The sequence below is a fragment of the Macaca fascicularis genome, chromosome 4 (genome assembly GCF_037993035.2).
Source record: "Macaca fascicularis isolate 582-1 chromosome 4, T2T-MFA8v1.1".
Classification (NCBI taxonomy): domain Eukaryota; kingdom Metazoa; phylum Chordata; class Mammalia; order Primates; family Cercopithecidae; genus Macaca; species Macaca fascicularis.
Genome location: NC_088378.1, coordinates 149,585,071 through 149,657,159, shown reverse-complemented (window position 1 = coordinate 149,657,159; position 72,089 = coordinate 149,585,071).

Genomic DNA, 72,089 nt, shown 5'->3' with positions numbered 1-72,089 from the left:
ATAAGAAGATCTCAAAAGGAGAGCACTGAAAGGGAGACCAAGCAGGAGGATTAGGAGTTACACTGTATTTAAAATAATGACTCTGGGCTGGGCTGGGGCGGTGGCTCACAACCTGTAATCCTAGCACTTTGGGAGGCCGAGGCAGGCGGATCATGAGGTCAGGAGATGGAGACCATCTTGGCTAACAAGGTGAAACCCCATCTCTACTAAAAATACAAAAAATTAGCTAGGCGTGGTGGCAGGTGCCTGTAGTCCCAGCTACTCGGGAGGCTGAGGCAGGAGAATGGCGTAAACCCGGGAGGCAGAGCTTGCAGTGAGCTGAGATCTTGCCACTGCTCTCCAGCCTGGGTGACGGAGAGAGACTCCATCTCAAAAAAAAAAAAAAAAAAAAAAAAAAAAAAAAAAAAAAAAAAAAAGGCTCTCAGCATCAACTATAAGAAGAAGGTAACAGTTGAACCAAGGATGAATGATTTAACCATGGGATATCTGAGGGGAAGCAGCTGGTGAAGCGGCCCTGAGGCCAGAGAGCACATGACAGGGAGTAAGAACACCACAGTGGACTGGATAGACCTGGTGGAGAGAAGGTGATGGCATCAGAGAGATGAAGAGGAGCCAGTTCATCAGCTTCTCCTTCTGAGTGAGATGGGGAGTCACTAGAGGAATTTAAGCAGAGGAGAGACATGATCTGATAGAGGCTTTATAAAAGATCACTCCCACTGTTGTGTGGAAAGAAGTTTTTTACCTTTTGCTGGGGATTGGAAGACGAAGGCAAGAAGCCTGGGAAAAAGCTATTGTATTATGGTTCAGGGAAGAGATAAGGTGGTGGCACATTGTGGTTCTATTCTAAAGGTAAGCAGAATTTGCTGACACATTGGATATATGGGGTGAGGGAAATAGTGAAGCAAAGAATAACTTCAAGATGATTGGCCTGAACGACTGGAAAGATGGAGCTGCCATCAACTGAGGTGGAAAGACTGTGGGTGGGGCAGGTTTATGAAGAGTGTAGAACAGATCAGCTCTGGAGGATTTAAGTTTGAGGAGTTGGCAGCACGCATCATGTGGTCATCTCCCACCTAATGTAACACCTCATCTGAGTAGTACGTGAATAAATGACACAGTACAGCATATTTGTGCAGTATATATAATATATACAAGTTTTCTAATTTCCAAATTCTTGATAGCCTAGCAAAGTTGTTTTTATTTGTTTGAATGCTTTCTGATGGAATGAAAATAGCATAGACTATCCAAAAAGCTGACTTAGATGGAATGGAAATAGCTTAGAATATCCAAAAACTGATTCAGTCATTTCTTTCAAAATGTTTAAACTGCTTGACTCTTGTTAGAAGAAACTTTCCATACTTTTAAAAAAATCTAATTCGGATTTTAATATTACTCTGAGATCTCTCTCACAATTTTATATGCCAAATTTAATTGTTTTTAATATAGCAAATTTCTAAAGTAATTATTCTGTTATTTTGCAGTCAAGAATATTTTGGTGTGTCATAATATAACCATAACCCAGCTAAAGACTAGGTCTATATCCCAGGTTTATGTTATTCTGCAAGTAGGTTTAGGTCATTGCTGATGAGGAGATTAATTCCACATACTCAAGTCAACAATGATTCCCAGACAGGTTTATGGGATGGAAATGCTTACAGATCATTTAGGGACCTTGATTGTAAGGTGATATGAAATATCTCTGCAATATTTTCTCTTAGTTACTTTTATCTGGTAGGCTTATAGACCTGTAAATAAAAAGTGGCAGATTTCCCCAAAGAATTCAATTTTAGTTATGAGTTTACTTTATAGAACCTCTATTCTACCTATATAAGTACTTCGTGTGGTAACACAGGCAAATATAAAGCAACATCCTATTTTATTTTATTAGTGTATTTTACAACAATTCTGCAGATACACGAGCTTCAGAGATCATAAACACCAAGGTCTTGAAGACTTTACCTTCCTATAAAGTGCTTTTTGAAAAGTAATAACTGCCTCCCAACCTATAAATACACTGCTACCCTTGAGGGAAAAAAGATTTATCTCTTCTCAATTTACAAGTAAATCCATTGTTAACCCATCTCACCTCTTCACCAATAAAGGGCTGATTTATGATTGATGGTCAATGAGTCCACCCGAAGCAGTTTCTACTAAGGTTAGGAAAACAAAGTATAAGAAAACCTGGTAAATTATGCACCATTTAAGGCAGATTAAAGAAAGGAAGCTGTATTATACCACACAGCACCAATCATAAGCAAGGAACTGTTACGTTCTGTATTTCCACGATGAGAATGATGATGCAAGTCAGTAATTATTCCCTCAACAGAATCCAGTTCATGGTGCTTGGGTATTGGGGCTGTGCCACAATTGTCTCTTAAGATAATTCTGACAAATTATGATTTATAAATAACAACTTGCCCACTGTTGCCTGCATATCCTTCCATTTCACTGTTTGCATGCATATATTCTATGCTAAAAAGCAAACACAAAACCCCCAAACAAAAAGCACATTGTTGTCGTCTGAATATTTGTATCTCCCCCAAATTAATGTTGATACTTAACCCATAAAGTAACGGTATTAAGAGGTGAGGACTTTAGGAGGTGGTTAGGTTATAAGGGTAAACCCCTCATGAGTAGAAATTAGTGCCATTATAAAAGGGACTCCAGAGCTCGCTTTCCTTTTTCCACCATGTGAGTACACAGCGAGAAAGTGCAATCTGTGAATTAGAGAGCAACAGGCTCTCATCAGACACCAGATATGATGGCACCTTGATTTTGAACTTCCCCGCCTCCACAACAATGAGAAAGAAATTTCTTTTGCTTATAAGCCACCCAGTCTATAGTGTTTTGTTAAAGTAGGCCAATAGGACTGAGACACACCTATGTTTATAAAAGAAGAGTGAAACCAATTAATTGAAATAGGGATTGTTCTAGAGGCTAATGGAAAATTTTACTGAGTGAAAGCGCAGTATGTAGAGTTAGAGAATTCCATGTTAAAATACATGTTAAAAAACACTTTCCTTAGGATCTATAGCATAATTGTGTTTCCTTAAAATATATCTTCTGTGGTATAAATCTCCTCAAAGATTCTTTGTTATCCCTCTTCTTTTGTGGATGAACAGCCAAAGGACCATGAGGAGAGCTCTTCATGTGACCCTAATATATCATGGATAAAGGATCTTACAATTTGGGACCCCAAGTGAATGACAATGAGTGGCAGTCTCTTTTCAGGGATGTATGGTGACGGCACACTTGAGAAATACTGGGTCCTCTTCTTACAGGTTTAACATTTAAAATGCTCTGAGAAGAAGTACTGCAATATTTGTAATATATTTCACCATGGACTTCTGTTGTTATAGTTGGCATAAAATTCATTCACACATCAGTCATATTAGTCTAATCCAACTACTCTCAGAAGGAGGAAACTGAACTACTCTCAGGAGGAAACTGAGATCCAGAAAGGTAAATGATATGACGATGATCTTTAAGATTGTGTCACAGCCTAAACTACAACTGTGATCTGTGGGCTACCAATTCGGTACATCTGGGGATTTACACTAGGACCTTTGTGAAAAAGTCGAGCTGTATGTAAGATGAGGGAAAAGCACAGGAAAACAGAGGAAACTGTCTTGCTCAATATTTTTTAAAATCTCATTTAATATTGTATTTCTTTTCACTGTTAAAATGATTTGAAATATAATACCTCATATACCTACCTTCATCTACTCATAGACGCTCCTTAAATTATGATGGAGTGACTTCCCAGTAAACCCGTCATAAATTGAAAATATTCTAAGTCAAACATGGATTATTAAATACACAACCTACTGAATATCATAGCTTAGCTTAGCCCGCCTTAAATGTACTCAGACACTTTAGCTTACGGTTGGGTAAAATCATATGGCATCACAGTAGATTGTAGGGTAAGGGGTGTTGACCCTCATGATCCTGTGGCTAACCGGGAGCTGCTACTTACTGCCACTGCCCAGCGTCTGGAGAAGATATCTGTGGCATATCACTAGCCCAGGAAAACAATCAGAATTCAAAAATTGGAGTGCGTTTTCTACTAAATGTGTGTTGCTTTTGCACCATTGTAAAGTTGAAATCTTCTGAGTGGAAGCATAGTAAGTCAGAGACCGTTGGTGCTTAGTGACTTATCCAGAAACCTGAGTTTTTCTTCTTTAAACTTGGAAAAATTAAATTGTACTTTCCTATGTTAGTCAGCCAAGGGCGTGTTTCAGGAAAAACTCTCAAATCCTGTTTCTCCCCTGTTCTCACACCACAACAATCGACACAGAAGACTTCTGTGACCAAATGTGTAGGAGTTTCTCTTCTCTCCACCACCAAGCAGCGTGATACCAGCCGGGTATCCCTCAATTCAAGTCCAACGCCATCTACCTAGAGAGAGTGTCAGATCCCACAGGCTGAGGGCTCAGTCCCCAAGACTGCCCTCTCCCATGCACACCAGTGACAAGTCTGAGCCTCTGGGACTTCTGAACAACTGGTTTCAAGTGGTGCATCCCACGATCCCCTTTTTGGGATCAATTAATTTGCCGGAGGGGCTCACAGAACTCAGGGGATCACTTAGTTGCATTCACTGGTTTATTATAAGGGATGTTGCAAAGGATACAGATAAAGAGATGAATAGGGTGAGGTATGGGAGAAGGGACCTGGCGCTTCCATGCCCTCCCGGGGTGCACCACCCTACTGGAACCTCCACGTGTTCGGCTATCAGGAAGCTCCTTGAACCCAGTCCTCTTGGGTAGTCCTCTAGGTTTTTTTTTTTTTTTTTTTTTTTTTTTTTTTTTTTTTGAGACAGAATCTGGCTCTGTCACCCAGGCTAGAGTGGAGTGGCTCGATCTCCGCTCACTGCAAGCTCCATCTCCCAGGTTCACGCCATTCTCCTGTCTCAGCCTCCTGAGTAGCTGGGACTATGGGCGCCCACCACCACGCCCAGCTAATTTTTGTATTTTTAGTAGAGACGGGGTTTCACCGTGTTAGCCAGGATGGTCTCGAGCTCCTGACCTCGTGATCCACCCGCCTTGGCCTCCCAAATTGCTGAGATGACAGGCATGAGCCACCGCGCCTGGCCCCTCTTGGGTTTTTATGGAAACTTCAGAATGTCAGCATTCCTTCCCCCGGGGTAAAGAGCAGGACCCTCTCTGGGGACGGTTTTAAGACCCATAATCAGAAAGGCAGGGGAAGATAAAGTCCTGCCTTGGCACAGATGAAAGGATGGCAGGAAAAGGGCAGAAAGATTCTGTTTTCTCAGACCTGCTCGTGAAGCCTAAAGGACCCAAGATTATAACAAAAGACTAAAAGGGCTATGCGAGTTATGAACCCGGAACCATGGATGAAAACGAATACATATACGTATATCACAACACCACAGGCAGACATAACAAAATATTACAGCCTGACCAACTTCAACAATAGAAATTTATTTTTTCACAGTTCTGCAGGCTAAAAGTGCAAGATCAAGGTGCCATCAGGGCTGCTTTTTTTTTGGTGTCTTCTTGCACATATGGTTTCTTCTCTGTGCATGTGTGGAGAGAGAAAGACCACGCCTTTTTTTTTTTTTTTCCTATACACACCAATCCCACCAGGTCAGGGCTCCACTCCTAAGACCTCATTTCATCTTAATTACTGCACCTAAGGTCCCATCTACAAATACAGTCACGTATGAAGTATTGTGGATAGTGTTTCAACATATACATTTTGAAGGGACGTAATTCAGTCCAAAACATTTCTGATCATATTTGTTATGATCTCATTTATTGTTTCAGGAAACATTCTCATTTCATTCCCCTTCTCTGTTTGCCCATGTTTAGCCCTTTATTTCTTATACCTGAACTTTCCACACATATTTATTATACTGGTAATCTCTGAAGTTTTGGGGAAAGGCCCGACAGCAGTCTCAAAAGATATTCATTACCTTCCATTTTCATAGACCTTATTTTCCTGCATCAAACACCGTCTCTCCAGGATCTGAGTTTTGGAATTCTGCTTCCAGGCAGAGACTGTTACCTCGGCCATTTCTAACAAGCACCTGCCACAACATGCCCATGGTCCTTCCACAATAATTGGATATCATCAATTGTAGATTTACAGAGTGGAGTCTGGGGCAATATTCCATGTAGGAAATGAAACTTTATCTGCACCAACCACACTAGTTCTATCAATGTGCTATCTTTCTTTAAAACAGTGTCTTATCATGAAATAGCAACGAGATAAATGTGGTTGCATTGTCACTGACTTGACCTTTCCTTCTAACATTCTGGAGGTCAATTCAGGACTTACATGCATGCTATGTGTTCAGTGAATGTTGGTTCTGCTTAAAATTCATTGTGATGAAGGAAGGAAGATATGTAATATACAGATAAACCAAAACTAGCTGAGTTGCATGTGACTACTTTCCTGGCAGCCTGTACATCGTTCATTATTACACTGTCATTACAATGATGACTAACATCTGTATATTGCTTTCAGTCATGCACTTTTTATTGCTGCACATAATAATTTTGCAAAGTGAGACACAGACATGGGTAGTTATAGGACGGACCTGGCTAGGATCATGCGGCTATTAAGTGGCTGAACTGAGCTTAAACCTAGTTGTTTCTGAACCTCAATTTATCAGTTGATTTACTCCAGATTGACTGCATGCCAGACTCTGGTAAGACAGTGGTGAGCAAAAAAAGTCACCATCTCTGTCTTTGGGACAAATCAGGCTACAGATACATACAGATACGAATATGGCAATTACAAATAGACTGTAAAATTGCAACCCTGAGAAATTCTGCTTGGAGGTGGTCATAATGACTAGTAATAGAGAACCTGACTTTCTTTAGAGAGGTTAGAGACATCAAAATCCTGTATGTTTTAAATAAAAAAATAATACCCAGCTCTTATTTGGGCATTTGACTAACCATTCACAATTAACCTGTTTGTTGTGCTGACTAATCTATAAACTAATTAATATGCCAGTCTCATTCTTTTCAATTACCTTGGATTAAAGACAAACAAAAATGTACAAAAACAAGACAGAGAGCTTCAGTTTTTACCATAAATATATATTTCAGATAAAGCTCCAAAAACCTCAGACAGAGCGTAGGTCCAAATTGGCCTTCATTCTTAGTGGGAAGGTAAGCACACTTAATATTAGCAGAGGTTCTTACTAAGGCTGTGATTGGCTGAGAGAATTTCCCACATCAACACAGGTACCACAGAAATCAAGGGAGGGATCAGAATTTAGGGTATACAGAGAGCCATGGTAGTTAAATCAGAGAAGAGTATGTGATTCACTGAGGAAGGTCAGAGAATGGTACAACAGGGAAAAACAAAAAAGGTGGTTAGAGACAGATAGAGATAAGAGAGGCTATAACTATGACTTACAGTTATTGGAAATAATTTCTAATCCTCTTTAGTAAGTGCCTTTACAATGATAGTTAATCATATTAATAACATGTATCCAATTTCCAAAAACTATTTCTGGTTTGAAACATATTTCAATTTTTTGTTAAGAAGTATTCTTTTGTCTCAAACTAAAAACATCTGAAACATATCTCACTAAGTCCAGCCAATAGGCTTCATAGCCAGTGTTGATGTCTGATATCAAAACTACAGAATGTGTGTGTGACTGTAAACACGATCCCATCAACCTTACAGAGTGACAGACACACCTGAACTTGCCCTTAGTAGCTCATCGCTGAAAGCCAGATATAAAGATCACACCCATGTTAAACATGTTTATATTCATTACACTTTAGGATTCCTCAATTCATCACTCACTTAACATTGTAGTATTTTTGTTTCTTTTAGAACTATTTTCTTTAAATGTCAAGAGATACCCTTGTTCCTCTGAGGTTACAACACTTGAAATCTAAATATTTGTTTACCGTCTTTTTTTTTTTTCCCGAGATGGAGTCTTACTTTGTCACTCAGGCTGGAGTGCAGTGGTGCGATCTCAGCTCACTGCAAACTCCACCTCCAGAGTTCACGCCATCCTCCTGCCTCAGCCTCCCAAGTGGCTTTGACTACAGGTGCTCACCATCAATCCCAGCTAATTTTTGTGTATTTTTAGTAGATACGGGGTTTCACCGTGTTAGCCAGGATGGTCTTGATCTCCTGACCTTGTGATCCACCCGCCTTGGCCTCCCAAAGTGCTGGGATTACAGGCATGAGCCACCGTGCCTGGCCTTGTTTACTGTCTTTACATCATTCATGTTTATAGAAATATCAATAACAGGAGTTTTCTTCTTTACAAGAAAAGTTTTTGTTTTATGTTCTCATAATTTACCCAGAGGCATATCTATTATTTTCTTTCAGATACAGTTGTATGTTCGTATTTTTATGATCAACATATCTTCTCATAATTCTCTTACCTTTTCAAACCATCCATTCAATGTGATGTTAAGTACCTACTTTATGCTCACTATTTATTATTCATATCATCATGTTAAATTTTTCTCTCTTTAAAAAGATTTATTTTGTCGTGATATAAAAGAACTCAGAAAAACTAAAAGCCCTTGCCTACAAGCAAGTAGTTAACAGAAAAGCTGTCTGTAATACATGAATCTAACATACTAAAAGAAAATTGCATTGAAAACAATGTAGTCTAACTAATAAGAAATACATTTGAAATTGAAAATTAAATGTAGGGGGCGGAGCAAGATGGCCGAATAGGAGCAGCTCCAGTCTCCAACTCCCAGCGCGAGCGACACAGAAGACCGGTGATTTCTACATTTTCAACTGAGGTACTGGGTTCATCTCACTGGGGAGTGCCGGACGATCGGTGCTGGTCAGCTGCTGCAGCCCGACCAGCGAGAGCTGAAGCAGGGCGAGGCATTGCCTCACCTGGGAAGCGCAAGGGGGAAGGGAGTCCCTTTTCCTAGCCAGGGGAACTGAGACACACAACACCTGGAAAATCGGGTAACTCCCACCCAAATACTGCGCTTTAAGCAAACAGGCACACCAGGAGATCATATCCCACACCTGGCCGGGAGGGTCCCACACCCACGGAGCCTCCCTCATTGCTAGCGCAGCAGTCTGTGATCTACCGGCAAGGCAGCAGCGAGGCTGGGGGAGGGGCGCCCGCCATTGCTGAGGCTTAAGTAGGTAAACAAAGCTGCTGGGAAGCTCAAACTGGGTGGAGCTCACAGCAGCTCAAGGAAACCTGCCTGTCTCTGTAGACTCCACCTCTGGGGACAGGGCACAGTAAACTAAACAAACGCAGCAGACACCTCTGCAGACGCAAACGACTCTGTCTGACAGCTTTGAAGAGAGCAGTGGATCTCCCAACACGGAGGTTGAGATCTGAGAAGGGACAGACTCCCTGCTCAAGTGGGTCCCTGACCCCTGAGTAGCCTAACTGGGAGACATCCCCCACTAGGGGCAGTCTGACACCCCACACCTCACAGGGAGGAGTATACCCCTGAGAGGAAGCCTCCAAAGCAAGAATCAGACAGGTACACTCACTGTTCAGAAATATTCTATCTTCTGCAGCCTCTGCTGCTGATACCCAGGCAAACAGGGTCTGGAGTGGACCTCAAGCAATCTCCAACAGACCTACAGCTGAGGGTCCTGACTGTTAGAAGGAAAACTATCAAACAGGAAGGACACCTACACCAAAACCCCATCAGTACATCACCATCATCAAAGACGAGAGGCAGATAAAACCACAAAGATGGGGAAAAAGCAGGGCAGAAAAGCTGGAAATTCAAAAAATAGGAGCACATCTCCCCTGGCAAAGGAGCGCAGCTCATCGCCAGCAACGGATCAAAGCTGGACGGAGAATGACTTTGACGAGATGAGAGAAGAAGGCTTCAGTCCATCAAATTTCTCAGAGCTAAAGGAGGAATTACGTACCCAGCGCAAAGAAACTAAAAATCTTGAAAAAAAAGTGGAAGAATTGATGGCTAGAGTAATTAATGCAGAGAAGGTCATAAACGAAATGAAAGAGATGAAAACCATGACACGAGAAATACGTGACAAATGCACAAGCTTCAGTAACCGACTCGATCAACTGGAAGAAAGAGTATCAGCGATTGAGGATCAAATGAATGAAATGAAGCGAGAAGAGAAACCAAAAGAACAAAGAAGAAAAAGAAATGAACAAAGCCTGCAAGAAGTATGGGATTATGTAAAAAGACCAAATCTACGTCTGATTGGGGTGCCTGAAAGTGAGGGGGAAAATGGAACCAAGTTGGAAAACACTCTTCAGGATATTATCCAGGAGAACTTCCCCAACCTAGTAGGGCAGGCCAACATTCAAATCCAGGAAATACAGAGAACGCCACAAAGATACTCCTCAAGAAGAGCAACTCCAAGACACATAATTGCCAGATTCACCAAAGTTGAAATGAAGGAAAAAATCTTAAGGGCAGCCAGAGAGAAAGGTTGGGTTACCCACAAAGGGAAGCCCATGAGACTAACAGCAGATCTCTCGGCAGAAACTCTCCAAGCCAGAAGAGAGTGGGGGCCAATATTCAACATTCTTAAAGAAAACAATTTTAAACCCAGAATTTCATATCCAGCCAAACTAAGTTTCATAAGTGAAGGAGAAATAAAATCCTTTACAGATAAGCAAATGCTTAGAGATTTTGTCACCACTAGGCCTGCCTTACAAGAGACCCTGAAGGAAGCACTCAACATGGAAAGGAACAACCGGTACCAGCCATTGCAAAAACATGCAAAATGTAAAGACCATTGAGGCTAGGAAGAAACTGCATCAACTAACGAGCAAAATAACCAGTTAATATCATAATGGCAGGATCAAGTTCACACATAACAATATTAACCTTAAATGTAAATGGACTAAATGCTCCAATTAAAAGACACAGACTGCCAAACTGGATAAAGAGTCAAGACCCATCAGTCTGCTGTATTCAGGAGACCCATCTCACACGCAGAGACATACATAGGCTCAAAATAAAGGGATGGAGGAAGATTTACCAAGCAAATGGAGAACAAAAAAAAGCAGGGGTTGCAATACTGGTCTCTGATAAAACAGACTTTAAACCATCAAAGATCAAAAGAGACAAAGAAGGCCATTACATAATGGTAAAGGGATCAATTCAACAGGAAGAGCTAACTATCCTAAATATATATGCACCCAATACAGGAGCACCCAGATTCATAAAGCAAGTCCTTAGAGACTTACAAAGAGACTTAGACTCCCATACAATAATAATGGGAGACTTCAACACTCCACTGTCAACATTAGACAGATCAACGAGACAGAAAGTTAACAAGGATATCCAGGAATTGAACTCATCTCTGCAGCAAGCAGACCTAATAGACATCTATAGAACTCTCCACCCCAAATCAACAGAATATACATTCTTCTCAGCACCACATCATACTTACTCCAAAATTGACCACGTAATTGGAAGTAAAGCACTCCTCAGCAAATGTACAAGAACAGAAATTATAACAAACTGTCTCTCAGACCACAGTGCAATCAAACTAGAACTCAGGACTAAGAAACTCAATCAAAACTGCTCAACTACATGGAAACTGAACAATCTGCTCCTGAATGACTACTGGGTACATCACGAAATGAAGGCAGAAATAAAGATGTTCTTTGAAACCAATGAGAACAAAGATACAACATACCAGAATCTCTGGGACACATTTAAAGCAGTGTGTAGAGGGAAATTTATAGCACTAAATGCCCACAAGAGAAAGCAGGAAAGATCTAAAATTGACACTCTAACATCACAATTAAAAGAACTAGAGAAGCAAGAGCAAACACATTGTAAAGCTAGCAGAAAGCAAGAAATAACTAAGATCAGAGCAGAACTGAAGGAGATAGAGACACAAAAAACCCTCCAAAAAATCAATGAATCCAGGAGTTGGTTTTTTGAAAAGATCAACAAAATTGACAGACCACTAGCCAGACTAATAAAGAAGAAAAGAGAGAAGAATCAAATCGACGCAATTAAAAATGATAAAGGAGGTTATCACCACTGACCCCACAGAAATACAAACTACCATCAGAGAATACTATAAACACCTCTACGCAAATAAACTGGAAAATCTAGAAGAAATGGATAATTTCCTGGACACTTACACTCTTCCAAGACTAAACCAGGAAGAAGTTGAATCCCTGAATAGACCAATAGCAGGCTCTGAAATTGAGGCAACAATTAATAGCCTACCAACCAAAAAAAGTCCAGGACCAGATGGATTCACAGCTGAATTCTACCAGAGGTACAAGGAGGAGTTGGTACCATTCCTTCTGAAACTATTCCAATCAATAGAAAAAGAGGGAATCCTCCCTAACTCATTTTATGAGGCCAATATCATCCTGATACCAAAGCCTGGCAAGGACACAACAAAAAAAGAGAATTTTAGACCAATATCCCTGATGAACATCGATGCAAAAATCCTCAATAAAATACTGGCAAACCAGATTCAGCAACACATCAAAAAGCTTATCCACCATGATCAAGTGGGCTTCATCCCTGGGATGCAAGGCTGGTTCAACATTCGCAAATCAATAAACATAATCCAGCATATAAACAGAACCAAAGACAAGAACCATATGATTATCTCAATAGATGCAGAAAAGGCTTTTGACAAAATTCAACAGCCCTTCATGCTAAAAACGCTCAATAAATTCGGTATTGATGGAACGTACCTCAAAATAATAAGAGCTATTTATGACAAACCCACAGCCAATATCATACTGAATGGGCAAAGACTGGAAAAATTCCCTTTGAAAACTGGCACAAGACAGGGATGCCCTCTCTCACCACTCCTATTCAACATAGTGTTGGAAGTTCTGGCTAGGGCAATCAGGCAAGAGAAAGAAATCAAGGGTATTCAGTTAGGAAAAGAAGAAGTCAAATTGTCCCTGTTTGCAGATGACATGATTGTATATTTAGAAAACCCCATTGTCTCAGCCCAAAATCTCCTTAAGCTGATAAGCAACTTCAGCAAAGTCTCAGGATACAAAATTAATGTGCAAAAATCACAAGCATTCTTATACACCAGTAACAGACAAACAGAGAGCCAAATCAGGAATGAACTTCCATTCACAATTGCTTCAAAGAGAATCAAATACCTAGGAATCCAACTTACAAGGGATGTAAAGGACCTCTTCAAGGAGAACTACAAACCACTGCTCAGTGAAATCAAAGAGGACACAAACAAATGGAAGAACATACCATGCTCATGGATAGGAAGAATCAATATCGTGAAAATGGCCATACTGCCCAAGGTAATTTATAGATTCAATGCCATCCCCATCAAGCTACCAATGAGTTTCTTCACAGAATTGGAAAGAACTGCTTTAAAGTTCATATGGAACCAAAAAAGAGCCTGCATCTCCAAGACAATCCTAAGTCAAAGGAACAAAGCTGGAGGCATCACGCTACCTGACTTCAAACTATACTACAAGGCTACAGTAACCAAAACAGCATGGTACTGGTACCAAAACAGAGATATAGACCAATGGAACAGAGCAGAGTCCTCAGAAATAATACCACACATCTACAGCCATCTGATCTTTGACAAACCTGAGAGAAACAAGAAATGGGGAAAGGATTCCCTATTTAATAAATGGTGCTGGGAAAATTGGCTAGCCATAAGTAGAAAGCTGAAACTGGATCCTTTCCTTACTCCTTATACGAAAATTAATTCAAGATGGATTAGAGACTTAAATGTTAGACCTAATACCATAAAAATCCTAGAGGAAAACCTAGGTAGTACCATTCAGGACATAGGCATGGGCAAAGATTTCATGTCTAAAACACCAAAAGCAACGGCAGCAAAAGCCAAAATTGACAAATGGGATCTCATTAAACTAAAGAGCTTCTGCACAGCAAAAGACACTACCATCAGAGTGAACAGGCAACCTACAGAATGGGAGAAAATTTTTGCAATCTAATCATCTGACAAAGGGCTAATATCCAGAACCTACAAAGAACTCAAACAAATTTACAAGAAAAAAACAAACAACCCCATCAAAAAGTGGGCAAAGGATATGAACAGACATTTCTCAAAAGAAGACATTCATACAGCCAACAGACACATGAAAAAATGCTCATCATCACTGGCCAGAGAAATGCAAATCAAAACCACAATGAGATACCATCTCACACCAGTTAGAATGGCAATCATTAAAAAGTCAGGAAACAACAGGTGCTGGAGAGGATGTGGAGAAATAGGAACACTTTTACACTGTTGGTGGGATTGTAAACTAGTTCAACCATTATGGAAAACAGTATGGCGATTCCTCAAGGATCTAGAACTAGATGTACCATATGACCCAGCCGTCCCATTACTGGGGATATACCCAAAGGATTATAAATTATGCTGCTATAAAGACACATGCACACGTATGTTTATTGCAGCACTATTCACAATAGCAAAGACTTGGAATCAACCCAAATGTCCATCAGTGACAGATTGGATTAAGAAAATGTGCACATATACACCATGGAATACTATGCAGCCATAAAAAAGGATGAGTTTGAGTCCTTTGTAGGGACTTGGATGCAGCTGGAATCCATCATTCTTAGCAAACTATCACAAGAACAGAAAACCAAACACCGCATGTTCTCACTCATAGGTGGGAACTGAACAATGAGATCACTCGGACTCAGGAAGGGGAACATCACACACCGGGGCCTATCATGGGGAGGGGGGAGGGGGGAGGGATTGCATTGGGAGTTATACCTGATGTAAATGACGAGTTGATGGGTGCAGCACAGCAACATGGCACAAGTATGCATATGTAACAAACCTGCACGTTATGCACATGTACCCTACAACTTAAAGTATAATAATAATAAATTAATTAAAAAAAAAAACTTGTTACTTTTTATGTGAGTTTTTTGAACATTTATAAATGTTAAATATATTGTGATTCAAATAAAAAATATATATATTATTTAAAAAAAAAAAAGAAAATTAAATGTACTTTTGCATATCCTGAGATGCTACTTCACTTGCCTCATTTGCATGCAAATAAGGGTTCAATAACTATTTTAATTGCTATATTCCCCCCAAAAGCAAGGAAAGAAGATTCAAAATATATGTATTATTTTCTATGAGAAAGAATGTTAATATTCACCAAATAATTACCCAATTTACATAGTGATTACACTCATGTGCAAGAAAGTATTTTTTTATAAATATACAGAGGAAACATTAGATGTGAAATTTTACAAGTAAAATAACAAGCAAATCTAATAAGGAAAACTGTATGCAGGTGAAACACTTCTAGTACATTATTTTTAATATAACTTTATTACTAATGTCAGAATAATAATTCAAGTCCTTAAGCATTCTGTGCATCATATTTGGTAGGTAAGAGGGGAAAAGCAAATATAATATACTTAAAAAAATATTGAACATGATCAAACACATCTGAAAGAGATAGATTCCTCAGGGAAGAATTTTCACCTACATAATTTCAAGTGGAGTAATCTATTTTCTAATTAGCAAGGAAAGAATCCCCTGTATATGACCTTGAATTCTAAAATATTAGCTCAGAGGGAATATTTACAATCCAAAGGCTCAGATGCATAATGAAAATGCGGACATGACTTTTACTGTTGTTAAGGTTCTTTTTAAATCATTCTTAGGAATAATCAGCCTGTGTTGACTGACATTTATAGTATGGAAATTGGCTGGAATACAAATGCAATGGCGTTTGAAATGAGAATACACATTACTGAGGAGGCAGGCTAAATATTTGTGGTGTACAAAGCCATTTTTCTTGGTACATCCAATACCTTTGTTCATTTTGATCAAGTTTATGTACTAAATGAGTTTTATATACTTGAAATTATTTTAGTTTGTTAATGCTACTCCTTCTGTCATTTTAGATGCAGTTTTATTCGTTTCATAGAAATGTATTTTTCAGCTTTCAACATTTTAAGTATTATAAAAAAAGAGGAAGGACTTTAGGATTTAAGCTTGGAGAATTTGTCTGTTAAAAATGTTAAGTGAACAACCAAGTGCTTGAATCAATGAAAAGCAAACTGACAGTCCTGATTATAAATAATCTATTCATCTATTTGTTTGGGTATATATAGTGATTTAGAAACAATAATTATAAGACGAACAATGAAGCTGAGCAATGAAAATGGAGAATGAGGAATGAAGAGGGAGGCTTGATAAAAATTTCCATTTCATGACCTTTTTGCCCAGAATCTGGGACAAAATAAAAAGATGGGGCTTTCTGGAGAATAATGGGAGACTGCCTACACTGCTTTGGGAACTAAAATTATAAGAGAGAGGCCACTAGAATAAAAAGTGTCTGGATTTGGAGTCAGCCACCTGAGTTGGAAGTCTGCCTCCTTCATTGAATCTCTCTGACTCTAGGACATTACCCTTCTGAAGCTCAATTTTACATGAAATGGGAATAAAAATACTTTCTTATTGTGAGGATGAATGAGACAATTAAAAAGCATAAAGTCTGTGTAACACGGCCAAGTTAACAAGTAATGGCAAATTACTTGAAGGCCCAAGGAACGTGGGATATTTCTCCCTCCAGCAACTGACTTCCTGATCTGTTGGATGCAAAGATTCTGCATCTGTTATGGTTTCTATCGTACGATTGAGACAGAAAGTGGACATTTAACATCCCCAGGGCACAGGTCAAAGATTCATGTATTTTCAAATAGTAAATTAGTGCAAAACTGTGAACTAAAAGTCTATATGATTATAATTTAGTATACATGATACAAACTGCATATTTATTTAAATAGTCATTCATGATGTGCTCACTGTTCATGAGAGAATGCATAACCCTGGCATAAAGTTTCATTGTACCTGACAGATAGTAGCAGCTGAAATTTATTAGAAACGCAAATTTTGTAAAAGTGGAAAAATGTGCAAAAATCCGCGAACCTCATGGCCAGGGTTGGTGGCCATGTAATCACAGCACTTTGGGAGGCTGAGGTGGGTGGATCACTTGAGGTCAGGAGTTTGACACTAGCCCAGGCAACAAGGCGAAACTCTGTCTCTACTAAAAATACAAAAAGTTCGCCCAGCATGGTGGCACATGCCTGTAATCCCAGCACCTTGGGAGGCTGAGGCAGGAGAATCGCTTGAACCCAGGAGGTGGAGAGTGCAGGTGAGTCAAGATCACGCCACTGCACTCCAGCCTGGGCAAAAAGTGAGACTCTGTCTTAAAAAAAAAAAAAAAAAAAAATCTGTGAACTTTTGAACTTCAGACTATTCTAAAGCATTGAAGAAATCCCTGTGTTGGGAAAAGTACTCCTGTACAAACTCCTCCAGGGAATGGAAATAATAGTGGGAATACATTCACATAATTTTGCAAGGATTTAGTAATCTTGATATAAAAACCAGAAAAAGTACATTGCAGGCCAAGCAAAACACTGGTAAGCTGAATCCAGTGGTACATAATATTATGACCAAGTTTAATTTTCCCAAAGAATGCAAGGACTTAGCATTAGAAAACCTATCAATATGGCAAGCCTTCATATTAAAAGATTAAAGGAGAAAACCCACAGATGCAGGAAAAGCATCTGATATAATTCAACACTCTTTCATCATTAGAATTCTTTGCACACTAACATTAAAAGGGCATTTTCTTAACTGAATAACTGATGTCCACAAAATCCTCAGTGAAAAAGGGACCATTCAAAGTATAGTGTTAAAACAATTGTTTATTCTAGAAAACTACATTTTGAAAAGCGTGTTTATTCTTTACAAAGCATTTGTCATGAATCTCGGAGCCAATGTCATAAATTGTCTGTGCTACAGAATCATAATCTTTATAATGGGATGTTGTCTGACCCCTGTCTAACTTAATGAGATGTATTCAATTAAAGGAGAAAGAAGCTAATCTATCCTTATGCAAGTAGTCAATGCAAGAAACAGAAAGGATTGCTGTTTTGCACACTTGTGCTGATACTTGTTCTATATCTTGCACCTTAATTACTCCTGCTGTCAAAGTAGACAATATTGCCTTAGCCCTTGGTACTCTGTCTGTGGTGGGAGACCCAGCAGCACTGGCATCAATTGGGAGCTTATTAAATATGTAGAATCTCAATCAAACCCCACCACAGACCTATTGAATCAGAGTCTGCATCTTAATAAGGTCTGAGGTCATGTATCTGCACATTGTAAAGCATGAGAGGCACTGCTCTAGGCTACTGATCTTCCTGCCTTCAGAAATACCATGAGGATCATTAACCTACACAAAGAATTTCACTTATGGAATACAGTATATGATATTTGCAAATGTTTTCTGATTTATGTTTGTTTAAGGTGTGGAAATGTGTTGACAACTTTCCCCATCATGGTAAGAATAATAGGTAACAATGATTAAACCATTTAACTGTGCAGAGCACAGTGTCTTAGCATTTTAAAAGCTTTTATTCACTTCATTTTTCCGACTCCCTTGTGAGTTACATTGCTCCATGGTACAGAAGAGGAAACTACACCCAGAGACTTCATGTGACTTGTCCAAGATGAAAGCTACTGAAAGCCAGAGTCAGTTTTGGAGCCAGCGAGTCCTACTCCCTGGCCTACAGTGCTAACTACTCTTTTAAGCTACCTCTCTAATAAGATAAACATATTCTTAAACTTCTATCGGATTCTTTAATCTTTTCACTTTTTTCCCTGCATGTATTTGTATATTTAACAAAGTTTCACAGGTGGCATATATTAACTTTTTAACTATGTACTTGTTATTCTTTAAACATTTACATTATTTACTCATTTTGTTTTCACAACTTTATCATTTTAAAACTTTATTGTTTTGTTTTACAGATGAGGAATTTTTTACTCCTCCTAGAGTTGAAAAATAACTGAACCCCAGAGACATTATTACTTGCTTAGCCTCGGACAAGTTATATATTAAAGAGTAAAACCTAATAAAAATAACCTAGCAGAGATTATTCCAATTGAGGTGTGAGTAGTACTATTCCTCTGTTCCAGAATTTTCTATTTGGCATACTCTTGAGCAACCTCATGAAGCAACATTTCCTATTAGTAAGGTCAGGGATAACAACTCCTCAAAAGCGATTTTAATTTTAAAATTCCTGCCTGCTCAACTCTCTCTGTCCATCTTCTGTGCTGTAGAACCAACCCTGAAACAAAAGCTACCGTAATAAAGAATGCCGAAGTTTTGGGGGTGGTACAGGACAGAGGGCAAATGTTAGCAAAAGGCATTCTATAATAGTGCTGTAATACAATGTAAGCCACATAAGTATTTTTAAATTTTCTAGTAGCCACATTGAAAAAAAGAAAAAAGAGAAATAGGTGAAGTTTAATTTTAATAATATATTTTATTTTACCCATTATGTGAAATGTTATTTTAATATAGTCAATATTAAAAATTATTAGAGAGATACTTTGAATTTTTATACTATGTCTTTGAAATTGGCGTATAGTTATAGCACATCTCATTTCCAATGGCCACATTTCAAATGCTCAGTAGCCACCTGTGGCTAGTGGCTACCATACTGGTGCACTGGGCAGCAGAGTTATAAAGGCTGTAAGCACCTGTGAAAAAATAAAATCAGGTTTGTATAAAGATAAGGAGGGAGCAGGTCAGCAAGTATTTCTATTATCAAAGGAATAATCCTCAAGGACATCATTGTTCATATATGCTACCACTCTATTTCTGTCCAAGGTTCATGCAATGCTAATGCTGACATTCTTTCTCTTTTAAAAAAATGGGGCTAAACAGCATATGATGCTTTTATTCTGATTTTCCCATTTCTTATTTTATTATGATCATAATTTCAATTAAAAATTATTTTTTAAATGATCTTCATAATTGCACAATACTGTGTATGGATTTTTGACCATTTTAAACAATTTTCTAGCCTCTACCATTTGGTCTAATTTTTCTTATTATCAACAAAGGCTTGATAACATCCAGCTACCGAACTCTTGGTGCTCATGTCTGATTAGACGTACACACTTTTAATGCCCTCCATGATATGACCAAGTTGCTCCCCATAAAGTTGGCACCAAAGGCAACTGTCACAGGTGCTCCTTTGCCACTCTGCCCAACTCTGTTGTACTTTGTGAAATATCTTTGCTGCTGTGAAGGATGACATATTGGATTTTTCTTCTATTGTCTCTTTAAGTAAAGGTTAGGAGAAATGTGTGTGTGGTAGGGGGTACAGGCCATTTGTATTTTTTCTTTCATGTGTTTTCTGTTTTTGAGCTTGGGCATGCTCTTTATATATTGAGGGAATCAATTTGTTTTTAATTAGAAATGTTGTTAATATTCCCCAGTTTGAAGAAAGATATTGTGACACTTTTTGGCATTTTTAATTAAATAGTTATATCTATCAATATTTTTCAATCGGTCTATCTCTTCAATTATATATTTACAAAGAATTGTTTTCTTCCTCAAATTAAATATTAATCTACATTTTCTCTCCGCTTTTTTGTTTCTTTTTCTATATTTAATGTCTCAACCTATCTGAAATTTATTTTTTGAGAAAGTATGTAAATGACATGTAACTTTAAGATTCTAAAAAGTATTAGTGGATTCCACTAGATACGTAAATATTTGTTAATTGCAGAAGCTCTTTGCCATGTAGAATTAGGTATTTAGTCAATTTAAAACAATTATTTCATTTTCTTACTATGTTTTGAGCCAGGTTTTGCATAAGGCTAGTGGGAGTCATTTCTTAAATCAGGCCCAGATGATGTAAGAAGTGTGAAGTTTAGAATTAACACAGCATTTCCTTTACTTGGTCAGCGATCGAGCAAGTTAGAGAAGTAGGGAGGGATGAGAGAGAGCCTCGTGAGAGGCAAATGTAGTGATGTATTTTTGCTTTTGTTTTTTTCTTGTATTAAAACATTTGTGTACTGGCACAGTGTCTTCATTTTTTATTTTTATTTTTATTTTTTGGCCTGGCATGACTTTCTTCATCTATAGCCAGCCCTGATAGAGCCTCTGTTTGCCCAGAATAAAGAGCCAAACCAGGTGTACACAGGCGATAAGTGCCTCTGTGACCTCCAGACTTGATGTATCCAGAACCAGAATTACTTTCCCGAGTCCCTAGTGGAATTCAGATGTCCTCCAGAATTCTTACTTCCTTATGTTCCCCAACCCTCATGCTTCCCCGAACATCATTCACACAGGCACACACACCTCCCTCAATCCTTCAAATATCATTGTTCAGAAATACTTGTTGCCTTCTGCTAGTGTTGCGGGAAGTCAGGGACCCCGAATGGAGGGACTGGCTGAAGCCACGGCAGAAGAACACAAGTTGTGAAGATTTCATGGACATTTATCACTTCCCCAATCAATGATCTTATAATTTCCTATGCCTGTCTTTAACCTCTTAATCCCGTCATCTTCGTAAGCTGAGGATGTATGTCACCTCAGGACCTGGTGATGATTGTGTTAACTGCACAAATTGTTTAAACAATAAGAAATCTGGGAACCTTGAAAAAGAACAGGCTAACAGCAATGTTCAGGGAACAAGGGAGATAACCATTATGTCTGGCTTCCCAAGAGCTGGGTGGAACAGAGCCACATTTCTCTTCTTTCAAAAGCAAATAGGAGAAATATCACTGAATTCTTTTTCTCAGCAAGGAATATCCCTGAGAAAGAGAATGCGTTCCTAGGGGGAAGCCTCTAAAATGGCTGCTCTGGGGATGTCTGTCTTTTATGTTTGCAGATAAGGGATGAAATAAGCCCCAGTCTTCCATAATGCTCCCAGGCCTATTAGGACAAGAAAATTTCCTAATAAATTTTGGTCAGACCAGTTGTCTGCTCTCAAACTCTGTCTCCTGATTAGATGTTATCAACAAAATGCATGCCCGAAACTTCATTAGCAATTTTAATTCCCCCCCCACCCCCGGTCCTGTGATCTCACCCTGCCTCCATTTGCCTTGTGATATTTTATTACCTTGTGAAGCATGTGATCTCTGTGACCCACACCCTATTCGTACGCTCCCTCCCCTTTGAAAATCACTAATAAAAACTTGCTGGTTTTGCGGCTTTGGGAGCATCACAGAACTTGCCAACATGTGATATCTCCCCGGGATACCCAGCTTTAAAATTTCTCTCTTTTGTACTCTTTCCCTTTATTTCTCAGACTGGTCAACACTAGGGAAATAGAAAAGGACCCACGTTGAATTATTGGGGGCAGGTTGCCCTGATATGCCAGATTTCCCTTTCTTTGCTTCCCTGGTACACAAGGCCTTCCTATGAGAAGAGTCACAGCCCATACCTCAATTCAACTTTGTTTTGAATAAATGGATCCAGAAGAAATGCTTTACAATTCTTGGCAGTGGATTTTTCTTCTTTCAGTTCAAAGAATTTTTTTCTATTTTTATGTTCAATTGGTATATGTAATTAAGAATCCATAAGTGAGTTAAACGCCTGTTACATAGTTATCATATTATTAACTGAAAGATAGGATATCACTGAGATATTAACAATATTGTTAATGCATAACTATTTAGCATTCTCTTGTGCTAAATGCATGCATGTGAGAAAACAGCGCCAAAGGAGTCCCAAGCACAAATCCATCATCATGTTTGCAGGTGTTATTTCAACAGCATTGAAAGGGTCAATGCATTTGAGTATTATTTCACTTGCTGTTAGCAATATCAGCAGCAAAAAGGAAACTAGAGTTAAAATATGAATTGTCTTTCTGGCATACATGGAAGGCACAGCCTTTCTCTGTTAGTGCCCATGCGTTTGGTTCATATTTTCAGTAAAATGATGCAAACTTTCATTTAAAAAGCCAGTTGATAGAGCAATATCTGACTTTATTGAGACTGTAATGATGGAAAAAGCCATTCCTTCTGGATGCCATTCCTGGGGTTTATGCTGCACACCTCTTCAATAATTGTGTATGGCAATAACAAGTCAGTGGCTGTGTGAGATAATTGGCTCCTCCTCACTGCATTTGTGGGGAGTCAATCTGAGAATTACTGAGATCGAACAAAAGCCACAGCGACTGCAAGACTAGGCCCACATTGATCTGGTAGAAATAGGATGGATCTGTCAGGGCCGGGCAGAATGCATCCTGCTCCTGGTGAGAGAATTCTTTCCACAGAAAAGGGAAATAATGAGTCCCTCCAATGAAACACTTGAAACAAAGATACACACACTCACAATGGATTCTAATAGAACCTTGAACATGGCATAGAAATACCATTTTTTTCTTCTTTTTATTTTTATTTTTTTTCTCTTCTTAATTCTTCTGGTAGTTCTTGCTTAGGAAAACATTACACTGGGATTTTCTCTGGGTCTTTCTGCATTTCCCTCAGTCTGTCTGGCCTTTTTAATTTTTTAATCAGCGTATTCACATTTCCAAGCCCGGGTGAAAAGCCTTCAGTTGAAACGGAAAGAGGCAGATCCATTTGGTATACATGAAGGAGGCGGTAATTGCATTGGAAAGCCCCAAAACACACAAACCAGATCCAGCTGTAACCAAACATGTATGGAAAGCAGTGCACAGAATTTTCCATGGCCTGCAGCAACGATGTTATACAAACAGTCCCTGAGGTGTCTCAGCAGCTACACATGCCGTGGAAAGAAATTAGATATCAATGCTAAAGACTTACCAGATGGATATTCAATCAGTGCTTTTGTATAAAATTCTCTCTCTAAATTGAATATTGAAGAAATAGCTACATTTAACTTACAAAATTAACATCTTTGTTTTCTAGCATTCCTCCCTGACATGAATGCTCAGTGCTGAGAATACTAAGGACAGAGTGCATGTTATATACGTTTATAGGACACATGAAAATAAGCACTAAGGATAGCCTGAAAATAATTGGCCTAGAGCAAATAGGAAGTAGATTATGAGAAAATGCACAAATGAATAATTATTTCAAATGCTCTCAATTCAAGATTTGAGATAGCAAATTGCCTAATAAGAAACAGACTTTTTTTTGTTAAGTCACTGTCTACTTGCAGAATGCTGTAACTTTCTTCTAACAGTCTTAATGTTGCTGTCCAGATAAATAGTCCTAAACTTTATGCATCTGGTTGCACTAAATTCTGACTTTTCTCTTTCATTATTAAGTCCCTTTATACTGAGTCTCCACCTTACCCAGATAAACTTTTTTTTTTTTTTCCCAAGATGGAATTTTGCTGTTGTTGCCCAGGCTGGAGTGCAATGGCATGATCTCAGCTCACTGCAACCTCTGCCTCCTGGGTTCAAGTGATTCTCCTGCCTCAGCCTCCTGAGTAGCTGGGATTACAGGTGCATACCACCACACCCAGCTAATTTTTTGTATTTTTAGTGGAGACAGGGTTTCACCATGCTGGCCAGGCTGATCTCAAACTCCTGACCTCATAATCTGCCTGCCTCGGCCTCCCAAAGTACTGGGATTATAGGCGTGAGCCACTGTGCCCAGCCCCAGATAAACTTTATTCCTCTCAGTCTATTCTCCACTGGGTACACTGTGTGCTATTATCAGAACTGCTAGACATGGTTTGCCTAGAAATGCACTCTCTTTTACCTCAACAAGTTCAAAGTTTGCCCAGCCTTAGATACCTCTATAACTACTCCAAGCCTCAGTGATCGCTTGTCTGAAGTTTCCCACCAGAGAAACAGTTCTGGTATTCTTTAGGGTCGGGGTCTAGGATAAGGCATTCTCAGTTTAGACAATGCAAGATGGTGGAGTTGAAGGAATAGCCAGCCTAAAATATGTAAAAATAGGCACTGTTAAAAATGTAGGAAAAGAGTTAGTATAGATGTTGTAGTAAGAAAACCATAGATTTGTGACCAAGGAAGAGTTTGAGGCATCTGCATTGTGCTGGAGTTCGAAGAGGAGGTTGGAAGAAGAGGAGTACATTTGAGTTTTCAGAGTTTAATGTATTGTAGACTATGCCCAAAGTGTTGTAATCAGAAGAAGTTATTCTGGCTCCTACCTCTTTTATTTCACTGTCTGTTGGAATTAGCTATGATATCAATGGGTGTTGAATACTCAGTCACTTACTATGGCGGTAGGTTCACATATGGGTGTGTGGGGTAGGATGAGATTGTGTACAGCTACACATAGAAGAAATGTTAGGAGGGACAAGAATCTATAAAAATGGGGGTTTCAAGTGGAATACTCTCGAGATTCTTATTGTGACCTTAATGGTTCCAAGTAATAATAGTATTTTGCATTATGCCATGGACTATAGGTTCATTGGCAAGCAAGTCAAAATGATTGCCATTTATACGTGTCCATACTGGAAAAGAAAACAGGTATTAGGGGATGAGATCTATCTAAGTTGAATCAGAAGTGCCAAATCATAAGCACTACATTGTAGGATGAATTCTTATTCATTGTAGGATGAATAGCTATTAGTTAGCCATACATCTTCATTTGCTCTAGGTAGTTCCAGTTCATACCTTTTGTCCTTGTGTAATATTGGTAATACCCTTCTATTCCCAGAGTTATTTCTGTTTGCAAGATAAATAATATGACCACATTACCAATCCTTGTTGAGCACTTATTACACAACTGGTAATGGTCTGAATGTTTAATGAGTTAATTTCTTTGAACTTCACAACAGCCTTATAAGATAGGTAGTAAAATTATTTTTATGTTTCAAATGAGGAAACAGAAACCCATGAATTATCTTTCAGATGGTCATACACTGTGGAGGTTAAGGAAGCTGTATAGGACACCAGCTAGAGAATTCCAGTAGATTTTGCTGAATTCTAACAAGCAATTATTGAGAATAGTTTTTAAATTATGTTAAATGTTTAGTAGGGAGTCAGGGTCCTTGGAGATTTTTCCCCAAGTTTAAGCAGATCTAAATATTTAAGTAAATGACACCCAATGATTTATAAACAAAGACCTCTGTGATACTCCCACAGGAAGACCACAGATACTTGGAGAAGGCTGGGGTGGGAGATGGAGTGAATAGGTTCAGCTACTAAAAGGAGCTGGAGCAGGAGTAAAAGTAGGTTAGTTTCTAGAGCCCATCAACGTAACTGCACTGCTTCTTGGCATAATAGAGAGTGTCTTACAGATCTTCAGTTTCCTATAGGTGCTAGAAAATGAAAATGTTTAGAATATGGTAGAAGTAGACAGTCAAAAATATAAGTGCTTTGGAGTAATTTGTCTTAAGCAAAGAAATATGGTGAATTAATATCTATACACTTCTGGTAGCTGTTAACCTCAATGAATTTAGTAGCTATTTGTAAGATATTAGCAATGGAGTTGCTCCTTTGGGTACTGTAATTGGCTCTCTTAAAACTGCTTATGAGATATGTACTCATAGGTGTTCAATAAATTCTTTATTGGAAAGATTTTTGGAAGTGATTAAATTTATATGCATATATATCCATGAATAATCTTGCCATAACAAATTTGCTTTTAAAAAATTGTAAAGATTTAGCAGCTCAATTTTAACGAGTGGCGCATTGAGAATAAATTACGTTTGTTAAAGCAACGGTCAATGATATTTAATCATTTGGGGGCCCCCAAACCAGGACTATTCTATGCAAGTTTGTTCTTGTCCTGAGAGTCTGCAATTTTCCAGGTCACAGTTATTCTATTTACATAAAATTCTCAATCTTTGTTAATGAGTACATTCAAAGTTTATACATCATCATGGCATTTCTCAGAAAGTTTGCTTTTCCTCCAGAATGGTCTGTAATTTGTTGGCTGCCTGCTTTGCTTAATGCCAGAGGAACGATTTCCATGTTTCTGCTTCATACTGCAAATTTTCAACTCCTACCTCAATGTTCTGTGCTTATTTATTTATTTATTTATTTGTCTTTTTCTGACCTATTGCATCTGTATTCTACCCCTACTTTGGAAATAGACTTCACAGTTTTGGTCAGAATAGTAATTTTCTGAAGAGGATAAAAAGCTGACAATGGATTTACCCAATGGGAGGAACATAAATGTCATTGTGTTTTCTATGTAATAACATAACCATTAACCTTGTTTGCAAGAATTCGGGAAAACTGCCCGGGCACATTGGCTCACGCCTGTAATCCCAGCACTTTGGGAGGCCAAGGCGGGAAGATCACTGGAGGTCAGGAGTTTGAGACCAGCCTGGCCAACATGGCAAAACCCTGTCTCTACTAAAAATACAAAAATTAGCTAGGCTTGGTGGCATGCATCTGTAATCCCAGCTATTCAGGAGGCTGAGGCAGGAGAATTGCTTGAACCTGGGAAGTGGAGGTTGCAGTGAGCAGAGACTGCACCACTGCACTCCAGCCTGGGTGACAGAGAAAGACTCTGTCAGAAAAAAAAAAAAAAAAAGAATTCAGGAACACGTATAACAATCTATAACAAAGTAGCTTTAGTTAACAATTACTTATCTTCTGTAAATTATACTGCTTATAAATGGGCATTTACACATATCAACCTAATGCTTTATTTGTAAAGTATTCTATTTACTAATGCTTTTTTTTTTAAATTATACTTTAAGTTCTAGGGTACCTGTGCACAATGTGCAGGCTTGTTACATATGTATACATGTGTCATGTTGGTGTGTTACACCCATTAACTCATCATGTACATTAGATGTACCTCCTAATGCTATCCCTCCCCCCTCCCCAAACCCCACAACAGGCCCCCGTGTGTGATGTTCCCCATCCTGTGTCCAAGTGTTCTCATTGTTCAATTCCCACTTATGAGTGAGAACATGCGCTGTTTGGTTTTCTGTCCTTGCAATAGTTTGCTCAGAATGATGATTTCCAGCTTCATCCGTGTCCCTACAAAGGACATGAACTCATCCTTTTTTTATGGCTGCATAGTATTCCATGGTGTATATGTGCCACATTTTCTTAATCCAGTCTATCATTGATGGACATTTGGGTTGGTTCCAAGTCTTTGCTATTGTGAATAGTACCGCAATAAACGTGCATTTGTCTTTATAGCAGCATGATTTATAATCCTTTGGGTATATACCAGTAATGGGATGGCTGGGTCAAATAGTATTTCTAGTTCTAGATCCTTGAGGAATCGCCATACTGTCTTCCACAATGGTTGAACTAGTTTACAGTCCCACCAACAGTGTAAAAGTGTTACTATTTCTCCATATCCTCTCCAGCACCTGTTGTTTCCTGACTTTTTAATGATTGCCATTCTGACTGGTGTGAGATGGTATCTCATCGTGGTTTTGATTTGCATTTCTCTGATGGCCAGTGATGATGAGCATTTTTTCATGTGTCTGTTGGCTGCATAAACCTCTTCTTTTGAGAAGTGTCTGTTCATATCCTTTGCCCACTTTTAGATGGGGTTGTTTGTTTTTTTCTTGTAAATTTGTTCAAGGTCTTTGTAGATTATGGATATTAGCCCTTTGTCAGATGAGTAGATTGCAAAAATTTTTTCCCATTCTGTAAGTAGTCTGTTCACTCTGATGGTAGTTTCTTTTGCTGTGCAGAAGCTCTTTGGTTTAATTAGATTCCATTTGTCAATTTTGCCTTTTGTTGCCATTGCTTTTGGTGTTTTAGACAAGAAGTCCTTGCCTATGCCTATGTCCTGAATGGTATTGCCTAGGTTTTCTTCTAGGGTTTTTATGGTTTTAGGTCTAACATATAAGTCTTTAATCCATCTTGAATTAATTTTTGTATAAGGTGTAAGGAAGGAATCCAGTTTCAACTTTCTACATATAGCTAGCCAGTTTTCTCAACACTGTTTATGAAATAGGGAGTCCTTTCCCCATTTCTTGTTTTTGTCAGGTTTGCCAAATATCAGATGGTTGTAGATGGGTGGTATTATTTCTGAGGGTTCTGTTCTGTTCCATTGGTCTAGATCTCTGTTTTGGTACCAGTACCATGCTGTTTTGGTTACTGTAGCCTTGTAGTATAGTTTGAACTCAGGTAGCGTGATGCCTACAGCTTTGGTTTTTTGTCTTTTTTTTTTTTTTTTTTTGGCTTAGGATTGTCTTGACATTGCAGGCTCTTTTTTGGTTCCATATGAAATGGAAAGTCGTTTTTTCCCAATTCTATGAAGGAAGTCATTGGTAGCTTGATGGGGATGGCACTGAATCTATAAATTATCTTGGACAGTATAGCCATTTTCATAATATTGATTCTTCCTATTCATGAGCATGGAATGTTCTTCCATTTGTTTGTGTCCTCTTTTATTTCATTGAGCAGCGGTTTGTAGTTCTCCTTGAAGAGTTCTTTCACATCCCTTTTAAGTGGTATTCCTAGGTATTTTATTCTCTTTGAAGCAATTGTGAATGGGAGTTCACTCATGATTTGACTCTGTCTCTTATTGGTTTATAGGAATGCTTGTGATTTTTGCACATTGATTTTGCATCCTGCGACTTTGCTGAAGTTGCCTAACAGTTTGAGGAGATTTTGGGCTCAGACAAAGGGGTTTTCTAAATATACAATAATATCATCTGCAAACAGAGTCAATTTGAGTTCCTCTTTTCCTAATTGAATATTCTTTATTTCTTTCTCCTACCTGATTGCCCTGGCCAGAACTTCCAACACTATGTTGAATAGGAGTGGTGAGAGAGGGCATCCCTGTCTTGTGCCAGTTTTCAAAGGGAATGCTTCTAGTTTTTGCCCATTCAGTATGGTATTGGCTCTGGGTTTTTCATAAATAGCTCTTATTATTTTGAGATACTTCCCATCAATACCTAATTTATTGAGAGTTTTTAGCATGAAGGGCTGTTGAATTTTCTTGAAGCCTTTTTTCTGCATCTATTGAGATAATCATGTGGTTTTTGTCTTTAGTTCTGTTTATATGCTGGATTACATTTATTGATTTGCATATGTTGAACCAGCCTTGCATCCCAGGGATGAAGCCCACTGGATCACGGTGGATAAGTTTTTTGATGTGCTGCTGGATTCAAGTTTTTTGATGTGCCGCTGGATCCTCATTTTATTGAGGATTTTTGCATCGAGGCTCATCAGGTGTATTGGTCTAAAATTCTCTTTTTTGTGTGTGTATCTGCCAGACTTTGGTATCAGGATGATGCTGGCCTCATAAAATGAGTTAGAGAGGATTCCCTCTTTTTCTATTGATTGGAATAGTTTCAGAAGGAATGGTACCAGCTCCTCTTTGTACCTCCGGTAGAATTCAGCTGTGAATCTGTCTGGTCCTGGACTTTTTTTGGTTGGTAGGCTACCAATTATTGCCTCAATTTCAGAGCCTATTATTGGTCTATTCAGGGATGCCAGTTCTTCCTGGCTTAATCGTGGGTGTGTGTGTGTCCAGGAATTTATCCATTTCTTCTCGATGTTCTAGTTTATTTGTGTAGAGGTGTTTATAGTATTCTCTGATGGTAGTTTGTATTTCTGTGGGATTGGTGATGATATCCCCTTTATCATTTTTTATGGCATCTATTTGATTCTCTCTTTTCTTATTATTCTTGCTAGCAGTCTATCAATTTTGTTGATCTTTTCAAAAAACCACCTTCCGGATTCATTGATTTTTTTAAGGGTTTTTTTTGTGTCTCCATCTCCTTCAGTTCTGCTCTGATCTTAGTTATTTCTTGCCTTCTGCTAGCTTTTGAATGTGTTTGCTCTTGTTTCTCTAGTTCTTTTAACTGTGATGTTAGAGTGTCAATTTTAGATCTTTCCCGCTTTCTCTTGTGGGCATTTAGTGCTATAAATTTCCCTCTACAAACTGCTTTAAATGTGTCCCAGAGATTCTGGTATATTGTGTCTTTGTTCTCATTGGTTTCAAAGAACATCTTTATTTCTGCCTTCATTTCGTTATGTACCCAGTAGTCATTCAGGAGCATGTTGCTCAGTTTCTATGTAGTTTAGCGGTTTTGAGTGAGTTTCTTAATCCTGAGTTCTAGTTTGATTGCACTTTGGTCTGAAAGACAGTTTGTTATAATTTCCGTTCTTTTACATTTGCTAAGGAGTGCTTTACTTCCAACTATGTGGTCAATTTTGGAATAAGTACAATGTGGTTCTCAGAAAAATGTATATTCTGTTGATTTGGGGTGGAGAGTTCTGTAGATGTCTATTAGGTCTGCTTGGTGCAGAGCTGAGTTCAATTCCTGGATATCCTAGTTAACTTTCTGTCTCATTGATCTGTCTAATGTTGACAGTGGGGTGTTAAAGTCTCCCATTATTATTGTGTGGAAGTCTAAGTCTTTTTGTAGGTCTCTAAGGACTTGCTTTATGAATCTGGGTGCTCCTGTATTGGGTGCATATATATTTAGGATAGTTAACTCTTCTTGTTGAATTGATCCCTTTACCATTATGTAATGCCCTTCTTTGTCTCTTCTGATCTTTGTTGGTTTAAAGTCTGTTTTTTCAGAGACTAGGGTTGCAACCCCTGCTTTTTTTTGTTTTCCATTTGCTTGGTAGATCTTCCTCCATCCCTTTAATTTGAGCCTATGTGTGTCTCTGTATGTGAGATGGGTCTCCTTAATACAGCACACTGATGGGTCTTGAGTCGTTATCTAATTTGCCAGTCTGTGTCTTTTAATTGGAGCATGTAGCCCATTTATATTTAAGGTTAATATTGTTATGTGTGAATTTGATCCTGTCATTTAATGTTATGTGGTTATTTTGCTTGTTAGTTAATGCAGTTTCTTCCTAGCAATTGTAAAGCAAAAGGTCTTTACAATTTGGTATGTTTGTGCAGTGACTGGTACTGGTTGTTCCTTTCCATGTTTGGTGCTTCCTTCAGGAGCTCTTATAAGGCAGGCCTGGTGGTGACAAAATCTCTCAGAATTTGCTTGTCTGTAAAGGATTTTATTTCTCCTTCATTTATGAAGCTTAGTTTGGCTGGATATGAAATTCTGGGTTGAAAATACTTTTCTTTAAGAATGTTTAATATTGGCCCCCACTCTGTCCTGGCTTATAGAGTTTCTGCTGAGAGATCTGCTGTTAGTCTGATGGGTTTCCCTTTGTGGGTAACCCGACCTTTCTCTCTGGCTGCCCTTAACATTTTTTCCTTAATTTCAACTTTGGTGAATCTGACAATTATGTGTCTTGGAGTTGCTCTTCTCGAGGAGTATCTTTGTGGCATTCTTTGTATTTCCTGAATTTGAATGTTGGCCTGCCTTGCTAGGTTGGGGAAGTTCTCCTGGATAATATCCTGAAGAGTGTTTTCCAACTTGGTTCCATTCTCCTGTCACTTTCAGGTACACCAATCAGACATAGATTTGGTCTTTTCACATAGTCCCATATTTCTTGGAGGCTTTGTTTATTTCTTTTTACTCTTTTTTCTTTAAACTTCTCTTCTCACTTCATTTCATTCATTTGGTCTTCAATCCCTGATACCCTTTCTTCCAGTTGTTCGAATCGGCTACTGAAGCTTGTGCATGCATCACATATTTCTCATGCCATGGTTTTCCTCTCCATCAGGTTATTTAAGGTCTTCTCTATGCTGTTTATTCTAGTTAGCCATTTATCTAATGTTTTTTCAAGGTTTTTAGCTTCTTTGCATTGCGTTCGGACATCTTCCTTTAGCTCAGAGAAGTTTATTATTACCGTCTGAAGCCGCCTTCTCTCAACTTGTCAAAGTCATTCTCCGTCCAGCTTTGTTCTATTGCTGGCAAGGAGCTGCATTCCTTTGGAGGAGAAGAGGTACTCTGATTTTTAGAATTTTCAGCTTTTCTGCTCTGGTTTCTCCCCATCTTTGTGGTTTTATCTACCTTTGGTCTTTGATGATGGTGACATACAGATGGGGTTTTGGTGTGGATGTCCTTTCTGTTTGTTAGTTTTCCTTCTAAGAGTCAGGACCATCATCTGCAGGTCTGCTGGAGTTTGCTGGAGGTCCACTCCAGACCCTGCTTACCTGGGTATCAGCAGCAGAGCCTGCAGAACAGCAAATATTGCAGAATGGCAAATGTTGCTGCCTGATCGTTACTCTGGAAGCTTCCTCTCAGAGGGGCACCCTGCCACATGAGGTGTCAGTTGGCCCCTACTGGGAGCTGCCTCTCAGTTAGGCTACTCAGGGGTCAGAGACCCACTTGAGGAAGCAGTGTGTCCATTCTCAGATCTCAAACTCCATACTGGGAGGACCACTACTCTCTTCAAAGCTGTCAGAAAGGGATGTTTAAGTCTGCAGAAGTTTCTGCTGCCTTTTGTTCAGCTATGCCCTGCCCCCAGAGGTGGAGTCTACAGAGGCAGGCAGGCCTCCTTGAACTGCAGTGGGTTCCACCCAGTTCAAGCTTCCTGGCCACTTCATTTACCTACTCAAGCCTCAGCAATAGTGGGGGCCCCTCCCCTAGCCTCACTACCACCTTGCAGTTCAATCTCAGACTCCTATGCTAGTAATGAGTGAGACTTCGTGGGCATGGGACCCTCTAAGTCAGATGCAGATTAATCTGCTGGTGTGCCATTTGCGAAGACCATTGGAAAAGTGCAGTATTAGGGTGGGAGTGATCCGATTTTCCAGGTGCCGTCTGTCACAGCTTCCCTTGGCTAGGAAAGGGAATTCCCTGACCCCTTCTGCTTCCTGGGTGAGGTGATGCCTTGCCCTGCTTCAGTTCATGCTCCACGGGCTGCACCCAGTGTCCTGCACCCACTGTCTGACAAGCCCTAGTGAGATGAACCTGGTGCCTCAGTTGGAAATGCAGAAATCACCCATATTCTGCATTGCTCATGCTGGGAGCTATAGCCTGGAGCTGTTCCTATTCGGCCATCTTGGAACCAACCCTCTACTAATGCTTTATTAGTAAAGCATTCTATTTATCAATGCTTTATTAGTAAAGCATTCTATTTACTAATTGTCATTTTATTATTAAATACCATCATATTTGTTTTTAATGCATGAAGTAACAATAATGTTCTTGTTTCCTCAACTCCAGCATTGAGAGTGCACATCCTTTTTGTCACGTCTTTAATGTGTGAAGATATAATGACCTACAGTACATTGTACTAGAAATGATTGCCACATCAACATCCATCCCGCTACTTCTGATAATACTCCAACTCTCCTTCCAGGTATCACTTCTCATTCAGGAAGTATATATGTTTCAAGGAAAGTGGGTTAACCCTCAGTCTCAAAAGTGTGTCCTGGTTGATCCATGTAAATGTGAGCAACCTAGTATCCCTGACTACCACAGTAGATTCAAGTTGGTAACATCAGCATAGCCATTAGGACTTTGTTTTATACTGACAAAAGGCAAAACCTTAGAAGTAATTCAAGACATCCTATACATTTTTTTTTCTCCTTACTAACTACTTTTTTGTTTTTTTCAAGATGGAGTTTTGCTCTTGTTGTCAAGGCTGGAGTGCAATGGCATGATCTCGGCTCACTGCAACCTCCACCTCCTGAGTTCAAGTGATTCTCTTGCCTCAGCCTGCCTCTGATATTTAAATATCAGAGGACATCAGCAAAATGAATGAGTAGCAGTACCTAATACTTATCTCCAACCCCCAACCCTCCAAGGAAAAGACCAAAAGAATAAATAAAAAATTACATTTCTACAAGAGCATTTGAAGTAAAACACTGAAGTACAGCAAGGGAGTGGTTAATACCTTGTGAAATGTGGAGACTCAGGATGGCCTCATACAGAAAGCAGTGAAACACTCAGCCACTGCCGCCCATTTCCTCTGTCAGGATCAGCACAGAATAGACGGTACTTTACACTCTGGAAATAAAGGTAAGCAGGCAGCATCCAGCAGCCCCCATTAATGCTGTGGACATCTTCAGTCTTTGCTGTTGTAAAATATGGCAGTCCTCAAGGGCCTTGAGCCCAGTTTGGGGAGCTTCCAGGAGCTTGCATGGCTGCACTGGTCAGGATAAGGAGCCCATGTTGTGTCCCCTCTCCTTTGTGACTCAAGCTGCTGCTACACATGCCGTCTTGTAACTGAAGCCAAATAATCTGTCTACTGCTGAAAGTAAAGTGTTGACAACAACAGATAGATGAATAACTCAATAGCAAAAAGCAAATAATCCAATTTTAAGATGGGCAAAAGATTTGAATAGATATTTTTCAGATGAAGACACAAATGACCAACAGGTATATGAAAAATTCTCATCATCATCAATATGGTTTGCCTGTGTCCCCACCCAAATCTCATCTTGAATTGTAGTTCCCATAAGCCCCAAATGTCATGGGAGGGATCCAGTGGGAGGTAATTGAATCACGGGGGTGAGTTTTCCCATACTGTTCTCATGATAGTGAATAAGTCTCACAAGATCTGATGGTTTTATAAAAGGCAGTTCTCCCTGCACACACTGTCTTGCCTGCCGCCATGTAAGGCATGCCTTTGCTTCTAATTTTGCCTTCTGCTATGACTGTGAGGCCTCCCCAGCATGCGAATGGACTAATACAATCACTAACCATCAGAGAAATGCATTCCAAACTACAATGATATATTGTCTCATACCAATTATAATGACCACTATCAAAAAGACAAAAAATAACAAATGATGCCATGGATATGGAAAAATGGAAACTCTTATACACTGTTAATGGGAATGTAAATTAATACATCCATAAAGGAAAACAGTATGGAGGTTCCTGAACCAATTAAAAGTAGAATGTCCGTATGACCGATCAATCCCACTATTGGATATAAATCAAAAGGAAATGAAGTCAGTGTGTCAAAACCAGGCATAGCAATACAAATACCACATGATTTCACTCATATGTGGAATCTAAAATAGTGGCTCTCAGAAAAGTAGACAGCTTAATAGTAGTTACTAGAGACTGGGGAAAGAAGTAGAGAACGGGAGATGGGGAAAGGCCAGTCAATGAATACAAAGGCATATTTTAGGTAGGTGCAAGAGTAATGGCAGCTTTTGCAATCAAAATCATGGCAAAAACCACAATAACTTTTCAGCAACCTAATAGGAGGAATAAGTTCTGACTTCTACTGCACAGTAGGGTGATTATGCTTCATAGTATTGTATTGTATATGTCAAAATAGTTAGGAGGGAGAATTTTGAATGTTCTAACCATGAAGAAATAATAAATATGAGACGATTAACATATGAGATGAAATATTCTGATTTGATTATTATACAATGTGTACATGCATTAAAATGTCACACCAAGCCCCATAAATATATACAATTATGTGTAAATTAAAAATTACACAAAAAACTAGATATCTGATCTATCTATCTACTATAGATAGATAGACATATTTGTATATTTATTTAGGAGCAAGGCTGTATAACTGTAGAAGCTGCCACAAGATATAAAACTCTCTGAAAGTATTTTGGGCTTAGATATATTTGTACAGATGTACAAATATGTGTGTGTGTGTATATATATATATATAGAGAGAGAGGGCCTAAGAGTCAAATATCTATACAAATAGATGTGTGCGTGTGTGTGTGTGTATACATATATGTATATATACGGTCAAATGGCTCTACAAATATATCTAAGGCAAGCCCAAAGTACTTTCAGAGAATTTGGGATATATGATGTACAGAGATCTATATATCATATATCCTAGATATATTTGTATTACTAATTACATTAGAAATAAGCTAAAATTTCAACTAAAAGAGTGATATTATCAGACTGAATAACCAGACCAACGAAGCACTCTTTAAAGAGCTTTATAAAAGTACTTTAAATATATAGACACAGAGTGACAGTAAGAGGAAAGAAGAAATGTACACACTAAGCATGAAGAAGATGAGGTGGTTACATGACTTTCAGAACAAGTAGACTTCAAGAGAAGTTGCATTATTGGTGATAAAGTAGAACAGTTCATAATGATTAAATGACTGATTTATCAAAAAGCCACAACAATCACAAATGTTCATGCAACTAAAAATATTATTTTAAATATATGAAAAAATGAAAGAAGGGTAAAATAGGCAAATCTATAATCATAGGTGGAGATTTAAAAACTCTCTGTTAGTAATATCAAGAAAAAGTAATTTATAGACAAAAAATCAGTAAGGGTATAAATAATAGTAAAAGTCAAACAATGCAGTCAACCAACTTGACCTAACTGACATTTATACAACATTATAACCCATTACAGAATATACATATTTTTCTTTGCTAAATGTTTACCATGACAAATTATATGTTAGGCCATGAAATAAGTCTTAATAATTTTCAAATATTATAATATTACAGAGCATGTTCTCTGACTTCTACAGAATTTAAATAGAAATCAACAAAAAAAGACTTCTAGAATGCTACCAATGCAGTACAATGTTTGACCAGACAATTTTAAATCTCATAGGTAAAAGGAGAAATCACAGGGTTGTTCATTTCAAACTGAATAATAAAGAAAAGGCAAGATTGAAGTTTGTGAGATATAGTTATACTAATGCTTAGATGGAGAGCTATATGTTTAAATGTTTGTATTAGAAAAAAGGAAAAGTTTGCACAAATGATAAGTTGGTGCATTAAAAGTAATGGCAAAACTATCTCGCTATGCAAATTACCAAGGGAGAGTTTTAAATTTGCTCTCCTTTATTTAACTTGCTAAACTGTCACATTAGCAAGCTAAATAAAGGAGAGCAAAGTTAACCCAAACATATAGAAGAAAACAAATAACAAAGAACAGCAATCAATGAAATAGAAATTAAAGAGAAAAAGCAATACAGCCAAAACTTCTCAATCCAGAATTATATGTGAAGATATACTCTGCTACCTCAAAATTTAAGGAATGTGTCACCTACAAGACTGCACTAAAAGACATACTAAAGGAAACCTTTCAAAAGACTATTAAAATGAATAATCCCAAGAAATAGTGCTTAGAACCAATCTCAAGATTAAAAGAGAAAATGTCACTTCCGATTTTGCAGTTGTTACGGAATTACATTACGAATGACAGATTAACAGAACAACCTTATAAAAATAATTATGACTATCTAAATGAAATGGACTTATCCCTTGAAAAACACTACTGAAACAGACACTATCATAAATAGATCTGAGTAGCCCCGTATATTTTCAAAACATTTAGTTGAAATTAACAAAACATTTCCCAGAAAAGACCTTCAAACCCAGTTGTGCAAGTGAATTTCAGCAAACATTTAAGAAAGAAATAAGATCAATATCACCCAAATATTTGCACAAAATAGAGAAGAAAAGAACATTTTTCCAACTCGTTTTATAAAGTCAGCATCACACCAATATCAAAACCTAACAAAGACATTATAAGAAAAGGAAAGTTACAGGAAAATACTTCCAGTTAATATACTTCTATATTCTAAGAAGTTATCTTAGAAAATTTATCATGTATACTTAAAGGTTAAAGTCAATCAATATACTTAGGACTCTTTCAAGGGACTTAAGACTTTGAATTCTAGATTGTCCTATTAAAGTTCTGGTTTGGTGCTTGGTGAAAATTAACACTGTGATGAATGAATTTTATAGAAGTTAGTGTTTATTATGATAAGCTCAAAGTAAGACCCTAATGGAAGAAATCAGGTTGGGAATCTTCCATGAACAAGGCTTTGTTAATAGTCTCAGTTCCTTGTGGGAGATACTGTCAGGTAGATGGCAATGGTGTTTGTCTGTTGAGGGGTGCCACGCTAGGTGGCATTCACTGCACTCTGGTTACATGGTTAAAATATATCTATATATAAGAAACCAGTTTAACTCTATATGTATGTAACCAGTTTAACCATACATATATGTTAATAACCTTACTGAATTTTTGTCTATGTATAATATCTGCATAGTATATATAAATATATAATGTTTTATATATCTATAAATTTCTTTAAGGGAGAGATTCTGATTTTTTACCATATATATCTTATATTAATATACAAAATAAAACTATTATATATTATACATATAAAATATATAATACATATTATATCTAGACAAAAGTTCAGTAAGGGTATAAATGATAGAAAAGTCAATGCAGTCAACCAACGTGATCTAACTGATGTTTATAGAACATTATGTCCAATTACAGCTGAATATACATTTGTTTCTTTGTGGAATGTTTACCATGACAAATTATATGTTGGGCCATAAAATAAGTTTTGGTAATTTTCACACATTATAACCTTGATGACATACATATTTTATATATGTGTGTGTATATAGTGCTTTAGTGATACATAGCACTATACACATACATATATAATTAGATATATATATATATCACTCTATCACTCTAAGACTAGACTAATTTATATTCTATAGAACCTATCAATAATAGAAGACATTTATGTATTTTTTGTTTTTGTTTTTCCTCCTATTGCAATGTAAGTTCCTTAAGGGAGAGATTCTGTTTCATTTTTTTAATGCATATTCAGTGCATTGAACAGTCTTTAGCACATTGAAGATGAAAAATTAATACCACTTGAAAGAATGAATAAACATATTAATGAATGTGAGGTATGTTTTCAAGTGCTAAGAATATAAAATTGAAAGAGAAAATTAGAAGCTTGGCATAGAAGTATAATATTTGTATATTTTTGAAAGCCTGCACACAAAAATATGTTTTATTAGTTGTCATTGTCCTGAAAATGTAATTAAAGTTTTTATACTTAAAAAACCTCTGTGAAGATGGAAGTACCAGTGTTGGTAATATCTTTACTAGAAAACAACTTGTATTAGTCTGGTTTCACACTGCCGTAAAGAACTGCCCAAGACTGGATAATTTATAAAGAAAAATGGTTTAATTTACTCACGGTTCAGCATGGCTGGGGAGGCCTCAAGAAACTTACAATCATGGTGAGAGGGGAAGCAGGCATGTCTTACATGGCAGCAGGTGAGAGAGAAAGAGATAGAGAGAGAGAGAGAGAAAGAGAGATGGCGGGAAGTGAAAAGGGAAGAGTCCCTTATAAAACCATGAGATTTCACGAGAACTCACTCACTCACTATCACTAGAACAGGATGGAGGAACCTGCCCCCATGATCCAATCACCTCCCACCAGGTCCTTCCCTTGACACATGGTGATTATGGAGATTACAATTCAAGGTGAGATTTGGTGGAGACATAGAGCCAAACCATGTCACAACTTAATGTGTGTTAACCTATGCAAACAGAAAACTTTGGTCAGCACCTAAAAAGGGTTGCGTATGGTCCCACCCCAAAGGTGGAGAAAATAGCCAAAATAGGAACATGGAAAAATACTCTAGATAAAGGCTTCATAATTTTTCTCAGGGCAAATTGTGGATGAGAGTACGATTAAATCTAATGTCATTAGGATTTTATTGAAACAACTAAACCCCTTTTCCCTCAGTCCTTAAGACTGCTGTATTATGCAATGACAGTTTCTTAAAATGAAAAAAGATCAATCCCACAAATTTTTTAAAAAATCAATTATCCAATGGGAAAGAGATGGATTACCATTGATTGCATCCTGCCTGTGTTAGAGATGATGGATGGCTGCAGTCACGGCATTGATCTCTGGGAACAGGCTTATACTGTCTTGCATGGCTTATTATGGGGCCACCCACTCAGAGGATGCATAAATACACAACAAATTTCACATTTTACATTCTGTCAGCGTCTTTTTGGCTATTCTTTTGCTCATATGACTTTGACTCTGTCACAAAAATTAAGTATTGTTACTTGCTTTTAAAAATTTGTTCAGATAAGACGAATATAAAGAACTTTTGGACAGACAGTGCAGTAACAGAAAGAGAGAATAGCCATATAAATTATCTTCTGGCAGTGATTGTAGTTTGTTCCGAAGTGAAATGCCTGAACACTCATCTTGTAACTCATACAAATCCTGTACATTTTCAAATAACCAGGGAACATGTGAGATATTACAGGTTTATTACAACCTGCAGCATTTTGAGATGATAAATATTAGCCATTCAGTTGCAATTTATACACTGTGTGAAATAATACTTATATAATTTTTTGATTGATGATGACTTACTTGTTAGTTTAGTGGAATATATTATGACTTCAATAAGACAATTTTCAATTAAATTTATTTTAATTGTATGTCCTTCCTTGAAAAAAATGTACTTCAAACTCATCTACTGTTCCAGGAATCACAGAACTCAGGACTGATAATAAAAGCCATTACAGGTTCTAAGATATACCTACAGTTCCATTGATGTGTTTACTAATGCAGAGGTTCAGTTACACAGCCACCTCCTTTGCTTACTGACCTACTTGCTAATGAGCAAAACTACCAAATGCACATTTAGTGGGTGCTTGATGGAACTATTTTAAACATTGTGATGCCAAGTAAACAAGACAAATGTTAACTCTTCTTCATAAGCATAATAGCTGTGGTGCTGTTTATACAGAATAGGGAGGATACAAATTTGATGAGTATTCATAAATAGGAAATATATATCTTTTTAATAAACTAACCTAACTCAATCAGGCCATTCAGCTGATATCAAGGTTTCTTTCTTTGTTGTTTTTTATTATTATTATTTTTGTTTTTGTTTTGCAGATGTAAGTAAACTAACCAGGGTTAAAGGAAGGATAGGAGTACCTTGTAAAGAAAAGAACTCTCATTGCAAAGTTTACCGAATGTAGTAAAATTTCTTTGTAAATATGTGTGGAAGTCATACAAGCTGTTCTGTAGTTTGAAATAGTCTTTGACCTAGACTATGATCACATGAAACTGCGCCTTGAATGAATGGTCTTTCCTTAGACAAGAATAACAACTAAAAATAACTAATAATTGACAGTTTGGTGTAGATTAGTATTAAATAGCACATCATTTTCATACATTTATGTAATACATTTTGATAGTAATATATTTAATGCTCAATTATCTTAAGCTAGTATACTGAATAGACCTAATAGTTCCACACTGAATATTTTCATTTGGGGGCACAGTTAAACAACATAGCCAGGAGTTACCATCCATCTTGTAAAAAAGTATACGAAAATCAAAGTAAATAGAAACAAACTTCCCCAAGACTCTCTGACAGTCTTCTTTTTTTCTCTGTGTGACACTGGGAAGACAACCTACGATTCTGTCTGTTGAGCCTTAACAAAATTAACCCTAAATTACTGAGAAGTGAAGCCGGCTGGGCTTCTGGGTTGGATGGGGACTTGGAGAACTTTTCTGTCTAGCTAAAGGATTGTAAACACACCAATCGGCACTCTCTGTGTCTAGCTAAAAGTTTGTAAACCCACCAATTAGCACTCTGTAAAAATGCAGCAATCAGTGCTCTGTGTCTAGCTAAATGTTTGTAAACACACCAATCAGCACTCTGTAAAAGTGCACCAATCGGCGCTGTGTCTAGCTAAAGGTTTATAAATGCACCAATCAGCACTATGTAAAAGCACACCAATCAGCGCTCTGTGTCTAGCTAAAGGTTTGTAAATGCACCAATCAGCAATCTGTAAAATGGACCAATCAGCAGGATGTGGGCAGGGCCAAATAAGGGAATAAAAGCTGGCCACCGGAGCCAACAGCTGCAACCCAATAGGGTCCCCTTCCATGCTGTGGAAACTTTGTTCTTTTGCTCTTCACAATAAATCTTGTAGCTGCATACTCTTTGTGTCCGCACTGCCTTTATGAGCTGAACACTCCCTGCAAAGGTCTGTGGCTTCACTCCTGAAGTCAGCAAGACCACGAACCCACAAGGAGGAACAAACAACTCCAGACGCGCCAACTATAAGAACTGTAACACTCACTGTGAAGCTCTGTTGCTTCACTTCTGAAGTCAAGCGAGACCACGAACCCACTGGAAGGAAGAAACTCCTGACACATGTGAACATCTGAAGGAACAAACTCCAGACATACCATGTTTAAGAACTGTAACACTCACCACGAGGGTCCGTGGCTTCATTCTTGAAGTCAGCGAGACCAAGAACCGACTGGAAGGAACCAATTCTGGATGCATTTTGGTGACCCAGATGGGACTATTGCCTATCGCCAAGTGGTGAGTACCATCAGACCCCTTTCACTTGCTATTCTGTCTTATTTTTCCTTAGAATTCTGGGGCTAAATACCGGGCACCTGTCGGCCAGTTAAAAGCCACTAGCACAGCTGCCAAACTAAAGACGCAGGTGTCAGGCTTTCTGGGAAAGGGCTCTGTAACGACCCCTGACTCTTCAGAGTTGGGAGCGTTGTTTTGCCTGGAACCAGCTTCTGCATTTCCTGTACTTCTGGGCTGAGCTGAGGGTTAACAGAGAGGAAAGCCATTCAGCTCCGGGGTCCTGACAGCAAGTTGGTTGACCCTGCGGCCATGAGCAAAACTCTCAAAGTCATGTCGCCCAAGCCAGACTCGCCCATCTATCCTATCTATCCTGACCCTTGCCTCCTGGGTCCTAATGCCTGTCAGACAAACTTCCTCTCGCCTCTCTTCTCTTAGGCTATTCCCACTTCTAAAAACCACTCCCTGTCTCTGGTGCTTTTCTAGTTTCTCCTATAAGAATGATTTCTAGTATAAACTCCAGGACTCTATTCTCTTCTTTAGGCACCCAGGCTAACCAATCAGAAAGACATAATTTTTGCCCAAAGCCCCATCGTGGGGGGGAGTACCTGGAATTTTAGGATCCCTCCTCAGACAAGCAGGCCTAACAAAAACTATTCCTGAAGCTAGGATATGGGGCACCTCAGAAATTGTATCCTTCCTATTCATATAAGTGAGGACAAAGGCATCACTCTTCCAACTCTGGAGATCCCTTCTCTCCCTCAGGGTATGGCTCTCCACTTCATTTTTGGGGCATAACATCTTTATAGGATATGAGTAAAGTCCAAATACTAACTGGAGAATGCTTAGGACTCTAACAGGTTTTTGAGAATGTGTCAGTAAGGGCCACTAAATCCGATTTTTCTTGGTCCTCTTTGTGGTCTAGGAGGACAGGCAAGGGTGCAGGTTTTCAAGAAAGCATCAGCAAGGGCCACTAAATCCGACCTTCCTCAGTCCTCCTTTGGTCTAAGAGGAAAACTAATATTTCTGCTGCTGTGTTGGTGAGTGCAGCTGTGCTGATCAGCAGGGTCCCTGGACTGTTGTGGGTTCTTGGGCAGGGGGAGAAACAAACCAAAACCATGGGCGGTTTTGTCTTTCAGATGGGAAACACTCAGGCATCAACAGGCTTACCCTTAAAATGCATCATAAGCCATTGGGACCAATTTTACCTGCAAACCCTGAAAAAGAGGTGGCTCATTTTTTTCTGCACTATGGCTTGGCCCCAATATTCTCTCTCTGATGGGGAAAAAGGGTCACCTGAGGGAAGTATAAATTACAACGCTATCCTACAGTTTGACCTTTTCTGTAAGAGGGAAGGCAAATGGAGTGAAATACCTTATGTCCAAGCTTTCTTTTCATTGATGGAGAATACACAACTATGCAAAGCTTGCAATTTACATCCCACAGGAGGATCTCTCAGCTTGCCCCCATATCCGAGCCTCCCTATACCTCCCCTTCCTATTAATGATAAGCCTCCTCTAATCTCCCCTGCCCATAAGGAAATAAGCAAAGAAATCTCCAAGGGACCACAAAACCCCCAGGCTATCAGTTACATCCCCTTCAAGCTGTAGGGGGAAGGGAATTTGGCCCAACCTGGGTACGTGTCCCTTTCTCCCTCTCTGATTTAAAGCAGATCAAGGCAGACCTGGCGAAGTTGTTGAATGATCCCGAAACATACATATATGTTGTACAGGGTCTAGGGCAAACCTTTGATCTCACTTGGAGAGGTGTCATGCTATTGTTAAATCAAACCCTGGCCTTTAATGAAAAGAATGTGGCTTTAGTTGCAGTGCCATTGGAGATACCTGGTATCTTAGTCAAGTAAATGATAGAATGACAGCCAAAGAAAGGGACACATTCCCTACTGGTCAGCAAGCCATCCCCAGTATGGATCCCCACTGGGACCTTGACTCAGATCATGGGGACTGGAGTCGTAAACATCTGTCGACCTGTGTTCTAGAAGGACTAAGGAGAATTAGGGAAAAGCCCATGAATTATTCAATGATGTCTACCATAACTCAGGGAAAGGAAGAAAATTATTCTGGCTTCCTCGAGTGGCTACGGGAGGCCTTAAGAAAATATACTTCCCTGTCACCCTACTTCCCTGACCTTTTAGAAGGTCAGTTGATTCTAAAAGATAAGTTCATTACTCAATCAGCTGCAGATATCAGGAGAAAACTCCAAAACCAAGCCCTGGGCCCTGAACAAAATCTGGAGGCATTATTAAACCTGGCAACCTTGGTGTTCTATAATAGGGACCAAGAGGAACAGGCCCAAAAGGAAAAGCAAGATCAGAGAAAGGCCACAGCCTTAGTCATGGCCCTCAGACAAACAAACCTTGGTGGTTCAGAGAGGACAGAAAATGGAGCAGGCCAATCACGCAGTAGGGCTTGTTATCAGTGTGGTTTACAAGTACACCTTAAAAAAGATTGTCCAATGAGAAACAAGCTGCCCCCTCGTCCATGTCCACTGTGCTGAGGCAATCACTGGAAGGTGCACTGCCCCAGAGGGCAAAGGTTCTCTGGGCCAGAAGCCCCCAACCAGATGACCCAACAAGAAGACTGAGGGTGCCCGGGGCGAGCACCAACTCATGTCATCACCCTCACTGAGCTCCGGGTATGTTTAACCATTGAGTGCCAGGAAATGGATTTTCTTCTGGACACTGGTATGGCCTTCTCAGTGTTAATATCCTGTCCTGGATAACTGCCCTCAAGGTCCATTACCATCCGAGGAATCCTGGGAGAGCCTGTAACCAGGTATTTCTCCCACCTCCTCAGGTGTAATTGGGAGACTTTGCTCTTTCCACATGCCTTTCTTGTTATGCCTGAAAATCCCACACCCTTATTAGGGAAGGATATATTAGCCAAAGCTAGAGCTATTATCTACATAAATATGGGGAACAAGTTACCCATTTATCCCCTACTTGAGGAGGGAATCAACTCTGAAGTCTGGGCACTGGAAGGGCAATTTGGAAGGGCAAAAAATGCCTGCCCAGTCCAAATCAGACTAAAAGATCCCACCACTTTTCCTTATCAAAGGCAATATCCATTAAGGTCTGAAGCTCATAAAGGATTACAGGATATTGTTAAACATTTAAAAGCTCAAGGCTTAGTAAGGAAAAGCAGCAGTCCCTGCAACACCCCAATTCTAGGAGTACAAACACCAAATGGTCAATGGAGACTAGTGCAAGATCTTAGACTCATCAGTGTAGCAGTAATTCCTCTATATCCAGTTGTACCCAACCCCTATACCCTACTCTCTCAAATACCAGAGGAAGCATAATGGTTCACTGTTCTGGACCTCAAGGATGTTGCCTTCTGTATTCCCCTGCACTCTGACTCCCAGTTTCTCTTTGCCTTTGAGGATCCCACAGACCACACATCCCAACTTATGTGGATGGTCTTGCCCCAAGGGTTTAGGGATAGCCCTCATCTGCTTGGTCAGGCACTGGCCCAAGATCTAGGCCACTTCTCAAGTCCAGACACTCTGGTCCTTCAGTATGTGGATGATTTACTTTTGGCTACCAGTTTGGAAGCCTCATGCCAGCAGGCTACTCTAGATATCTTGAACTTTCTAGCTAATCAAGGGTACAAGTTGTCTAGGTCGAAGGCCCAGCTTTGCCTACAGCAGGTCAAATATCTAGGCCTAATCTTAGTCAGAGGGAACAGGCCCCTCAGCAAGGAACGAATACAGCCTATACTAGCTTATCTTCACCATAAGACATTTAAAAGAATTACAGGGGTTCCTTGGAATCACCGGCTTTTGCCATCTGTGGATCCCCGGATACAGCAAGATGGCCAGACCATTCTATACTCTAATCAAGGAGACCCAGAGGGCAAATACTCATCTAGTAGAATGAGAACCAGGGGCAGAAACAGCTTTCAAAACCTTAAAGCAGGACCTAGTACAAGCTCCAGCCTGAAGCCTTCCCACAGGACAAAACTTCTCTTTATACGTCACAGAGAGAGCAGGGATAGCTCTTGGAGTCCTTACTCGGACTTGTGGGACAACCCCACAACTATTTCCTGAGTAAGGAAATTGATGTAGTAGCAAAGGCTGGCCTCACTATTTAAGGGTAGTTGCAGCAGTGGCCATCTTAGTGTCAGAGGTGATCAAAATAATACAAGGAAAGGATCTCACTGTCTGGGCTACTCATGATGTAAATGGCATAATAGGTGTCAAAGGAAGTTGATGGCTATCAGACAACTGCCTACTTAGATACCAGGTGCTATTCCTTGAGGGACTGGTGCTTTAAATACATACTTGTGTGGCCCTCAATCCTGCCACTTTTCTCCTAGAGGATGGGGAACCAATTGAGTATGACTACCAACAAATTATAGTCTAGACTTATGCCGCCGAGGATGATCTCTTAGAAGTCGCGTTAGCTAATCCTTACCTTAACCTATATACCGATGGAAGTTCATTTGTGGAGAATGGGATACGAAGGGCAGGTTATGCCATAGTTAGTGATGTAACCAAACTTGAAGGTAAGCCTCTTCCCCCAGGGACCAGTGCCCAGTTAGCAGAACTAGTGGCACTTACCCGAGCCTTAGATCTGGGAAAGGGAAAAAAGAATAAATGTGTATACAGATAGGAAGTATGCTTATCTAATCCTATATGCCCATGCTACAATATGGAAAGAAGGGGAGTTCCTAATCTTTGGGGGAACCCCCATTAAATATCACAAGGAAATTATGGAGTTTTTGCACACAGTGCAAAAGCCCAAGGAGGTGCCAGTCTTACACTGCCGAAGTCATCAAAAAGGTGAAGGAGAAAAGGCAGAAGGAAACCGTCGGGCAGATGCTGAGGCCAAAATTGCTGCAAGGTAGAACCTCCCATTAGAAATACCTGTGGAAGGACCTTTGGTATGGAACATCCCCCTCCAAGAGATTAAGCCCCAGTATTCCCCGACTGTAACAGAATGGGGACTATTACAGGGACATAGTTTTCTCCCCTCAGGGTGGTTAACGACAGAAGAAGCAAGGTACTTATACCCAAAGCCAGCCAGTAGAAAATACTCAAAACCCTCCATCAAACCTTTCATATGGTATTGAAAACACTCATCAAATGGCCAAATCCCTATTTACAGGGCCAAATCTCCTCCGGACCATCTGACAGGTAGTCAAAGCCTGTGAGGTGTGCCAAAGGAATAAATTCCTTGGTCCATCATAAGGCCCCTTTTGGGGAACAAACATAGGTCACTATCCTGGAGAGGACCGGCAGTTAGACTTCACCCATATGTCTAAGTCAAAGGGAATTCAATACTTGTTGGTCTGTGTTGATACCTTTATAAATTGGATAGAAGCTTTCCCCTGCAAGACAGAGAAGGCTCAGGAAGTGATTAAAGTCCTAATTCATGAAATAATTCCTAGATTTGGGCTTTCCCAAAGCTTACAGAGCGACAATGGTCCGACTTTTAAAGCCACAATAACTCAGGGAATTTCCAGGGCCCTAGGGCTGCAATATCACCTTCACTGTGCCTGGAGGCCACAATCCTCAGGGAAGGTCAAGAAAGCAAATGAAACACTCAAGAGGCACTTAAGGCAACTAACACAAGAAACTCATCTCCCATGGTCTACTCTTTTGCCCATGGCCTTGTTGAAAATCTGAAATTCTCCTCACAAAATGAGGCTCAGGCCATATGAAATGCTGTATGGACAATTTTTCTCTTAAATGACCTCCTATTTGATCAGGAAACAGCCAACTTGGTCAAAGATATAACTTCTTTGGCAAAATATCAACAAAACCTTAAAAACCTACATGAAGGATGTCACAGAGAAAAGGGAACAGAGTTGTTTCAATCAGGAGATCTAGTGTTGGTCAAATCTCTCCCCTCTACTCCCCATCTATGGACTCTTTGTGGGAAGGACCATACTTGGTAATCCTCTCTACCCCAACTGCAGTTAAGGTGGCAGGAGTGGAATCTTGGATTCACCACACCCGAGTTAAATTTTGGACACCCCCTGAGGAACCTGTGGGACCGTCAACTCAGGAATCCCAAGATCAGCCAGACCAGCCTCGATACACCTGTGAACTGTTGGAGGACTTGCATCTCCATTTTCAGAAGGAAACATCCCAGACTAAAAAGGCTCCTAGCACTGATCCTGAAGAAGAACCCCTTCCTCCTTAAAAAAGATAAATGAAAATCTACATAATCTTTAACACCTCTCCTTACCCCTTTAATGGAATCCTTTCACTGTTTCATCATATTATTAAGCAGCATACTAACCATATTCTTTGCAATAGGGCTACATACTGGCTCCTGCTGGGATGAAAATTCTTATCACATCAATCTTCTTTCTATCTTCCTTCCTTCTGACAGCAATTTACTCCTACCTTTAACTCAGCCTGGATAAAATGATCTCATCTTCCAGAGCACCCTCTTTATCTTCCTATTTACTGTTTGCCTATCTATCCCTCCTGCTTCCTTGGATACATCATACAATCACCCCTCCCCTTCCATTAGCTCGTAATTACCTCTACAAGACTCTCAACTTAACCCACTCTTTGTCAAACCAATCCAATCCTTCCCTGGCAAATGACTGTTGGCTTTGTATCTCTCTATTAACTTCTGCTTACGTTGCCACTCCCATTCCAGCAAAAAAACTGGGTCTTTACCAACTTGACCTACCACCATCATTATGAAGGAAAATACTTCCCAACTTCTAAATATGCAATCATTAGCTGAATTCCTCATATCTAATAAGACCAAGAATACCCTAACAGGATGTGCAATCCAACTTTTACGTTCTTACATTTTCAACCTCACCTATTACACAAGCAGTGAAAAGCACATACACGGCCCTGTAACTATGAATACCATCTTAACTTTCCAAGTCCCTTTATGCATCCAATGCAACCTGTTCTCAGGCCTGCCCCTGGGGCACCTACTGCCCCATCAGTGTAATTATACCCTACAACTTCAAGCCCCAACTAATCATAGTAACTTCCGAGTCACCCAAACAGCTCCATTCAGATGGCTTGTCCACTTCTCAGGGCACCCCCAAAATCATCACCTCCTCCCTACTTAACAGTCCAGGTTTTGTAATGGCAAACATACTCCCTGCATGACCATTCACCCCTGGACTCCCTGCAGCAGCGCCCCCACCACTAGTGAATGCCTTCTCATCCCCTCTTTCAATCACTCTCTTGAATGGTTCCTAGTAGATACAAAACAGTTTTTTCTCCAATGGGAAAATAGAACAGAGGGAGCCACTCAGTTTGTTCCCAAAAACCCCTTTCCAGCCACTTGCCAGAGCTACCTTGGCAAATACTCTAGGAGTATGGGAAAATGAACACAACAACCTCATACACCTTTTTAACATACACAACTAGTTCTGTCTACCCAGGCAAGGTATATTCTTCTTATATGGAACATTGACCTATATCTGCCTCCCCACTAATTGGACAGGCATCTGTACCTTAGTCTTTCTAAGTCCCAACATTAACATTGCCCCAGGAAATCAGACCCTATCAGTACCCCGCAAAGCTCAAGTCTGTCAGTGCAGAGCCATACAACTAATATCCCTACTTACAGGGTTAGGAATAGCTACTGCTATAGGAACCAGAATAGACAGTTTATCTACTTCATCATCCTACTACCACACACGTTCAAAGGATTTCTCACACAGTTTGCAAGAAATTACGAAATCTATCCTTATTCTACAATCCCAAATAGAGTCTTTGGCAGCAGTGACTCTCCAAAACCGCCAAGGCCTAGACTTCGTCGCTGCTGAGAAAGGAGGACTCTGCACCTTCTTAGGGGAAGAGTGTTGTTTTTATACTAACCAGTCAGGAACAGTATGAGATGCCACCTGGCGCTTACAGGAAAAGGCTTCTGAAATCAGACAACACCTTTCAAACTCTTATACCAACCTCTGGAGTCGGGCAATGTACATGTCTTCTCCCCTTTCTAGGTCCTGTGGCAGCCATTTTGCTATTACTCGCCTTTGGGCCCTGTATTTTTAACCTCCTGGTCAAATTTGTTTCCTCTAGAATCTAGGCCATCAAGCTACAGATGGTGTTACAAATGGAACCCCAAATGAGCTCAACTAACAACTTCTACTGAAGACCTCTGGACTGACCCGCTGGCCCTTTCACTGGCCTAAAGAATTCCCCTCTGGAGGACACTACAACCACAGGGCCCCTTCTTCACTCCTATCCAGCAGGAAGTATCTAGAGTGGTCATTGCCCAATTCCCAACATCAGTTGGGGTGTCCTATTTAGAGGGAGGATTGAGAGGTGAAGCCAGCTGGGCTTCTGGGTCTGGTGGGGACTTGGAGAACTTTTCTGTCTAGCTAAAGGATTGTAAACACACCAATGAGCGCTCTCTGTGTCTAGCTAAAGATTTGTAAATGTACCAATCAGTACTCTGTAAAAACAGACCAACTAGCACTCTGTAAAAACAGACCAATCAGCATTCTGTAAAATGGACCAATCAGCAGGATGTGGGCGGGGCCAAATAAGGGAATAAAAGCTGGCCAACTGAGCCAGCAGTGTCAACCCCCTCGGGTCCTCTTCCACATTGTGGAAGGTTTGTTCTTTCACTCTTCACAATAAATCTTGCTGCCGCTCACTCTTTGGGTCCACACTACCTTTATGAGCTGTAACACTCACTGCAAACATCTGCGGCTTCAGTCCTGAAGTCAGTGATACCACGAACCCATTGGGAGAAACAAACAGCTCTTTAAGAACTGTAACACGCACTGTGAAGGTCTACAGCTTCACTCCTGAAGTCAGGCGAGACCACGAACCCACTGGAAGGAAGAAACTCCGGACACTTCTGAACATCTGAAGGAACAAACTCTGGACACACCATCTTTAAGAACTGTAACACACCATGAGGGTCTGTGGCTTCATTCTTGAAGTCAGCGAGACCAAGAACCCACTGGAAGGAACCAATTCTGGACACATTAACACATAAGAAAGTAGAATGTAGCAAAGGACTGGAGTGTCAGCCATTATTTGGAACTAGGTCTGAAATTAGGTGATAGCCAAATGGTGCAAAATAGTGAATCTCCAACTCTGGATAGTCAATTTTGAGCCCACTTTGAGTACAGTCTCATGAACCTTCCATCTGAGGAAGAAGTCTCATATACAGAAGAGGGTAGAGGGGTTACAAAGAAAAGAAAGCATGTGAAGACAAACGCATTACTGGGAAATATTAAGGCTGGTCCAAGAGACATTCAAAAGGCCCATTATTTGTTTGTTTGTTTGTTTAAATATTTCTCATGCAAATTGTGAGGATATCATAGTAAACAAAGGATCTGATGGATTCAGGGTTCTTGTAAAGATTATTAGCTAAAGTATGTAAAGCAGTCCAGTGGAGGCTGGCCATTCATAAATGTTAGATGTTAGTATTAAAATGTGAATTTTTACATCTGGATTTTTCATGGCTAGGCCCAACATTATATAGAAAGGTCCAGGAAATTGAGGAAATATCCATTGAATTATCATATCAGTAAAAGCTGACCTACTGGTAGTTTGACAATTAGAAAACTTTTTTTTTTTTTTTTTTTTTTTTTTTTTTTTTTGAGATGGAGTCTTGCACTGTCACCCAGGCTGGAGTGCAGGGGCATGATCTTGGCTCACTGCAAGCTCCGCCTCCCAGGTTCACACCATTCTCCTGCCTCAGCCTCTCAAGTAGCTGGGACTACAGGCACCCACTGCCATGCCCAGCTAATTTTTTGTATTTTTAGTAGAGGCGGGGTTTCACTGTGTTAGATCAGGAGATGGTCTCGATCTCCTGACCTTGTGATCCACCCACCTCGGCCTCCCAAAGTGCTGGGATAACAGGCGTGAGCCAGCACACCCAGCCAGAAAACATATTAATAGATCATTTATGTTTATTATTTTTATAAAAAACTTGTTATGATAAACTAGCTATCCAAGCATGTAGATCTCTACTAAGGAAAAACAGAGAAAACAAACCTTCATTGGATGCCTATGTTGCAGGCACAGTGCTAGTTGAGAAAACCTACACTATCAGCTGTTTTACTTATAGTGTACTATCTCTACAAGGTAGAAAATATTACTACCATGCTTATGGGTGATAAAACACTATGATTCAAGCTAAACAGGGCTACTTACACAGTATCAAACAATTGTACTTTAAAATTCAATTTTAAATCTTTTGACAGGTGTGAAACATCTGAATTTCTCACTGAAAACAGGAGTTTCTATTGACTTTCTATCATATAAATGCCATTGTACCCTAACTCTGAAATGTAACATGACTAAATTGGTACCTCTTTTCTAAAAATACATATATATTTTTCTTTTCTGGGCACTATGGAGACATTTTGTCATATTTACATTATTTTTGTATCCTTGAAGAATATAATGACAGCGGTTTTCTGAAAATGAGCACTGCCTTTTTTGATTCAGATGGCTGAGTGTAATGTTGCCATCATCCCTCCATGTAACTCTCTTGTTCATCAGGCACTGAATTCTTGATGGAACCCATACAAAGTACAGCCCCTGACTTCAAGGAGCTTATTTTTGCCTCAACGTTAAATCAACTTATTTCCTTGTGAGCAACTCTTCTAAATCTGATAGCATTGAAATTGATCAGTCTCATCTTAAAAGTCTTCTTTTACTCATAAGACCATCTGGTCTTGTTTCCATCTGGAAACCAAGAGATGTACACATAAGTTACATTCTAATGGACAGAGACAGGCTCATCACCAGAAGCTTGCTGGTAGAGTGAAAGATTGGCAAGTGCTGATATTTACCAACAAACAATATCCTTTGTAATGGGCTTATTGGGGGGAATAAAGATTAGCCACCTGGATGCACTAACCTGTCCCTCCTTTAAAATAGTGATGCTTGTCCTGTAGGCATTAATTGTCTCTGTTGCGGTTAACTGGAGGCACATAGTACCACTGCTGCTTCTTGTTGTGATAAATATTTAATCACAGAGGGGAAAGCTCCTTTTTGAGCACACACATCAGTCTGTGACTTTTGAAAACAGAACAAAGGGCACTGTTACCTGGAAGGAGCCTTCACCATCTAGTCCAGGGTTGAGAAAGGCCCACCTAATTACTTCTGCTGAGAAGCAGCAGTCTCATTCTCACTGACTGTCTGACATTTAGACATTTCTCCCCTCACCTCTTCTCATTGGTGTGAAAAGGAACTGAATACAAAATGAAAGTCCACTTTGCTAGTGAATTTCCTACCCATTACAAAGTTAGGCCATGGATATGTGGTGTGTCACTATAACTGTGGCATTTTTCTCTCCAATTAAAAATAATGGATGATATTGGCCTGTCAGCCTGCATGGTATTCCTGTAGGGAGAAAATTAGTTGGTATCTCTATAGAGCTATTGTCCACTAATTTGAAGTTCAAGGTCTGACTGCGATCCATCTCTATGTCTCCCCGCTTTTCAGTGTGTCACTGAGAATCTGTGTTTCCCATGGGAAGACTCTGACAGGCACTGTTACAGGTCCCGTTTTTCCTGGAACAATTTTCATGCAAACTGGGAGTGAAGAAAGAGGATCACATCTTTCAATTACTCAACTATATTTCCTGGAACAGTCTTCTGAATTTGTTAGTAGCTACTTCATCACTGAGATGTTAATGTATTGTATTGGCCAATTTTAGATGACAATTACATTTTGAGAATAACAACACAAAACAGTTTCTTAATACAAGAGACATTAGAAGAAAATAAAGAATATTCAGCCACAATTTGGTCAAAGGGAACAAATTACTTTACTTATGTGTGTATGGATGCTCTTTATACATTGATTCCTCAGTTTGGAGAAGGATATACAAATTTTTGGTTTGTCGTCTATTGTTAGCAGAAAAAAATGCTGACAATTTTAATGTTGGATACAAATGGTTGAAGAGGTGCAAACTACATTTAATTAAATCTTGTAAGCCAAAGGTGATTTTTAATAATTAAAAACATTTCATTCCTCTTTAATTACTCCTACTTAGCTTCTCTTTCAAAGGGAGTGCTATTGCTGAGGTAGACAACTTTCTTCAAAGAGAATTATGTCTTGGGTTATAAATGGAGTCAATTTTAACTACTGTCTGAAAAATCACCATTATATCCTCATCTCTAAAGATAGCAAAACAAATCTAAAAGCAATATAAAACGAAGAAAAAATAATAAAACATTAAAAGGATAAAACAAATTATTTCAAGATATAACCAATAACCACAAACTCAGCAGTATTGCAATAACTAAAATACAGCTAAGATAGAGCATTGCGAATGGGGAGTCTTTGACTATGTCTAACTAAATATATAGAGGTTTTTAAACTTTATATTATGTAACATTTTTGAACTATAGTTCTTTAAAAATGTACTGAATTACCTTCAAGCTATGAGCTACAATTTCAAACATATAGCATGAGTAAAGATAAATTTGCAATAGAAATGTCTTTAATTCATTAGTTATGTTTTCTTATATTCAACAAATGTTTAATATGTTTATAAAGTTGCAGCTAAAATATTTAGATATTTATGTTACTTTAATTTATTTAAACATTGTATCTTAAACATTGCTTTGTGTTAAGGGTCCTAACATTTATTTTAAGATTTATGTAATATTTCACTTTGTATGATAGTAAGTTAATTTTCATTTTTTCATAAGTACAGATAATTTTGCAGTGAACATTTGTTTATAAGTATTATATATCTTCTTCAACTTATGAATGTTCAGGTAGACAGCCTCAGATAAGATCTCATAAATTTAAAATCTATCTCAAAGTTACAATAATAATAATAACCTTGGATATTAGAGGCTTGCTACCTTAACTACCACCCGAGAAAATATTGAAATAAAATTGTGAAATTGAGAGAGGAGGAAGGAATAAACTGGTAAGGCAGGCAGTTAGGATGGGTCTTCAGTTGAATTCTTTCAAACAAAAGAACAGCCTGCAGGCATAGATAAGGGAACTTGCACAGGGAGGCTTGCCTGAGACATGTCGACAGCCTCATAGATAAGAAAGGCTACTCAGGAGACTTACCCAGACTACACCAAATGGAAAATTTTGTCCTCTCACACATACACAGTAAGGGGAACAAAGCAATATGGAGTAACTCAAGCTAAGGGCCCACATGCATACTAGAAGGATGGGGTGGAGTTACCAGAAATCTGCATGTTATGCAAATGAGATGCCTAGCCCTCAGTGGTTTCCTATAAAAGCCTCTGTATTCAACCATGAAATGGAAACCCTTTTTCAGGACCCCTGTCTGTGGTAGACAACTTTCTGTCTTCTGCTTATTTAACTTCTGCTCTAACCTCACCCTTGGCATGTCTGCATCCTTGATTTCCTTGGTCATGAGACAGAGAACTTCTGGTGGCACCCCAGACAATGAGGCTGTTTCAAAATGTTTATAAGGTGATAATTATAGACCAATTGCTTTGTGGATTTTTCCACTGTCTTTCCTAGTTTTAACGGACTAGTGAAATATTCTATGTGAAACAAAATCAAGTAGCACATCACATCAAACAGTGAAATATTTTTGTTCATGAGTTCCACATTTAGTAAATACATATTGATTACCCTAAAAACCTCCCAAGAGCAGGAACATAGGAGAGTAAATCTACCTACTTCAATTGTCTAATTTTATAGAATAAACTGAGGCCCAGCTAAGAGAAAGGCCTTGTGAATACTTTGTTTCCTGCTTCCCAGTTCATTAGTCTTTTGCCTGTAACTGTATTTCCCCTTCAAAGAGGGCAAAAAAAACTAATTTCTGTAAAAAAATGTGATTTCGTTTTCATTGTGTTTAGAAAAATCAGGCTATGGAGGCTGTGTATTAGATATGAGTCATTAATGCAGTAATATTATAAGAAATAGGACAATGACACAGATAACAGCAACTGAGACATCTTAATATTGTTTGATTCATAATGATCACAATTGAATTAGGATATAGTATCTTGTTTGTATTCCACAAATGATCTATAGGGTACATCCATGGGAGAAAAATACAAGTGATTAATTGTTGAATTTTCCTTACAAGTTAAAAAAAACACGTTAGCTTCTATTAAGCTTGGAAATAACAAAACTGTGGCTGGTTGAGGGTGAAGACTTAAGAAGACTTCAGGTATAAAAAGAAGGATGACTCAGAAGATATAGAGCTGTTACATATTACTGGGAAGACCAGAATAGGAAGTGAATTTGAAATGGATTAGAAAGGACTTAGGTTAGACATAACAAAACATGGTGTAATGGATTTGAAATACAACTTCACATTATTTTTATGTGCTATGAAAATGTATTCCCAGGAAAACTGGAAAAGCCAAAAGAAAAAAGGAAGGATAGTATCTGGCTAAAACATTAGTGTAGATGTCTACAAAAAGAGAAGTTAGAGAATTCTGATTTCCCTTCCAACCCTATAATTCAGATTTTCAGTGACTAAAAGTGCAAAATCTCCAGGCTAAGCATATCTCTCTTAAGATATAAGTCTTCACATATTTAAGCTTAGAGCAATAAATCACATGCAGAATCCATACAAAGTCATTTAACTCAAAAATAGAAATAGAGTGGTCTCTACTCTTTCCAAAATTGGTTAGAACAAAAACAGAAAGGAATTTAATGTATAAAGTGAGAGGTAGTTGCAAGGAAAATGACTTATGGCATGTAAATGCAGACTTTTATGAGACACACACAATTCAGTAGATGGACTTATAACATAGAAAAAGTTTCAGATGGCATTTAATCTTATTTAGTTAAATAGGATATTGAAACACACTGTTTTTTATTTTACAAAAGGAAAAGCATATTAAAAATAATACCTTTGAAATCAGACTCTCCTTTTCTAAATTAAAGTTCGATAATATTTTATGTGATACCAATCTGTTGCCATAGTTAACATTGCAAAGGGGAATTGAAATGGAAAATTTTCAAGGAGACAGTTCTTTGGTGACGTGATGCTCTTCTAAGTTAGCATTGTATTTCATTTCAAAACCCTCTTTCCACTCCTACAACTGCACCATTACCACAATCTGTTTGACACCCCCTTTGCCAATAGTGTAGGATACAATTACATAATATTATAGGATGGAACTACAAGAAATCTTTATTAGTTTCCTGTTTCTGCCATAAGAAATTTACCACAATCTTAGTGGCTTAAAATAACATGAATTTATTATTTTACACTTCTGGAAGTCAGAAGTCTGAAATAGTCACATGGGGTTAAAATCAAGATGCTTCCCTTTCTGGAGCCTCTAGAAAAAAATCCATTTTCTTGCCTTTTCCCCTTCTAAAGTCTGTCCACATTCCTTGACGGTGGCTCCTTTAAAGCTCAGCAATGGTGTGGGCTAGGCCCTTCTCACAACGTGTTACTCTGACCTCTTCTCATTCATGCCTCTCCTGTTAAGTATCTTTGTGATTATATTGGGCCCACCTGGATAATTAAGGCTAATCACCCACCTGAAAGTCAGTGATTAGAAATTTTAATTTCTTTTGCAATTTTAAATACCCTTTGCAATGTAACCTAACATATTTTCAGGTTCTGGAGGATAGCACATGGTATCTTTGGGAAGGAGAGGCATTGTTCTGCTTCACGAAGTCAAAATGGTGTGCATGGCACACACACACACACACACACACACACACATACAGGAAACTGAATCTACAAATAAACTTGGGGACCTTTCTCTGCCACAACTTTAGATAAAATAGGAGTTCCTTTTGCAAAACTGTGTGTCAAAACTAGGGCTGCTGACTCATATTTTAGTCAGATCCCTGTCTCACAGTCATTCTCTAAATGACATAACCAAAGTGAAAGAAAAGAGGAAATCGATATAAATCCTGAAGACCCTTTTGTGAACACTGAGTTTTCCTTTTGTTTACTGACTTTGAAATTCACTGGAAACCTGATGCTGTGAACGTGGAAGGTATGGAACAAATTTGCAATAGTTATATTGTTGTATAAGTGGAAGGATTCTGTTATTCAATATGTTATAAAAATTATTACAGATGAAATTAAAGGGCAAGAATCTCACTAAAATAATTTATCAATTCAATTATTTTATGGGACATGCTCAGGAATACAAAGAAACCTAGAAGAAAGACATCTGGGTTCAATTAAAGTGGTAGGCAGCACTACTCAGGGAGGTAGTCTGTGTGAGCAAATGGCCAAGTGTTTGATTCATGGGAAGAGAGCTATAAAGAAATATTTTTAATGAAGATAAAAATAGCTGAACCACTTTCACGTTGTGGTTTTCTTGTTTGTTTCACTGGCAATTCTTCAGGGATCTCATCCACACTACCTTATGGACTAAAAGGAAAAGCTCTGTAAGTATCTTTGGAAAAGCTTCTATGCCTTTGTAGTTGCATTTTAGTTGACCAACCATGTCATGTCACACTGGATGATGTGCAATTTGGACCTTTTATGACCTTGGGCAATTCACTAAATCTAATTCTAGAGGATGTGGCAAAGGCAAAATTTACATTCCTGATTCACTAGATGGAGAAAATTTGACCGTATATTAAGATATAAATGGTTCTATTGGTAATTTATTAAAACTGGCTTTTATGGGTAAAATGGAATGTCATGTTGAGTGATATGTGCTTTCTACAGTCCTTGTCAGAATATCCTAGAGAGTACCATTTTTTTTAGCATTATTATCCCAGAATTCTTAAGTCCAGATTCAGACTCATTGTCAGTTTTTTTTGAAAACTCTGCATCCATCAAGGCATTTAAAAGTGTTCTATAAAATCAAATAGATTAATGATCAGTACTGTATTTCTACATCCAAAGAAATACACAGTTATTCCAAATGATAATGTTCATCTCCTTTACATCCCACAGAGCAGGTGACATTTCAAGAACTATCCAGTTATTGCAAAGTATACATTTTTCATATCCTGCTTATGTTTGTATTATATTCAGCATGTTCATAAGATACAGATTTTTTTTTTAATGTGTGATGTTCTTTGAAGGACATCAATAAAAGCTGATGTTTGAAGTGATTCTGATATGCAATCTAAATAATAGTGAGGATTATAGATTCAAGACAAGAATCAGACATATGCACTGAGAATAGTAATTTTTGTACAAGATTTTTTTTATGAGTAAAGTTGAAATAGTTAAAGAAATATTAAGATCTGATAAACAGTATACTTTCATGAATCCTGCAAATTCATCCCATGACATGCTCTCAAGTGAAGAATGAATGTCAGTGCTTTTTTCATGTGAAAAATATTTGGGCTGCATAGACTATCAGGAACATAGTGAAACATAGCAAACTTGTGTTCACCAACAGTTTTTGTTTTCTTTAACATAAAATGAAACATCTTGGCATTTAAATTCAAGACAAATTGATCAATTATTAAGAGTACATTGAAGTTTTTATTTAAGATTTAGCACCTGCTAAAGTTCCTGAGTGAAGTCTGTACTTAAGAAGCTTCCTGCATTTCCTGAGCAAGGCCTTGTATTTCCCTAATGCATTCCAGCATTTAAACAAAAAATTCACTTTATTTTTGGAAAAGCTATATTGAACAGTATTGAAAATCAGTGAAGGGCCAAGACCAATTCAATGTGTCCTTTTATTCATTGCAAATTACTCATTACTTTCTTATCTTTGCTGAATATTCGGGATACAATTAAAGGGACGGTGGGTGAGATTTCATCTTGTCCATCTCACTCACCATTTTGTGTTGAGAAAAACACACATTGTTAGCATATTAGATATTTATTACCCAGGTGAGCTCTGGTCTATTAGTGTGAACCAGTGCAAACTAAAAGCAGCAAGTCCTCAAAGTTATTATGTGCTTGACTGGAAAAAAAATTGGTAAAAAGCAAATACACCATAAAGTCTTGCTCAAGAGACCATTTGCTGTTGTTGCATGTGGCAGTAAGGATCATCATCCAAGGTTCAAAGGTTAATTGGGTTGGTAAATTTGGGCTTAAGTTCCCATCACTCAACTGTGTTTATTGGACATTCCTTGGAGAGGGTATAATGGCCAGCATTGCTATGTTCTGGTTTTGAGATACTGGAGGTGAAAGAAATAGAGGCAAGTGAGACAGAGCAAGAGCACTGACGCAAATGTCACTTTTTAATGTGTTCTAAAGTGTAAACGATGAATATGGATACCTTGGCTGTTTACACAGCCTGAATAGTTGCCACATAAGTTACTGACATTCAGCCAGTGCCTATCAACATAAAAGAACAAGGAAAAAAATGTTTTGAGAAGTTAAAGTTCAAGAATGTCTGCACATGCTAAGCTTTACTTTGCACTGGGCAGCTTTGCTCATTAAATTTCAGGCCTTTGAAGAGAGTTAAGACTAGATAAAGATTAATCTTTCATTGAAATATATGAATGGCTGCCTTTAACACATCATATTTTTACCAGAAATATGGGTGTGCTTTTCTTGAGGGACATCTAATATATAAAAACTTGGGTTTAAAAGTATATAATTTGAGATGGAAAACTATGTGCATTCATAAAATAATGCCCTTAAATATGGCATTTAAGTTGTAGTTAAATTTCCAAATTGAATTAACTATTTTAAATTTCAGTGAAAACATGCTATAGCCACTGGAGTCTCTTTATCTATCTATCTATCTATCTATCTTTCATCATCATCATCATCATTTTCTATAACTATTTTAGCTCTTTGATGCATATTTGCTACTAAGGTTCTAGACATTCTATACCTAGAATAGATTCATTGATAAACAATAGATTAATTTATAAAATAATATTTTGTCATGTCCAAGCTTTACAATATTGTAATATCCTCATTTATAAGAAAACTGACTCTCAAAAAATAAAATAAGCAACTTGCTGAAAGCCACACAGATAATAAGCACTGTGACTCAAATACTCTTGCCAAGACATGTTGAAAGCAGTCTGCCTTCCACAAGGGACAGCTTCATCTAAACCAAAAGAAGGGAAAGGCAACTCTCTTCATAAATTTATCTGTACTTCAATTCTCTTAGGGCAAATCCACTTTTTAATCTTGATTTATTCAGATCAGCTTTTTGTGAAAACACAATTTAAAGGAGAGCTGCTAACTAATTCCTATTTGTGTTGTGCTGGGGCCATGTGGCTTAAGATGCTTATGATATAAAAATATGACATTGTTAAAATACATTTATTAAATGTATTTTTTTTCTCCTCTTCCTCCAAGTGGAGAAAAATGATGTGTCATCGGTATTGACATGCTTTTACTATACTATTATTCCTGAACCACCTTGAAGGGAGGATACAATGAAGGTTCATTTGTTATATGCCTACAACAATAGATAGATTTAAATGGTTTCTCTCCATTATTGTATTCACAGCAGATTTCCTATTGTGTGATGTAACATGATACATACAAGCAAGGAGAAAAATGCCCAATCTGATTTATCTTTTTTTTTTTTTTTCTGGAATGTTAAGCAGTGTTATGTTTTACTACCTGTCTTGGTTTCTTATTGTTTTGATACACTTTATTGTACATGGTGTGCTATTGTTCATTTTCAGCTTGTTTTTAATCTTAACACAAAGAAAAAAAGTAGTAGTGGTCATTTGCATACTTTATCAGAAACATTCAGCCAACTCAAATGGATTTTTAAGACAGTTGTGTATTTTTTGTTTTTCTGAATCTTTATTATATGTAACTTTAACTCTAAAAAAAATACCCTAGAAACAAATAATTTTCCAAAGAATCAGTTAGGTAATCTTTATAATTATTTCATTAAAACTATTACTGTTCTTAAAACCAAATCATAGATGCTAAAATATGATTTATACCTTAGTTCAATCATTTTCCCATGCAAACCTCCCACTGCTAATTTTTTAAGAACCTCTGATGGTTGATTATTGTTAAAAGCACATTTAGGAGAAATGAGAATAAGCCAAGAAGAGCTTGAAAACCATTTAGATGAAGTTGATCAATGGTACAATATTCCATGCAACTTAAGTACAAGTCCTCTGTTTTTAATGATAGATTATTAAACTTCAATTATTATTTTAAATTTCTACTTATTTTTGATTGCTTAGATACGGCAGGAGTAATTGTGTTAACAAAATAGTAGACCATGTCTACTGCTGCAATCTTCTGACAATGGGTTTGCTTATATAAATAAGCACAGACACGCTAGGCTCAGGGGGATTGCCACCGGTAAGTGATCAGTCTTCAAGTGGGAAGAGCTGACAAAAAACACCAGGCTCTCTCCCCCTTTGTTAAATCAATATTCTTGAGTACAAAGTTAAAACTCCAACATTCTGCCTAGGAAAAACCTCTGCAGCAAAAGCTTAACAGTTGAAAATGATGAAGTATGGTTTTGCCACATTCATAACACCCATGCATGTTTCACTTTCGAAGGATCATAAAATGCAGTTTATGATTTTCAGCAAATGGCATTAGGAATTTATTAAAGCGTACTACACACACTGATAATTAAGAAGTAAAAAAATAGTTTTCATTTTAAAGTAAATAAGAGTATAATTGGATTATTTGTAACATAAAGGATAAATACTTGAGGTGATGGATACTCCATTTAGCTGGTTGTACTTATTATGCATTGCATGCCTGTATCAAAATATCTCATGTACCCTATAAACATATATACCTTGTAAGCACTTACATGAATTTAAAATTTGAAAAAAAAAATGATTTGAAGAACATTGACCAAAATATAGTGTTCATACTTTTTGGAACTCAAACTAGAAGTCCTCAAACATCACATTAACCATTAGCTTCAAAGAGATAAAACTGAAGTTATTCCCATTGGCAGAAAAATGAGCATATATTTATGTGATTGGTTTCTGTCTGGTCAAACAGGTTATATAGCCTAGTGTACCAGGCACCCCGATGAGAGGATTGATTAAAAGTCAGTGTTTTGAATCAGTTACTGAGAGTTGGCAGGGCATGTAAAAATGTTATCATTTGAGGAAGAGTGATCAAAAGTGAATTAAAGATCTAATTAACGGGAAGTCAGGACAGCAACTATCGAGGAGTCAAAACAAAAGGAGATACAGTCCAAGAAGTAAACAGTGAAAGCAGAGATAAGAGGTTAAGTCCAGGACAGAAGAAATCAGTGTTCTGAGTGTCTACTGCACAAGGGAGAATCATTCATGCTGTAGACATAGAGTGGTTCTTATGGCAGTGGGCACATGACGTGGAGGTTTCAAGGCTCCCAACCAAGTTCTGGAATGGAAGGGGAGAAAGCTCCTCTTCCATAAATCCTCGCAAACACTCCTGGCCATGCACACATGTGCACACATGGGAGAGGATGTGCATGCACATTCACTGGTAACTACGTGGATGTGGCTGTGCCCTGGGCTGTCACACTCTCTTAGTGTGTCCTGCTATCATCTGTCTGCTACTCCCCCAGGCCCAATCCCCATTGGATTATGAATCCAGCACTGTGGTCAGAGCAGGGCAAAGGGAAAGTAGGGGCAGGAGCACCCTGTTGCCCATGACTTGTGTGCCCTGCTGTCTAATGATAAGCAGGCAAGATCATTTGCGAGAAGCTAGGGTCACTGTTCTCAGTACTAGGAGTGACCCCAGCACAGAGCAGTTGAGTATAATCCATAATACAGTAACTTAAAAATGTATTATTTGAGGAACAGATATCTTATGACCATATAAGCTAGTAGAGACCTTGGGTCAATTTCATGGTCTTAATGTCCAAGAATAGGTCACAGATCCAGGTACCATTAGAAAAGGTGATGGTTAATGGAGTATTAGGCATTCATTTCCAGGAGCAACTCACAGATGTGGAAATCATTTGCTTAAGGGCCTTGTGTATCAGCTATGCATACTGCAAAACTGTTTATTTTTGTTTTGTTTTCTATTCCTTAAGTATGTTCCCTCTTAACCCCAGAACGGATGCATAGTTTTCCTGCTACCTGGAGACTTCTTTCCCCATCCCCTGTCTTCTGCTTCCCCACATAAATCTCTTTTCTTCTATTTTAAAATAGAATGCTTAAACATACTTTAGCTTTTGGCTCAAGAACAATGTTCTTGTGGTAAACCTGCCTGATATACCCAGTGGAGGCTGACGTCCTTTTTTATCAGAACATAGCAGCCTGTTCCTTTCTTTCACATCAGTTTATAGCCACATCATGTGCACTGAGTAGTCTGTTGGCCACTAAGATTATGGAGGGGTTGCACATATTTATAACAAAGTCAAGGTAAGACTATGAGAATAAGTTTATGGGAAAGGGTACAATAGAATACAAGGGAATAGAGTACCAGGTATTTGGAGGTCAGGGAATGAAAAGCCAACCTATAGGAAGAGTCATCTCTGTGCATATTCAAATAACCAAGAAGGATCATGGCAACAGTTTTGGAGAGAGAGAGAGCCAGGAGCTCAATTCTTCAAAGAATGAAGTTCCATGGCTTGAAGAGGGGAAGTATTTATCTGCAAAACCAGGGGGATGGTTGATATTGTCTGATGACAGGAGAGTCCAAGGTGAGTGATTACATGGTAAAGAGAAGAACGATGGTCGATTATAGTATAATTATTATATATAGTAATAATAATAATAATTGGATTATTTGTAACATAAAGGATAAATGCTTGAGGTGATGGATACCCCATTTAGCTGGTTGTACTTATTATCCATTGCATGCCTGTATCAAAATATCTCATGTACCCCATAAACATACACACCTAGTAAGCACTTACAAGAATTAAAAATTTAAAAAAAAAATGGTTTGAAGAACATTGACCAAAATATAGTGTTCCTCCTTCTTGGAACTCAAACTAGAAGTCCTCAAATATCAAAACGGTGATAAGCAGCAAGGAAGACACGTATCTCATGGACAGGCCCCAAGGGTATGAGAAGCCGTGAGAAAGTTGCAGGGAAAGCAGTTGTCTGAGGAGAGAGTCACATTTCAGTTAGAGCAAGAAGATGAAGTGAATGCTCAAAGAAGCAGCAGAAGATATAGGAGGGTTCACTAACGATCAATTTCGAGTTCCAGAAGCTCTGTGAATTAAGGTAACACATTGGGCAAGGTAGGAGAGAAAGTCAAAAAAAGGCTAAGGTCTGGGTGGTATCAGGATTAGAGTTAAAGGGATGAGCGGGAGCTCTGAGCTTCCATTGGTGACCTCCACAAACAGGACAAGGTGTGTGATGAAATTAAACCTGGCTAGTCCTCACCATTCTAAGACTATACACATGGAGGGGAGGGAGGGCTGTAGGGTGTTCCTAAGACAGGAAGAGTTCTTGCATACCTACTTGGCTTCTGCTAATAGAGGTAAGCTTTCTTGAAGAGTGGTGCTCATACTTTGAATATTTGGACGATCATGATGCCTGCCAATGGTAGTCTGCTGAGGTTCTACTCCAGATATGTGGGTACCCTCCACAGTGGGCAGGAGGTCTTATTTTGGGTCATAAACTCCCTCTTACCTTTTACTGATGGCAACCCTCAGGGTGGTAATTGTCCAATAACTGGGAATTATTGTACTACTCTGTTCTACGTTCTGGTAACTCAAAGGCTGACTTCATGGTTTCCAAGGCCCTTCATTGTGTCTTTGGTGCTGAAACCTGGAGTTGAACTAGCCCAATTCAATCCCAGAATAATAAATAGACTTAATTTCTCTTTTAACAACAATGTCTTAATGTAACAGCTTCCAACCTCCCTGTTTTATATCTGCTAGCATCATCAAACCTGTCCTGCCATTGGAATTCTTACTCCATGAATAGCTTCCTTGTAAACTGCTTATTTGAATTCAGCCTTTTGTTTATTATTTCTAATCTTTTGACTTACTTTACCATTAGAAAATCCTGACAGCAATATTGGGCTCCCCGCTTTCCCATCACCCCACAAATTGGTTATGGCTGGATTGGATTTGATCCATTAGTACTTTCTATACCCCTCTGAAAGTAAAGAATAACAGGGCCTATGTTTCCTGTCTCACTGAAGTTCACCTAGCTCAGCCTATCTGTGATGCAAAATATGACACTTTTCCTAAACACTCACAAAACTCTTCTCTAAATATAGAAGATTTAACTTTGGTGCAATACAATTCATCTGTTTCCATGACTGAAGTCTACCCAAAGCAACAACAAAACAACAACAACAAAAACAAAAACAACAAAAATCCTGTAGGGTTATTTTTATCTGGGTATTTATTTTTAATAAAGACGCTTGTCTTTTTAGTGATGGCCTTTCTCTGGAGAGTTCACTAACTCCACAAAAATTTGTTAAATTTAGGTGAAGAAATAAAATCTTTCTAATTTCTAATCTTTGTTTTTGAAAACATCTTGAACTGTTCAAATTGCTTGCTTGTGTTGATGACTTAATGACTTGTGCTGTGAGAGGGGATTTAACCCAAAACAGCTACTGAAATCTTGGTATAAGCTGTGTATCAAAATTTTATAAATCAATTTTTAGATACAGTTTACTCAATCTGGGATTAGAAGCAGATATTGTTTCAGTATTCTTTTTAATTCTTAGCCATAACCTTCTGGGGTCATCAAACCTCTCATAAATGGCTCACTAGAGAAATTAAAGAAAACTGCTTCCAAGTTTTCTTAACTTGCCCAAATGGCGAAGTTGAGTATTCAATGCCAGAAACATTTAAGATGAAGCAAAAAACAAAAGAGAGGAGGCTTATATTGTGGGTATTGTAGATAAAGCAAATGTAATATAAACTGCCTTGGCCCCCACTATTCACTCAGGCCTGATTCTAGGACTTGATTCTCTAGTGACCAGGCATGGTCTTCCTCCAGGTAGAAATGGCTGATAAAGAACATGATATTATTGGCTTTTTCTGAAGAATGATTCTGCTTCCCCCAGCATTTTTCACTTGGGGTAGAGAGGAGAGACAGCTCCATCTCAATGTTTCGCCTGAATGATGAAAGTAATAATTAAACTCAGCAATTTCACTTCTTTATCAGGACTCATTTATTCATTTATTCAATAAATATTTATTAAACATGTATCACTCATTCATTCATTCATTTATTCAACCAATATTTACCAGGTGTCAACTAGGTACCAGGCCTTCTCCCAGGTGTTAGGAACATAATAACGTATAAACTCATACATAGTCCCTCTTCATAAGTACCTTGAAGTCTAGTGGAAAACACAGTAAACATAAAGATAAGTGAACAATTACAAAGACAAGGTGAACTTTTCTGTTACAGCATTTAGTGGCAGTAGGAGCCTACTAGAGACCTGAATTGTGTCTCCCCAAAATTCATATGTTGAAGCCCTAATCTCCAATGTGACTGTCTGTATCTGGAGACAGGGCCTTTAGGAGATCATTGAGGTTAAATGTGGTATTAAGGGTGGGATCTTAACTCCACAAGGTTTGTGTACTTAAGAGGAGAGGTGTGCCTTCTCTCTCTCCCTGGCCCCCTCTCCTCCCCACTCCCCATCTCTCTACCTGCAAGCACCTAGGAAAGGACTAGCAAGGACACAGCCAGAAATTGAAGCCTTCACCGGAACCTAAATATGCCAGCACCCTGTCCAGGACTTCTGGCCTCCAGAAATGTGAGGAAACAAATTTCTTGTTTAAACCACCCAGTATATGGTATTTTGTTAGAGTGGCCCAAGCAGATTAAGACAGAGCTGGATCCTATAATGCCTCACAGGCTATTGGTCCCAGAAGAAGGGAAAAGCCATGTAGGTTTTTGGCCATGGTGGGCACAGGGGCTAGGCAGGAGTTGGTGAGAGATGAATGACAGGATGAGATCTGACTTTGAAAAGATTACTTTGATGACAGAAGGAGAAATGATTCAAAGGGAGAAGAATGAATGCAAGGAGATCATTTAGGAGGTCATTATATAACTTAGAAAAAGGATGATCCTGGTTTGAAGCAGCAGATAAACGTTCATGTATGAATTAGAGAAATAGTGAAAAACAGACATACGAACTTGGAGATGGTTGGGATTCTGAGAAAGGTGGTGAAAAGATGCCACTACTACACTCAGTAAATGGTGGTGACATTTACAACAATGAGGGACACTGGAGGATCGGCAGCCTGTGTGGGTACAGAGGAAAGACTATTGATTTAGTTTAGGCATGTTGATTTTCTTTATACAGAGACACAGAGTATATCTCACTGCTTACTTTTCATAAGTAAGCATAAGTAATTCTCTTACGTTTCATAAGGGAGATCTGAACTGATGGTAAGAATTTGTAAGTCATTATCAGATAGACGACAATTTAATCCATGGATTTAAATGAAATTGTCTAGGGGCTATAAAATGAGAAGTGAAGGGAGTTGTATGATGGAGTCTTGAGTAACTCCCACATATAAAATAATTTTCAATTATTTATGCCCCTACCCCTACCCCATCCTTTTGCCTCTGTGCACGTACCCGTGCACACACACATACACACACACACACACACACACACACACACACACACACACACTTCTGACTTTCAAAAGAAGGGCTCAATCCCAATGTTTTCATCATTTATAAAGTTGTCCCATTTGAAGTGGGGCCTACTCATTGTCAATATATTTTGAAGGCCAAATTATTCTAACTGAAGCAAAATTATCTCTTATCTGACAGCATTTGTTATAATACTCAGCATTTCCTTTCTCCAAGGTGACATAATGTTTCGTGGTAAATTTTCCATAAAAAAAAAATCATAAGATTTGTGATCTATTTTCCTGTGATGGTGAAGGATTGCTTTGGGAATGCAACAAACGGGGCAGGCACATCCCTTCTCTGAAGTGGTGGTTCATCTTTTAGGAAAATTCTGTTTTTTATCCAAATATGTGGTGCATATGTATTTATATCTCAGTTAATTTTAGGTACCTCCCAAAACAGCGTAGTATCTGATTCTAAAATGACTCTTGAGAAAATGTTAAAAGTTCCTGAATAATTTTTATATTCTCTAAAGGATGAAAGTCAATTGTATCAATTGTAAAATGGAGTCTTCATAATCCTGATCATGAATTAAGTCTAAGGTCCTCTTCAGGGCAAGGCCTTTCCTGTTCTCAACTTGCTCTCTAACTTCCTTCCTCTCTGCTCCCGCATGGGAATGTAAAACTTTACCAATACTAGTGAATTGTAACAGCTTGACTTTGCTATGGATTCCGTCTCTGGGCTAGGCTCACACTCATCTTTTTGCCTGGATCCTTTCCGTGCTGGTTCACCTGATGCAGTACCCATGTGACCCACCCTCAGGTCTCAGCGTGAGGGCAGTTCCTTCTCTGAAAACCCCTTACTCCCTGAGTTGGCCCTGAGATATCCCTTACCCTGTATGCCTATTATATCTTTTAAGTTCACCATTTTACTACTCTTCACATTGTAGTTAAATTAACTTTTTTCTTCTCTACCCCTCTATGAAACAGTAGCAACATGAGGGCAGGATTCAGGTCTTTTTTATTATTTGAATTTCCAGCACCCAGCTTTTTTCTTTTTTTCTTACCTTATGCCCTGTAACCTACTGTATTCGTCTGTTCTCACTTCTGTAAAGTGAGAACTATACATAAAGCACTGCCCAAGATTGGATAATTTATAAAGGAAAGAGGTTTAGTTGACACAGTTATGCATGGCTGGGGAAGCCTCAGGAAACTTACAATCATGGCAGAGGGGAAGCAAACATGTCCTTCTTCACATGATGGCAGGATAGAGAAGTCCCAAGCAAAAGAAGGAAAAACCCCTTATAAAACCATCAGATCTCATGGAAACTATCATGAAAACAGCAGCATGGGGGTAACTGCCCCCATGATTCAATTACGTCTTATTGGGTCCCTCCCATGACACATAGGGATTATGGGAACTACAATTCAAGATGAGATTTGGGTGAGGACACAGCCAAACTGTATCACCTACTTAAAATAATAAAATAACAAACCATAGAACTGAATAGACCATTTGGTCATGCTCTGCCTTTGAATTGACAAATATCTGAAGTTGCCAGTGTTTAAAATTATTGTTTCCCTAAAAGCGAAAAAAAAAGGATCAATCTTGACTCATTATCTAAAATATTTAAATATAAAAATGACGACATCATTTGTTCGTCTAGTCAACATATATTTATCGAGTATCTATTGTTTACCAGGCATTGTTCCAAGCTCTGAAAAAAATAAAAGAAAATTTAAAAAGAGAGAAACATGGTTTTTATCTTCATGGAACTTAGCAAGAGAGACATAAATATATGAAAGAATTATACAAATAAATGTAAAATGATAGCTGTGATAAGAGCTCTGCAGGATACTTAATGGACAAGTACTGGGTGCTATGGAAGTGATTAATAGAGGCTATAGATCTACTCAAGGGTGGCAGGGAAGCATCCAAGGGGAAGTGAGGCTTCAACAGGTTTTGAAGGAAGAGTATGTGGTAACTAGGCTGAGAAGGGAGGAGAGATGGGCAAAGCAAGGACGTAGACAGAGAGGAAGGGCACCCATCAGGAAGGCCTTTGCAGCAGTGGTGAGAATATGGGTGCAGAGGAGAGACTATTGATTTAGTTTAGGCATGATGGCTCTTTATTTTCAGAGCAATGGCAAGCTGTTACAGCCACATCTTCTTAACGATGTGATCACGAGAGTTAACATCTATCTGCAGTAGAGCTCTATTTAATGTTAGGATGGTAAAATACATTGAGTTTTTCTTATACAAGGCACTGCACTGTGTACTAGAGATAAAAATGTGAACAAACATGGCTCCTGACTTCTAGAATTTCACATTCATGTGGAAGAAAATGTATAAAAAAATATATATTTGTGAGCATTTATAATAACAGAAGAATATATAAATTCAGAATGTAAAACAAAGCTGAAGCTTGAGGTCTGTGAGGTTCAGGAAAGGCTAATGTTAGCAGTTGTTCTCTAGAGCAGACATTGAAGAATGAATAGATGTGTTTGCAGGGGGTGCTGATCAGGCAGAGGGAACAGCATGAGCAAAAGAATGAGGGTATGGAACAGTATGGTGTGCATGTGTGTGGAGCTCAGAGCACATGGCAAGTAAGCACTTCGGGAGCATAAAGTACACAAAGAGGATGAATCAGGCAGGAAATTTGGATCTGGGCAGGAGGTGATAAGTATTATTTGCTATAACATGAAGCTTTCCCTAAAAAAACAAAAACAAAACTTTGCTATAGACAGTTGGAAGGGAAGTGGGTCAAGCAAGGTGGTAAGAAGAAATAGGAAACAAAGTTGATAGCCTAATTTTTTTTTCTCCCATAGGCAAAGCTGCTGTACATAAATATGCTTTACTTTTGTGTTCTGGGAGTTTCAGAGACTTTATCTGTTCCGTCTTCTTTAGCTTCCTCTTTATGATTTTCTCTCTGTCCTCTCAATTTCATTGACTTTGATTCTCTTTTCAAAACCTAGCTTTCCCTGGGACTTTGGAGAAGAGGTATTCCGTTAGAGAAGATTCAGCCTTTCTTCTTGCATTTCTTTATCTCTTCTGAATGCTGATTTCACATCCCTACTTTGTTCACAGAACACCTGGCATTCTTCCATCACATTTCCAAATTTCTCTATAAATAACGAGCTCTGGGAATTTTATTGTCTACAGGACACACAAAGATTTTCTTGACAGTCGGCCAAATGGGTGTGAG